General features: G+C 35.8%; 1 pseudogene; it reads right to left on the bottom strand.

Moving 5' to 3' along the window:
- Window positions 1–24,971: 24,971 nt before the first annotated feature.
- Window positions 24,972–25,356, bottom strand: LOC105887827 (annotated as a pseudogene).
- Between the last annotated feature and the right edge of the window lie 40,957 nt (window positions 25,357–66,313).

Genomic DNA, 66,313 nt, shown 5'->3' with positions numbered 1-66,313 from the left:
CATCTTTTATCTATTGTCTAGGGAGAGTTATGAATGCTGAGTCTTTTCCACTCTGAGCTAGCTAATTTAAGAGCAAAACTCTTTAGAAGGAAATATGAAAATTCAGACATGTGTGTGTGGACTGAATCCTTTACTCCTAAAAGATAAACTGGGAGTTGGGGCTTTCTTCCTGCTTATAAAGCATAGTACCCAGGGAGGAATTTGTGTCCAAGTGTGCCTCAGTTTTTCCTGCTAATATTGATGGGGATATTTTCTCTCTTCCCCAGTGTGCAAGAGTTACTCAGCTAGTTTCTGAATTTCACTCAGAGAGAACTGATCCACAAGAAGATGTTTATTTAGCATATCTGTGAGAGAAGGGAAAATTAGAAGCATCCTATTCCACCATCTTTCGGGTATTCTGGAGACAGTTCATTATTAGATGTATGTTTTGCATATATTTTGCTCTAATCTATGTCTTATATATAATTTTCTTTACAGTGCTCTTTGAAGGATAGAATTTTAGATTTTGATAAAGCTGAATTTATCAATTTTGTTTTCTAAATCATTTATGCTTTTAATGCATTATTATCATTTTCACTTAATTAAAAGTATTTCCTTCTTTTTGATTTTTTTCAATCATGTTATAGATGTCTGTTGCTTAATTTCTAAATATTTGAGTATTTTCTAGACATTGCAATTATTCATTCTTATTTAATAACATTATCACAGGAAATTACACTTTTTATTAAGCCAATCTTTTAAATTTGTTGAGATTTGATTCATGACCTAGAGGATAGTTCAGTTTGATAAATATCCTGAGAAAACTTGAGAAGAATGTCTATTTTGTTGTTTGGTAGATTGCTGTATGGATTTCAGTTTGGTGAGGTAAATTGATAACTCTTGTGCAAATTTTTTTTATCCTTACTGTTCTTCTTTTGGTCATTTTTCTGCCATCATGTACTGACAAGGAAATGCTGACATCTGTAACTAAAGTTTTGTAACTGTTTGAATCTCATGCTAGTTCTATGTTTTTTGGGGTTTAAAAGCTATGTTACTATGTATATATACTGCAATAATTGTCATGTTTTCCATATGAACTGAGCCCTTTATCTTTATATAATTTTATTTTATGTCTCTGGAAACAGGCCTATTTCTGAATTTTATTTTATTTATTATTATTATTATTTTGGTATTTTTTGGCTATATTTGTCTATCATTTTGCTTTTAGCTTATTTATGCTATCTTCTTTGAAGTGGGTTCTCTGTAGACAGCAATTAGATTAGTTTGTTTTTTTAAAAAAAATATGACAACATCTGCTATTTATTTGAAGTATCTGTATTATTTATACAGTGGAAGTTCTCTAAGGTGACAACCCAGGTTAACAAACTGGTCAACATATGGAGGTGGTCAACCTAAGGAGCTAGGTCGACTGTACTGATACATTTATATACATATCTGGGCTATGAAAATTAGATAATTTGATCCTTAAGTTGAAGAAGGTGGTCAGTGTAGGGAGGTGGTCAACTACGGAGGTTCTACCTTATTAGTTTATTTGATAAACTAATTGCTATAGTTATTTTAAAATAGCATTTTGTCATTCATTTTCTATCTGTACTATCATCTTTGTTTCTTTTTCCTAGAGTAAGAAATAATTTGTTTTGCTCCACTATTTGTTTATTACTTACAACTCTTTTATAAATTTTAGGGAATTACCATAGGGTTTGTGTTATATATTTTTAATTTTCACGTAATGACATTAAATAATCTTATACAAATTTACATATACTAGGAGAGTTTCACAACAGTATAACTTCACCTCCTCTTTTCTTTGTGCTACACTTTTCACACATTTTACCCCTGAATAAATTATAAACTCCACAAATAGTGTTGTGTTCTTTTTTATTTAGACAACAGTAATGCTTAATTTGGGGTGTCAAATTGACTAAATTCAGGGATACTAACATAGCTGATAAGGTATAATTTGCTTCCAATGCTTCAGTAGGCACTGAGCCTGCCCCTCTTTTGTTGAAACGGAAACCCAAGTTGTTTTGCTTTTGTTTAGAAATATATTGCCCTAGGTGTGCATATGAGGGTATTTCCAGAAGAGATATGCATGTGAGTTGGTGAACTGAGTGGGGAAGATGCTCTCAATATGTATGTAAACCATCCAATTGGCCAGGGACCTGGATCAAATAAAGAGTGAGAAAGGATAAATTTTGCTCTCTATCCTGACCTGGGACACCCTCCTTTCTTATTCTTGGGTTTTAGAACTCTGGGATCTCAGGATTTTGAACCCCAGGACTTACTTGCCCTCGCAGCCCTCTAGGCTCTCAAATCTTCAGTGTCAGATTGAGGGTTCAACATTGACTTCATTGATTCTGAGGCTTTCAGACTTGGACTAAGGCACACTGCTTTTGAGGTCATTGGACTTGGTTTGATTCTGGTGTCTGTTTTTTTCCAAAAAATGAGTAATTTTCTTTTCTTTTTTTGTATTTTAAAATTATTGATTAAATCTCAAACATTTTATAAATGAAAAAAAATTAGAGTATAATGGTTTAGCAATTGCCTAGAAATCAACATGTCTTTGCCAGTGGCAGACTGTTGTTACTTCTTTTAATTATTTGTTATGAGTGATGTAGTGACATTGTAATGATGGGAAGTTTTTCAGTTAAGATTCACTCTTAGGTTGTCACTGTATACTTGAACTTTAGGGATAACAAGCTGTCAACACTTCTGCACAATCCCTTTCTTCAATCCCTATAGCAGTTAACTCTGTCTTGTATCTAGGGAGATCATGGATAGGAACACACTTTCTGCTCTTCCCCCAGCAGTAGTGAAACTCTGCTTACATGTGTGCAAAATCTTCAGCCCAAGTAGATTTGTTATCTCTTCCAAGTAGCAGAGAATATTCTATCCCTCCTTCAACACTTTCCTCCTTTGGGTGGGAACAGTAGCAGGAGATCTTCCAAGACCTTCCTTGGTTGTAGTTGGTTCTTGCTAATTCATCAGAGATAGCAGCTACTTTCTTGGCCCTGGTGTTGGGAGGATTTCCTGCCTTTCCAGAAGTAGCTCATGTTTTTGCTTCTTTTTGAGGAAAGAGCTTGGAAGGTAGGTGGGGTTCTATTTCTGTGTGCCACTGAGGAGCCCTGTTCCTAACCTTTCTTATGTACTCCCAGTGGATTCTTTAAAAGAGCTGGTGAGTCGCTGTAAACTTCCGAGCTTATAGGTATTATAAACTATCATGGCTGCCATGCTTGACTCTTTATAAATTTAGTGGGGTTTTTTCTTACCCATTTTTCATGGTTATTGCCTCTTTTCCCCATATTCTCCCAAAAGAAAATATTTCTTATATTGTGTCTCCATTTAAAGAGGCTTGCCAACCTTTGGAATTCAGTTTGCAATCTCAGCTCTCTGATGGGCTCGAGAATAGTTATGATTCCATAGGGAGTACAATTCTTTCTTGCTTTTAGGTTGGGAACATTGTTCTCTTGTAGCTTTCCATATCTTAGCTGAAGTTAAATTTATGAAGTTTTGTTCTTAAGATAGATTTTCAGCGCACATTATATCTTATTTTATATACTAAATGTGTACTAAAAATGTTTTAGTTATATCTTGCTTGGCAAGATTTTATTGTCTTGTGTATTCTAGGGATATACATAAATAATATTCATAAAGTAAAAATTCTTTCTTATTTCAAATAACTTTAATTTTTATCATTTGTGCAAATATGTGTTGTTTTTAATATTGCTTTCCTTTAAAATAAGTAACATTTATCCAAGAATGTACATTCATAGTTAACTAAATAGTTGTCAAACAGTATGTGTGAGGGGTTGGACTAGGAGCTTTCATATTGTATTTCTTTGTAAATGTCAATGAGTAAATTTTTGTTTTATATTATACATTTCATTGTTTTTTGTGAGAAAAGAAACACACACATAATCAGAGATATATTTAACTATGAATAATGAGAGATTGTACATTCCAGAATTCTATAATATGCTTATAGAAATACTTTTTTATTTCATATTAACGTGAGGGTGCAAACAATTCAGTTACGATGTTTGTATCAGGTAGAGTCCCTCTTGTAATGTGTCCTGCATCCAAGAGTTGTGCCATATACTCTTGCATTGTGCCCATTAAGTGGGAGTACACAAATCCTCCTCCTACCTCTTCTCACCTGTCCCTCTTCCCTCATTCCACCTTCCCCAAACTTGAATGGGCTTGAGTATTTCTCTTATGTGGGTATATATTAGATTGTCTGTTGGCTTCATATTTGTAAGTTGAGTACATTACTTGTTTTTCCATTCTCATAATACTTTACTAAGACGTGTTTTAACTCCATCCAGGTAAATACAAAAGATGTAAAGTCTCCATCTTTTTAAATGGCTGAATAGTATTCCATGGTACACATATACCACAGTGTGTTAATCCATTCTGAGGTTGATGGGTATTTAGGTTATTTCCACATCTTCGTGATTGTAAATTGAACTGTGATAAGCAATCTAGTGCAAATGTCCTCATGATAAAATGATTTTTTTTTCTTCTGGGCAGATGCCTAATAGTAGGATTGCAAGATCAAATGAGAGGTCTAATTTGCATTCTTTCAGGATTCTCCATACTTCTTTCCAAAGAGGGCATATTGGTTTGCAATCCCACCAATTTTTTTATTTGAAAAGAAGACACGTTCTAATTTATATTACTTATTAAGAGTATATATTAAAAAGTTTGGAGACCAATAATTAATGAAGTTTGGATTACTTGGATTTTAAATATCTCTAGCTAAGCTATTTTATTTATTAATGTGGATAATTGGTATATTATCCTATTGTTATTTTAATGAAAATTTATTTTTTACCCAACAATTTCCTGATTATAGAATTAAGGACTCAGACTCAGATTTTGTTTTCTAACAGACTGCTTTGGTGGAGTGACTGTAAAGTCTATACATTTAAAGATTCAGAACAAGAAGTTTTATACTAATAATACTGATAAAGAGTCATACATATTCAGAGAGAGGAAAGATGACCAAAGAGATGAGAAAAATCTTGCGGAGGTGGTGGCATTTGAGCTCCACTTGGAAGCTAGGCACACTTTGGACGTGTGAGAATGAGCAAGGCAGGATGTGTGGGAGATGTTTAAGAAGAGGAAAGTACTTTTCTTGTTAACAAGGCAAGCTATAGGGACATTTTAAGAATTGATGTTAAAAAGTTTATACTCAGATGGTGGAAAATTTTGTTTGGTAGGTTTCAGCTTTGGAATTCATGTCATAGGTCTTTGGAGACATTGAAGCAAAAGGATGACTTAATCAGAGCTGAGTTGCCCTGCTGTACAGATTTTAGATTTGCCAACCCCCTCAATCACATGTTCCTTAAAAATCTATTTATCTAACTGTCTATTTATACATGTCAATCAATCAATCATTTTACTTATTATCTTCTTATTTATGTTTCTCTAGAGAACTCTGACTGATACAAATGCTAAAAGTATATCCTTCCTAAAGATACTGTGCATGTTAAATGAAGCAATGCGTGCAAATCTGATGTGCGTTGCATACTTCAGTTGCAAGCAACAAACAATGTAGCCTGAATTAGCTGATGCAATGAATGTATATTAATGGCATATGTGATAAAATATTTCTTCAAAGATAGCTCCAGAAATACATACTGTGGATCAAATGTTCTTCTAATGTAATGTTTATGTACTTCCCCAGAAGGGAGGAAGTTTATATTTTCTCTCCTTGAAGAGTATACCTCTGTGAGAGATTTTAAGCAGGGGTGATTTTGTATAAATCTTGATTAGATCATGATGTGCACCATAGCTTTCTCTCTCTCTCTTTTTGTCTCTCATTCTCCCTCCATCCTCATTCTGCATGTTTTCTCTTAACCATGGGGGGAAGGGAGAGGTCATATGTAGGTGTTTCAGCCAACAGTCCCAGTTAGTTCCACAACTGACAATTAGCACCTGTCTTCAAATGCATGTGTGAATGAACCTCAAATGACTCCAGCCCATAGTCTTCAAGCTTTCATGCTGAGGCCCTCTAATTATAAAGCAGAGATAAATTTTTTCACTATGTGCCATCTGAATTTGTGATATGTAGAAAACATAAGATAATAAATGGTTATTATTTTAAGCCAATAACTTTTAAGAAATGTTTTATTTAGTAACAATGAATACAGATTGCTTTACCAAAAAAAAAAAAATCAAAAGGTAATATAAGTTTTAGGCATGCTTTAATTAAAGGTCGGCTATGTTTCTTTGTACTACTTTTCCAAGTTCTGGCTTAGAACTTAGAAACTTGTGTATTAGCCTATTCATTCATGGAAGAATAATAGCTACATTTGTTCCACTGTTTCACATCTGTAACATGCAGTCTAGAGCAAAGAGATCATTTTGTTCAGGCATTCCCAGAAGGAATCTAGACAGTCAATCTGAGTGAGCCCTCTCAAGTCCCATGGCCACCCTTCAAATAATCTTGATGTTTAGGGATAGGGATATGGAATGTAATCATTGGCGTATCTTGTGTATTTACCATATCTTTGGGTTCACAGAAACTCTTAAACGTGTATTTGAACTTCTCAGAAAAAGAGTGGAAGCAACTCAAGATTTACATTATGAAAACTGGCCTAACGTTTGATATATGAAGTTCCTTATGTTTTATAGGAATATTGATCACTTTCAACTTGAGTTTATCCTTGGGGTCCAATAGCTTGTAATGTATTACCTTGGTACTCATCAATCAGCAAAGCCTTTTATTACTTTCTCATGGAAGAAGCAAAACAAAACAATGTCATTATGCTCTATTTTTTACCCCTTTAATTTTAAGTCTTCATATTTGTAAAGCTTAGTAAATGTGCCTATGTCTACCTGAATTAGCTATGGCATTTATGGGCTATGCCTTAAATTAAGCCAGTCTACAATTTTTTTTCAGAAATTGTCTTCAGGATACTTGGCAATGTTAGGTGGCAGCATGTGTTCGATGTTGTTAAAAACAGAGAGAGTTATTTTAGCAAAGATTTGGAGTAGCTTTTAAATCTATAAAAGGTACACCCTAAAGATGTCCCACAATAACATTTAATAAGTATAGAAGTTGGGGTGAATAAGCACTGTAAGATATAAAGAGTTAATGTTAGTACTTAAAATATTTCACAAAGTGTATCCTAAAGAATTTTAGGGTTGTGGGAAAAGTATTTAGAGGTTAGATATGCAACAAACTATATTGTCCTGCTGGAAATACAGGATTCACATTAATATAAAAAAGCCCTGAGGTGTTCTACAGTAAAGGAACTGTGTAATTTTAGCAACCAAACTTTTCCCAAACTGGTTTGAAGGACAAAAATGGATCACTTCTTTATAAGAAATATTTGTGAGTAAAGATGGAAAAAATATTATAATGTGTTCTATGGAGTCAAGTGATAAAGTATTACTTATTACTAATAAAATTAGCCAAAGAGCAAGAAGTTGATATTTGAAACCATAGATTAGTGAAGAAGATAAAAGAATGTAAGCAATATACGTGAATTCCTAGTCTTTTTTTTTTGCAGTTTTTGGCCGGTGCTGGAACTGGGTTTGAACTTGCCACCTCTGGCATATGGGGCCGGCACCCTACTGCTTTGAGCCACAGGCGCCTCCCAGCAATTCCTAGTTTTTTTTTTTTTTTTTTTTAGAGATAGAGTCTTACTTTGTAGCCCTCAGTAGAGTGCTGTTGTGTCACAGCTCACAGCAACCTCCAGCTCTTGGGCTTAGGGATTCTCTTGCCTCAGCCTCCTGAGCAGCTGGGACTACAGGCGCCCACCACAGCACCTGGCCATTTGGCTGGAGTCAGGTTCGAACCTGCCACCCTCAGTATATGGGACCAGCGCCATACCCACTGAGCCAGGCACCTCCCAAAATTCCTAGTTTTAACTAAGATATAAACTCTCTCTGATCCTGGATGAAAGAGGGTCCAGGTACCTATCACTGTCAGCCAATATCCAGAGATGGGGAATAGTGCATTAAATTTATTTGTCAGCAGGCCAGAGGAGAACAGTGGGAGTAACCTCTCCAAGACCATTCTGCCTATGCAAACAACTTTGACAACTTACATAGGTGATCATTTCAAAAGTATACTAAAAATACGTTATACTTATGTGATCAACAGCATGTAAGTAAGTTAAATTTAGCAATTAACAGAATAACCCCCCCCAAATCATTATTGAACCAACCATCATACATACCATTAGCCTGTTCCGTCACTACTTCCCAGGTTTCTCACAAGATTTTTATCTCTATTACCTAGTCCTGTGTTGGCCTATTTGACTCACTGTTCTTATGTTTCAAGGTGCATAAGTTCACAGATAGCTAAGAAAGATTTGGGGGTGTCTGTTTCTACTATTAGTCCATCCCATTTCTTTCACTGTTAACAACTGAGGTTCCTGGAGAGGACACACAAAGCAATTATTTAATGACATGACTCTGAAAAATAAATGACAACAGGCAGATGCAGGAGGGAAATCAAAGCCCCCAAAGATGAACAATGTGCTGTTGTTTCCTGTTTTGTTTTGTTTTTCTTTCCCGTGTCTCCTAGCTTAGATTCTAGACAGCCTGAATCATGACATTTCACAATGTGCCTTGGCATAAATACTCCAGGAAAAAATCCTTTTAGGTTCAAAGACCAAGAAATGAGCATCTGTGGGATAAAAAGTGCGTATGTGAGGGAAAATCACCACATTTTCTTCTTTCTCTTTTTACTCTCCTGCCCCTGACCTAAGGCAAGCCCCATTCACAAAGTTGCACTTCTGCGTTGGCAGTGACAGTGACAACAGCGACGGTGACAGCAGCAGCTGCGGAAGTTATTTAAAATTTTGAGAGAAAATCCTTCTGTCTCACCACAGGAACTTAGATAAGAAATGTGTATCATCTGAACGATGTGAGGGTGATCTCAATTGTTTTTCCTTTTTTTTTTTTTACTACTTTGTTCAGAAGATAATTCAGATTCAGTCATGGGAATTGTGGAAAATATAGTGAGGTTAAAAGCATGGCTTGGTAGTCGGGGGGCAGGACGGGAGTGCCTGGGAAGAGGAATGTATTAGGGAAGCCACTGACAAGAGGTAAGTGGATACTTTACTTATTTACTTTTTATTTATTTATTTTTATTAAATCATAGCAGTGTACATTAATACTATCATAGGGTACAGTGTACTGTTTCTATATATAATTTGAAATAACTTTCATCCAACTGGTTAACATAGTCTTCATGTCTTTTTCTTAGTTATTGTGTTAAAACATTTATATTTCACATTTAGAGAGTCACATGTACCCTTATAGGATGAACCATAGGCATGATCCCACCAATCACCCTCCCTCCACCCACCCTCTCCCCTCCCCTCCCCTCCCTTTCCCCTCTCCCATTGATCCATGAATGGATCAATAAATTGTAGTATATGTACACCATGGAATACTATGCAGCCATTAAGAAAGATGGAGACTCTACCTCCTTCATGTTTACATGGATGGAGCTGGAAAATATTCTTCTTAGCAAAGTATCTAAAGAATGTAAGTGGATACTTTAAACTTGTGTTCAAATTTGAGCAGCACTGTGTAACTGGAACAAAGCACCATAGCAAAGATTTGAAATTAAACAATGGTATACCCCACTGCCCAGGACCCACACTTGTCTGTAGATAGCAAAAATGGGAGGTGGGCTTGCAAAACGGTTTTCAATGGCTTTAAAAACTAAACTGATATTCTATCCACAACACAAAATATAGGTGAGGAATAGTGGTGTGAACCTAGTTGCTTTAACTGAATGCTAAAATAAACAAACAGTATTATCTTGAAGTTTCTAAGAGCAGCTACAGTCTTACAGTATTCAAAAAGGCCAGGCTTCCATCTAGAATTATTCGACATAAAAAGAATCAAGGAGATCTTTTTTTTTGTTATTTTTTTTTTTTAGACAGAGTTTTACTATGTCACCCTGGGTAGAGTGCCATAGCATCACAACTCACAGCAACCTCAGCCTCCCAAGTAGCTGGTACTACAGGTGCCTACCACAACACCTGCTATTTTTTGTTATAGTCAATATGGTTGTTTAGCTCGCCCTGAGCTGGGTTTGAAACTACCAGCCTCCGTGTATGTGGTGGGTTCGAATCCAGCCCAGCCCTGTCAAATAACAATAACAACTACAACCAAAAAATAACCAGGTGTTGTTGTAGGTGCCTGTAGTCACAGCTATTTGGGAGACTGAGGCAAGAGAATCACTTAAGCCCAGGAGTTGGAGGTTGCTGTGAGATGTGACACCATGGCACTCTACTCAGGGCAGCAGCTTGAGGCTCTGTCTAAAAAAAAAAAAGAAGAAGAAGAAGAAGTCTGTTAAGGTTAGAGTCTCATATGAGGGGCTCAAGTGAGAGACTTGCTCAGTTGTTGGCAACATTCAGTTACTTGTGGGCTATTGTCCTGAGAAGAGCAATTATGCACTGCTGTTAACCAAAGTCTTCCCTCACTTCTTTGACACCTTGATGAATATGCCATGGACACTTGTTTCTTTAAAACATTCCAGTCAAGCAGGCAGCAGGGAGAGATTCTCAGTAATGTAGAAGTCAAGCCTTTTATAAGCTAATCATGGAATTGACATCCCATCACTTTTGGTGTATTCTGTTTATTAGCAGAAAGTCAGTATGGCCAAAACATTCAAGAAGAGGGGATTACACAGAGATGTCGCATTAGTTTTCCATGCACTTTAGCAAATAACAATAACCATAGTGCCTTAAACAACATAAATTTATTAGCTAACAACTTTGTAAGCCAGAATTTTGACATTATGGGTTCTCTGCCTGAGAGTCTCAGAAGGCCAAGATCGAGGTGTGGTTTAGGTTTGTCTCTTATCTGTAAAGATGCACAGAAAAATCCACTTTCATTCATATTATTGGTCAAATTTATTTTCTTGTGATTTTTTGATCTACGGTTTCCATTTCCTTGCTGGTTTTCAGCTTCAATCTTCTCTCAGGTCTTTAACTTTATATTCCTTCTCATGTCCTAACAACTAAGTAAATATACAATATTTTTGGATTAGAAGATTAACTGCTATTTGGACGTAATTTTTCCCATGGTGATCTGCAGATGGAAAGCAATCCCAATTAAAATACCAACAGGAATTTTTTGTTAAATATTGAAAAAGCTAATATAACATTTATTGTTTATTTGGATAGTCTAAAAAACTAGAAGAAACAAAATCATCTCAAAAGAATCCAATGTCTGAGGACTCACTTTATCTGATGTTAAGGCTTGTTATACATCTGCACCACTCAAAACACTTGGTACGGGCAAAAGAAGTGGACATGGAGAACAGTGGGACAGAATTGAGGACAAAAATAGACCTGTACAAATAAGGTTTTCTGATTTTTGATGAATATGCAAATGCAATTAAAAAAAGTAATAATCATTAGAAATGCATATGTAAAAATATAACATCATATATCTATACCTTATAAAAATTAAAATAGTAAAATGCCTAATGTAAAATTATAAACCTTTTAGGTAAAACATAAGGAAAAAAAACTTGTGATATTATTTTAGCCAAAGTAATTTGTAGATATCATAAAGGCAAGATACCTACAAAAGGAAAATGGACCAATTAATCTTTATCAAAAATAAAACATTTTTCTCTACAAAAGACCCTGTTAAGAGATTGAAAAGACTGAGAAAATCAAAGAACATATTGGCAATTTTCTTTTTACTACCTGATTAAGGAATAGTATCTAAAGTATATGAAAAACACTTAAAATCTCATAATAAGAAAAAAACCATTAACAAAAAGCTAAAGTTTTGAAGAGATACTTTATCAAAGAAGAAATAAACTCACAAAAGATATTCAAGAACATTCATCATCAGTAGGGAAATACAGATGAAAACCACAAGGAGATACCATGATACAGCTGTGAAAATGACTAAAATATAAAGCCTGAGAATATCAAGTACTGAGGAGGGTGCCGAGAAACTCGGACACTTCTACAACCTTAACATGATTGAAAAATTCATCTTTGACTCTCACAATGCTTAGGAAATTCTCCATCATAATGTCTTGGAGTAGAGCATCTGTGCCTTTAAGACCATCCTCTTCTCTTTCTGGAATCCCTATAATTTGGGTGTCTGATCTTTTAGAATGATCTGATAACTCAGGGAATATTCTGTTTTTGTTTTTTTTTTTTTTTTCTTCCTCTTTGACTGATTGGGATAGTTCAAACGTCTTGTCTTCAGTCTCTGAGATCCTTTCTTCTCCAGGTTCGACTCTACTGAGGCTCTCTACTGTGTTTGAAGCTCCTTAAATGCCTCTTCAGTTCCTTAAGCTCTGCTGTATCTTTCCTTGGTATGTCCATATCCTTGGTGACTTTGTCTTTAAATGCGCTAATTTTTGAGATAAGTTGCAGATTAACTTTTTGATTTCTATTTCCATCTTCTCAATTTCAATTATTGTATCTGCCATCCCTACTCTGACATTTCAGCACTTTCTCTGTGGATGGAATTATCTCTTGTATCTGCCTTGTAATCTCTTGGGGGAATTGATCTGCTAGAATTCTTTTGTTGGCTCCTCCCCATGAGTATTTTCAGCTTTTTTTTTAAATATTAATTATACCTTTTTAGTTGAAATGCTAGGTTGTCCCTGAATAGTTACTGAGAGATAATCTAATTTGAGACCCTGAGGAAGCACAGTAAAGACCTATCTGGCAACTAGAACTGGCCTGGTGAGACCAGATTAGGAGGCCCCTGGAACTGGAGCTAACTACCCCTTTCCGACTATGCTAAATATTGTGCTTTTGGTCCTTCCTCTATATCCTCACAAAGCTCCCTTCCAGGGCTGCTGTGAGAGTCTCTGAGGGCTGGCTGGCTGAGATAGTGCAACCTGGATCTGTCCTAGTGTCAGCCTGTCCTCCACCCAATTCAGAGGAGTCACAGTATTTTGCTGGAGCCTCCGTGTAGCAATATTTAAATGGAAGGTGTCAAATGCCCCTTTGAGTTTATTCTTATGACTATGAATATTTTTCCCTGACTGTGTCCTATCAAACATTTTTGGACAAACATATACACAAACACACTGAAAGTTTCAAGTTTAGCATTTTCTGTGATGCCCTAAAATCGATTCTTGTACAGCTTACTGGTCCATGGATCATAGAATAGGACACGTACCTATAAAATATTTCAATTAGGCTTCCATTCATGCTCAGAAATATTGACCATGTAGTAATGTATGGTTCTCTTGTTCTGCAACGAAATTCTTTCACTAGCTTATTGAAAACTGCCATTTCCTTAACAATTAAAAACTGTTGTTTTGTTTGTTTTGTAAATCTGTAAGTTGTTAAAGATATAATGGATCTAATAGCCACTGGTGGTTTATTGCTGGATGTTTTAGTTTCTTAATTGAGGAAATAAAGGCAAAGCACATGGAGCCTTATCTTGCAAAGTGATTTTCATACTTGAAACAAATTAAGACCAATGAGAAGATAATCATTAAAGATTTCATAAATTTGATTAGATGAGCTCTTTATTTTTTCCTGGAAGAAAATAACAAAACATACATACACATATATTTTCTAACAGTGTCAAATACAAGAAAATCTGTTATGAAAAAAGTGTTATGAATATGAAAGTTAATTTTTAATAGAGGGGATGTAAGTTTTATACAAAATAAATAGGTAATTTTCACATGGAGGTATCACTGAAGATATTTTTATATTCCGAGATTCACAGGAAGATTTATCGTTTTACTTTGGCAATTTAGATTTTTATCTTTTCCCACTAGATATAACTAAAGGATTTCCTTGAGAAAAGTAGACAGTCTATAAATAAAGTTATAAACCCACAAATGTATCATTTAGTTGCTTCTTGAGTTGCTATATTTCATTTCATCACTATAAGCCATATTATAGTTTGTATAATTGTTTTGACTCTCAAAATTCTAAAACTAAATTTATAAGTCTGTATTCTGCATATACACACATAGAATTTATGAACATGCATGCATTTCTTTATGGGGATTTGGTAACTATAGTAACATACTAACCCAGCATTGATTTGCAGCTGATTATATTTTGTGATCTTTTAACATTTTAATGAGTTCAGTCCTGAGTGGGTGAACATATTTCATAATATTGGGCAGCCATTATACATTCACTTGACAAAAAAAGACAAAAAGTTATCCCAGGTTTCCAGCAGGAATGTATGAAGGATGGAAGTAACCAATTAGGGTAAATTTGGATGACTTGCAAGACGCAAGACAACGTAAACTATGAGATCATATTTGTTGACCAAGAAATAAAGTAAAATGCCTTGCCATACATCTAAAAGGGGAAAATAGCACCAAAGTAGTATTGTAGCATATTATTAAAATTCCTTTTTGATAATGGTTATATTTTACATCACTTTTTTCTCTAAAATATTGCCCAAGAATTTTATGTAAATTAATATTTATAGTTTATTTTTAATGGGAATGAAAAAATTGCATATTTGAATGCCCCTACTTTTTTTTTCTTAAGCTTAGATTAAATATGGCAATTTTCCTTTCGAAAGGTTGGTTTTGGTTCCTTTATTTTTTAACTTGAGAACATTTTTATTGAGTGTCTCCTATGTATAAATAAACCATGGTTATTATAGTCAAGGGTTTACTACTTTAAAAGAAGTGACAATTTGTTTCTTTAAAATTATCTGTTCCCCCCAATTATTTATTTATTTTTATTTCTTAGACTGAAATTACCCAACTGTAACATATATAGAGAGAGATAATTATTTTTTCTGGCATTTAGAAGACAACAGTTTCAGTACTTTACCTGTGTCTGTTGTGCAGTAGATTATACCCATGGTATCATTTTGTGAGTATAAGCATGGTAGATATTGGATGGTCACATCCAAAGTAGAATAGCTACTCAAAGACAGATTACCTTACCATGTTCAATGATGCTGCATGACTATGGACTACTGGGGAACACTACAGTTAGATCTAAATATAGAGTTGGGTAAAGTGACATGTTTTTACAAGCCAAAGAGCTATAAAAAGATAATTCTAAGTAAAGGTAAAATAGTACTCCATTCTGATTCATGCACTCCATAAAATTTGTGGCTATATACTTAACTATGTATCTAAGTGTTTCTTCATCCTAGCTATATATTAAAATTACCTGGGAACTTTGACAAATTATGCATATCTGAATCCCAGACTACATCTGTCATAGAATAATGGAAGAATGCATGTGGTGGCAAGCCTACAGAAATTATACATGTAGTCCTGTAAAGTTCTCCAGGTAATTCTAATGTACATCTGGAGTTGATAATAACTGGTTTAGACTTTGAGATGCCTGATGTTAATGATATTATTTGAATATATTGTAGGCTTTTTGTCTTGACTTTATTTTTTAAATTTCAGTTTAACATAAGAGTACAAATGACATTGTTTACATTTCTAAGGTAAAGTTCAAATAGTTGAGCCCTTCTCCCAGGAAATGTGCTGTATACCCTTACATTGTACACGTTAGGTGAGAGCTTACCAAGCTCCCATCCTCCTCTCCCACCACACTTGAATATACTTGTGTTTTTCTCTCCTGTGAGTGTGTAGTTTTCCTATTGGTTTCATGTTAGTGTTGAGTACATTGGATTCTTGCTTTTCCATTCTTGTGATACTTTGCTGAGAAGAATGTTCTTTAATTCCACCCAGGTAAATACAAAAAAATGTAAAGTGTCCATCTTTTAGTGACTAAATAGTATTCCATGGTATACATATACCACAGCTTATTCATCCATCCATAGGTATTTTAATTATGCACATTCCTGTTGTGACCACATAAATGATCATGTGAGACACAGATTAACAGTATACATTCCTTTTGTACAATCTTCATCAGAGTAATTTTTGATTTTCTGGAAGGGGAAATGCAAAAGGCACTATAAGACTTGGTTTCCATTTGGGTAAAATGATGCTCATACTTACACTAAAGCTTCCTTGCAGGCTTACGGGACTACATGAGATTGTAAATAGTAAGCTCACTGAACTTTTTGAAGGTGTTTTGTTTTTGGTAATATTATCTTTATTATCTTTGACAGTTAACCCTTTATCTCATTTCATTAAAATGGAGAAGTTGCAAAATCTATTGCCATGTTTGCCTTTCAGGAATAGAAACAATCTTTTTTCTCCTTTCATACGAAAAGGTTAAATATGTGTTTAAAAATTCCATTGAGTCACAGAGGAAGAGCTCATGATAGAAAGATTTTCCCATCGAATTGATGTATGCTCACTGGTCTCTGAAGCATCGGTTTGGAGGCCATGGCAGCGCTCCCTAATTTCTTCATGAGGAAGCTCATTTGTTCGGTTGCCCAGGCTAGCAGCATTTCACTGTGCCTTCCAAAACAAAAAACTAAAAAATGCTTTGAAATATGTCCATAAAGATTTAGCTGTATTTTGTTTAGAAATTCAAGACCATATACAGTTTACATTATTAATTACCTGAGAGCTGGAAAATTCCTTTTGTTTTGTCATTTTTCATTGTATGTTCATGGTTTATTTTACCCATATTCACTTATTGAATACAGAGAAATGTATTTTGTTGATTTACATTACTTTCTTATTAATCACAATTAATCTATATTTTAAAACCAACTGTTTTTTAGAGTTTTATTAATATTTATAAATGAAACAAATTATGAATTTTATAAATTTATGGAAAACATCTTGGGGCTTATCATGAAGGCAGATAGTCATAATGATTCAACTTCTCAGTGTGAACCATCATCTCAGCCGTCCATCACTACTCATATAGGTCTCATCTTCACAGACAAGCAGGTAATGATTTTATATGCTTTTTTATTTTTCGTTTGTGGCTCAAAGAGCTAAATCTCATGATATGAAACAAAAATTCTGTACTCCTGTACTCTAATCCCCAATGATCTATCTTGCAAATATATGCCAACTCTTGTGAAAGAAAATGGACTGCACTGGAGTTTATGTATAATTCAAAACAATCTGTTGACTTCAATTCAGAATTTTCCACTCAAAGAAGTATTCAGTTTACATAGAGGGAATATTACACCATAGTATTACTCAAGATTTTGGGTTGTTAGAAACTAAACTCAAAACAGCTTAAACAAAAGAGCGTCTCATTGAAAGTTCTGATCAAAAAGTCCTGAGGTGACTCTGCTTGAGTTCATGTTCAAAATCTTGAACTAACTTATCAAAGAAGATGAAATATTCTGATTGGCAAAATTGCTTATTACTGTCCCATCTCTTCTAGATAGAGAAGTGAATAAAGATTAACTTTTTCCTTAAATATATGACATATATTTCCCTAAGAAATTATCTGGGAAAAATCCTGTTATTTAAGTAGTAGGAAGTGATGTTGGACAATAAGAAAATAAGCATCTCCATCACAGGAGAGTTGTGCAAAAGTAAAAACAGAGAAAGAAAACACACAAGAATCTTCCAGCACTGAAATGTTAACTTTATGAATGTAACTTACCGTTTAATTTCTAGTGTAACATATTAAAGTCTGTTAGAAATCACTAGTGTCTTATTTTACCTGTAGAAGATTATATTAAACAGAATCCAACAATTCTATAAACCTCATGCATAGACTTAATGTTCCAAATGGATTGGATCCAAATAATGATGTTACTTTTACAAAAACTCATGAATAGAAAGACAGAAGATTAGTGTGTTTCATAGAGTGTAAAGTAAAACATGAGATATAATGGTGTTTTCTGCTGTTTCTATTTTTTCTAATTTCTCAGTGTATCTCTTATTCCTATCATTTCTTACTCTTTTTTTTTGTCCTTCCCTAACAGTGTTCTTTTCACTACTGCATTTGGAAAGGATCATTCCATAGAAAATGTAAAATAGGCTTTTTAAAAGTAGTAGTTCATAATATGTGACTTGGAAATTAGCCTTTTAAGTTGCTTCTGATTTTTCTAGTTGATTATGGTAAAATATTCTGTGTTGGTGGTAAAAAGCTATGACATCATGGTCTTATATTTTAAAAGATTTAAAAGTTAAGTCTTGCATGTAATGAATGATTTAAATACATTTACTTTAATGAAGAAATTATTTAGAAAAATGTAGGAAATTAAGCTGGATGAATCACTTCAGGGAACATATCTAACTATAGCAATGCTCTGAAGGACTCAAACTTTGGACTTAAATGACAGTGACAGAATTTTCTGAAAATTACTGAACCTACTCTTAATGAAAACTGCAAAATGTAATTTGCTTATATAACAACATAAAAATATAATATTCAATATGTTCTAAAGGACATATAGTGGATTTGGTCTCTAATTCCTTACCTCAAAGAAAGTACTGTATTACTATTTCTTTAATAATGTGGTTAATAGAACAGTAACTGTAAAGCTCTTATCTACATTTTTTTCAGGCTTTTTCTTTTCTCATGACATCTTGTCTGAAGTGACATATCTTTTTTGAGATTCAAGACCCTTATTACTGAAACTAATATTTTTAAGTCTTCAAGTGTTTACTTTAGCAATAACTACATGACAGTATTGGTCTGTCACTCAAATCTAAGTATTCTGTATTTAAAGGCATGGGGTGGGGCCTTCATTTGCTCTCTGGAATCAGAAGGTTTCTGCTAGTCACTGATTTGTGTGATAAGTGTACATACTTGAATAGAGGTCAAAAGTCCTTTTGGTAGCAACAAGTCCAAGATGAAAGTGGTTCCTCCATTCACATAGCCCTGTGACTCCTCTTGTGTAACACCATTAAACATCCCCTAGGCAACGTGTTTTGGAACATCACTGTTTAATTATTTCATATTCTAAATCTCCTTGGGCTGGTAACACTTTATGCCTTATTAATCTTTCTGCACTTACTTTTCTCTTCTCCCTTGAGCCCTTTTTTGAGATATTTATCACGAATTATGTAGGAGGAAGAAGGTTAGAAGTTTAAAAAAAGACCTGAATTTCTGGAGGGTCCTCCAATAGACTTCAGTAGACTTTCTCCCATGAATCCCTTGAAATAATAAACAAAAGTTAATGACTGTGAATGTTAAGATTCAGTTCACAGATTCTTCAATGGCCATTGGACCATAAGATGCTCCTTAACAATAAGCCTTTTTGTTCTAAGGCATAATTCTTTGAATTGATCATATATCGGTCAAGTAGAAGGTGACTTGTCTAAGCACACTGAGAAATCAATTTTTTTTTTTTTTTACATATACATGTGTTTATTAGGTTTCCACTTTTTGCCTTCACAAAATTAAAAAGGCTTAAAATTTAATTACAATAACAATGTTTAAGATAAGGACTAGAAACAAAAACCTCGTAAAGAATGAAAGAAGACAAATACATTCAGAAAAGAAATCAGGTGCTTGCTGCATCGAAATATTAAGCAATAATAATAATAACAATAATGCAAAAACAGTAGCATTCACATTGTCAGATAAGAGTATGTCTATTACAGAATGCTTTGACTTTGAGGTTCAGTATGGAGTCATTAGTGAACTTCTTCTTCTTGTATTTTTTTCCAAAGTCTCAAAAAATAAACAACTAATATTTATAAATAAAAGTAAAAGATAATTTCAAAAAACAGATCATGCCAAATCTTATAGACAATAGAAAAAGAAGAAATACTTTAAAATCATTCTACTTAATCTGGATACCCCTGATATTAAAATTGGAGAAAATATATTATGATAAAGGGGAAATTACAAACATATTTCACTTATAAATGAGGATACAATATCCTAAAGAACATATTACCAGGTTGAATTAAAAATTAATGTTTAAGTAATGTACTTTGGTCAAAATTAAGTCCAGTTTATGTGGGAATTAGTCACTATTTTCTAAGACGTAATTCTTCAGATTGGTCATATATTGGTCAACTAGAAGGTACCTTGTCTAAGCTCACTAAGAAATCAGTTTTATCAACTAATCTTCTGGTTTAATGCTTTATGTATTGATAATAATTATGATTTTGTCTCTTTTAGCCAAGAATTTCTCATTATATGTTGTGCGAATGACACATTTTCTCTTTCATGTTTTAAAGAAAGGAATTTCATTGCCTTGGAGATAAGCCTTGCCACATTTTTATCCTAATGTTGTGAATGTTCTTATTCTTTCATGCACTTTAATGTAGCTGTTTTGTGAATTTCAGTTATTTTTTACTATTTTATGATATTCTTAAGCTTTTGCTGTAGAGTGAGCTTGTCTTGACCTCGACCAAAATGTTATCCTAGTTTTTTCTTAAATCAAGCTATTTTTTTTGCTAACATGAGAATTACCACATGGAGCTTGCTAAAATGAATTCCCATATGAATATTTTTCTACCTCTTAAAATAATATTACTTACATAGTACTCAGCACTCTGTTAAGTGCTTCTCTACTCCCATTTATTATTCATAATGTTCCCAGTTGTTAAAAGGATAAGACATGCTTAAGTTTCACCTTGGGGAAATGGTTCCATAGAAAAATGAAACCAAGTGTTCTGAATAAATGAACTTAATAGACAAATTGGAATTAGAGTGTAGTTTTCCTAAGGGATTGCATGACTCCAAATTATTTATCTTGTCTACCTTTAGTTGAAAGTTATCTGAAATTTGAGTTCATTCAAATGTAACAAGTAACTACTTTCCACCCAATAAAAAGGAAAACTAACTTCTTTTGCCTGAGTTCTGGTGATAATTCTATGAAATAAACTGAAAATTTAAAAATGGTGATTTAGGCTATATCCACAAATATAAAGAAATTGTCAATTTGTGGCTGAATCTAAAAATAAGTTCAAGTAATTGCTTAATAAACATTTATCAGCAATTGGAGGTATCTTATATATTTAAAATAAATCAATGTGCTTTTATGTATAAAACTATATTACATAAAAAATAAAGTTTAAAGCAAAATGTAATTTTTCTATACTCTTAGTAACATGTCACTTGTGGATTATTTTACTTTTAGTTTTAAAGTATTTCACTGACTAAAATTGCATATATTCGAGGTGTAGAATGAGATGATTTTATATATATGTACAGTGGATGGAATCATCACAGAGGTGTGACCTCAGAAATTACATTATCTTGCCATCTCTTTATTCACAGTTTGGGGCATAATAACCTGCCCTATTTGATAATCAAAAGAAAGAACATATGATGCAATTGTTTTGCAAAACCAAGCACTTTACAAATTTTAGTCATGATTACCTCTGGCTGAACTATTACATTTATTAATATCTGTATACTTAAGACTAGTGCAAAAGGGCAAAAATTACCTCCTCTATATACTTTACTAGTCTGTAATTCAGTCAGATTGAACCCTTCTTCACCTATGGAATAGCAGAGAGGATGAAATCCTTCAGAATTTTTTTTAGAAAAAAGTTCATTTTACATTCAAGGTAGTTAGAAAGCAGAGCCTGAAGAATTAATTTCTGTTTTCCTATCCTGAACCTGCTTCCATGGCAGGGAGTATCCTCGGGAATCATGTCATCCACAGACATGGGCAATGTTCAGGAATATTCTTATGGGTTACTTAGTCCTGAACATGAGCAAAAGCTTCATAAGTCTAACATTTTGTTTTGATAACTTATTTTGTCTACCCTTTATCATTGCTTCTTCATGAATGAAAAAAATCAAGATGTTTTTCAATCTGCTTTTCTAATTTGTAAGTAGAAAAGTGTCTATGAGCAGATTAAGTATTTTTAACCAAATAGTGCTTTCCTGAATTTATTATGGATTTTTTGCTCACTCTTCACACTTCAAACATTACAATTTTGGCAGGAATAAAAACCTAAGAGGTGACAGCAAATGTTTGAATTCTGAGAATGTCATGTAAGTAAAGTTTTTTTATTGTCTAAAAAGTGGAGAGTAGGTTATTGAATCAACTCACTGATGTCCAGAGGAGAGGGGTAATTTTAATTTTTAAATGTAGTGTATAATATATGAGTTATATTGGTTTAAAAGTATTGAGATAAACTTTTAAACCCATAATCTGGGACATTGGCATGCTCTGAATCTTTTCTTCTCCCTAGCAAACATGTCAACTTAGCACTCTTGCTACCACGTGCATGCATAAGTGATTGCCCTCTCTTTTCCCCGCCATACACGTGCACTAATCTATATATGTATACACAGGGATGTACATGTGTATATACATGCATACATACATACATACATATGTATATACGTATACACACAAACACACACACACTCCCTATTCATAAATCTGGTATTCTAAAAAACAGATATCATTATAGTTTATGTTTAAGCTTAATAAAAAAAAAATCAAAACACAGGGGTTTTTTAGGGGTGGGACACAATTATAAGAGGGTCCTTATCTAACAAAGGTAATCAATATAACCTGGTTCTGTGTACCCTCAAAGAATCCCCAACAATAAAAATACAAACAAACAAAAAACCTTTTAAACCTGTTCTAGTGCACAAGAAAAAAATTCTAAAACAATGTGTGTGTGTGTGTGTGTGTGTGTATATATATATATCAGATTATAATTAGATACATAGATACACATCTTAGATTTCAATGTTTTTTTAAAGTTGTGTTAACATCCAACTTGGCTTTCTCAGGTTGACGTCATTGTTTTCATTTGTTCTTCAAATCTCTATAAAGCACATATTAGATTTTTCCTTTTTTCAAATTCATATAGTTTTTTCTGGTCTGGAAAAAATGCAAGACTTTTGCAGGATAAGACATGAACTCATTGATGTTTATAACATTCTGTAGCCAGAAATCACAAAACTTTTGGAACTAAGGACTCAGTCCGACGAGAACATGCTCGGATCCAAAGCAGCACACACACTTGGACTAGGCAAGGAGCTGATTTTTATTTTTGAACAACACACGTGTGCCCCACATATCCAAAGCCTCATTGTCAGTTGAGAGTGACTCTTAAAACAGGAGCTTTCCTTTACCTCAAAATGATAAGGTGGTTACACAAATATGTTAATGTAAGGGTCTTTTCCTTTTCTTTTTAGGTGGTGATAATTGGGGAAGAAAAAAGAAACTTAAGTCTATTTAGTTACAGGAACCACATTCCACAGAAAAGTAATTGCATGCAATTATCCCTTTCTTTTCAGTTTCCAAATTTGATTTTATGTAAATCAGATGATTGTCATACAAAGGTTCTCATGATAACAGGAAAAGAATCCTCTTTAATATTCCTTCCAGAATAAAATTTCATGTGGAGGGTCTATGTCTGCGTTAACTCAGATGTTTAACTTCCCCCTCGTGACTGCCCACCCTGACATCGGCAGCTTTTATCTCTACATTTCTGTATCTCAATTGACCCTTCTAAGAGAAAACAATAACTATAATTTCCAAATGGATATTTAATAGGAAGTAATTTAGTATTTGTTTGAAGTGCTATTTCTTAGTACTAACTTACTGTGGAAACTAGCTTTGAGAAATTTTTCTCTGGAAGAGAGGAAACCTCACTTCTCACCTTCCCGGAACAGACCTGCTTTCACGTGTTCCATCGGCCTGTTAGGCTGATTCTAGGTAAACCTGACCAGTTGTATCAGGCCTCTGACTATTGATTTGGAAAATATGATTACCACGTATGCTCAACGCTGCCCTTCACATACTGAAATAATGTCTAGAATTCGAGGACGTTGGCTGACCTCTTCTGGACCCAAAGCCAGTATTACTTTTCTCTCTGCATCAGGCCTCGCTGGTAGAAATTTTCAAGTTTGGTCTAATTGACACCTATTGCAAAAATACTTGCCTATTTATGTAAAAATTGCATGGAAATAGACATAGTTTTAATTGTCTTTATTGCAGTATGATTTATACACTATAAATTTTACCCTTTTAAAGTGAACGATTAGTTGCTTTTTAGCATATTCGCAGAGTTCTGTGATCACCATTACTATCTAATTCCAGAGCATTTTTATCATTCCCCAGAGAAGTCCCCATACTCAGTGGTATTCACTTCCTACTCCCCGTCTATCTAGGCCTTGGTAACCACTAATCTACTTTCTTTCTTTATGGATATACTTATTCTGCATAATTCATAAAAATAGAAACAAACAGTAGGTGGCTTTCTGTGTCTGATTTCCTTTACTTAGTAAAACGTTTAAAGGTCACGCATGCTGCAGCGTGTATCGATGTTTCCTAATCATTGATGACTGGATAGTATTCTACTGTACGGATATATTGAGTGTTGCTTATTGATTCATAAGTTGATGGACCTTAGGGTTGTTTTCACTTTTTTGCTATGTAAATAATACTGATATGAATATTGACGCGCATACTTTTTCATGATATATATTTTTAATTGTCTTAGGTATACACTTACAAATGGAATTGCTAGGTCGTATAGTAACTCTATGTTCATACTTTTGAGAAACTGGAAAATTGTTTTCCAAAGATGCTGTAACCTTTGCATTTCCCCTAGTAATATATGAACAGTTTAATATATTTTGCTAATATAGTTAAAATTCTCTTAAAATATTAAGGGAAAATACCTATGTAAATCATAAACCTATTTTTGTTTTTGATCTGAATGATACTGCCAAGTATTATTATACTATGTTTCTTGGGAAAGCACTATAAAATTATTATAATTAGTCTACTAAAAAACCAACATTTCCTCCGTGTGTTCAGACTATAGCAAGGATTAAAACATATAATTCCAATAAAATGGTATTAAATTTCCAGAGTATGAAGTTCTACCAGAGCAAATCAATGCAAATAACCCTACTCAGTATGTACATTTTGACTAGAAAATGAGGGATTATTTAGGAACTTGTTTCAGATTAAATGATTCCAGAGAAATTCTAGACATAATAGTTCTAAAATCATGAAAAAATAAATTCATTATAAATATACTTGCAAAAGTTCACTGAGATATGTGCACAAATATTTCTTGGTTGCTTTGTGTGTATTAAAATCAATAGTAATTAAAAGACAAGGTTAGGCTGCTTGCAGCCATCAGCTTTTGATGAGGTCTTGCTATGTTGCCCAGGTTGCTCTTGGACTCTTGGCCTCAAGTGATTCTTCTGCCTCAGCCTCCCAAAGTGCTGTGATTATGGGGCTAGAAAAGAGACATTAGCTACTTTGACAACCTTAAGCAGACTCCAGGAATGCCACCAATGGTATGACCTTTTTGACCAAATCCAGCAATCAGAACTTTGTTTTTTTTTCAATAAAGTTCAAGCAACCATCGTTGGGTACAAAAGCTGTGGTTTTCTCTCTATTCTTGATCAGCTGGACTCTGACATACTTCTGATAGCAGAATTTGTCTATTTGGCTTCAACTCGTACTTCTTCCAGAATAATCCCCTTTGCAAGAGAGGCACCTCCAAAAGGGGTGGCCTTCAGGGCTGTGCCCAAATGGGCCTTCATGCCACTTCTGTTCTCATCGGTGACTGTGGAGCTTCCTGGCAGTTTGAAGTCCCTGACACCTGCCCATCCTGCTGGCACCATGGACCTACACAAAACAGAAGCTGCCCAGGAAGGAGCTACAAGCCACCATGAGCAGGCCCTGACCAGCCAAGGACCCTACATGGGGTCTGCACAGTGCTTGGTCCAAGGTTGCACCTTCTCCTTTGAAAAGGCTGTCTTTGCAACACTTTACTGAGGTGGTGCTGTCTACGCCTATTTAATTTGCATTAAATTCCAAGATAAAAATAAATAAAAGACAAAGTTACTTTGGTCAATGGGGCATAGAACATATATAGCAGTCCTTGGAAGAATGAGTTAGGCCACTATGTAAAGAGATGGTATAATTTCTAAAACAGACTTTAAGGAAAGTAGAGAATAGGATGCTTAATATAAAATATTTATAAATAAAATTGTAGTTGAGTATATATCTGCATTCGGTTATGATAATTCTCCATGGCCATTGTCCCTAGAAAGCGTAAATACCAATTGTCCTTAAAGAAAAGGATGAGGGAGTGTGAGGAAATAGAGGTTTTCACTTTTCATTTCCTACATTTTAGGTAGAGTTTGAAGATTCTAACCTTTTTCATGGTGTCTCTTATATATTTTCTTCCAAGAAATATAAATGGGGTTTTCTGGGTAGTTAAATTTATTTTCTCCATACTAAAAAAATATGTACTTAAAAGACAGAGTCATACACAAACAAGACAAAACAAAGCAAAACACACACACACACACACACACACACACATGCCCCATGGCATAAAGATTGCTATAAAGCCAGCCTCATAAACAAGATAATTACATATGGAAAGATGGTATAGCAATGTCTGGTTGGCTATGCCTCATTATAATGCTATCTAAATAAAATAGCACTAAATAAAAACGTTGCTATGTTAAAGTTTTAGAGTCATTTGGGGATTAAAGTTCCTTTCTGGAGTGAACTTGAATCTTCAGAAGCTGGCCTACATCCTGCCTGGCTTATGTCTCAGCAGCCTGTGACTAATATCTAGTGGGGGTAATCTAGAAATTGTGCAGCTTAGCTGAACATAGGCAAAGCCAGGCCGGCTACACCAAGGTTTTTATGTTTCTCTAAAGGTTTTCAATAGAAAGCCCGAGAAAGGAAAATGGCACTCTAATGGGGAATTCTGTGCTAGAAAATCATAAACCCTGCTGTCCTGAGGTTAATCTATTTCTAAGATATTTGTCATTTAGTATTTGTGTCGGCCCATTGTGCTGTGACCACCGATCTCAATCCAGAGTTGATAGGAAAGAGCCAACTAATTCTGACTGCAGTTAAATGCTGTGGGAACATGCTCCAAACTCTAGCTAAATCAGAAGTGGTGCTAGGTTATCTTTAGAGGGGTACATAGAACTAAGCTAACATTATGGGCTTATGAAGGTGTTGAATGAAACTGGTACTATTTATAATTCTGATATATTTCATTTCTGCAGAGCATAGCACCTGACCAGGAAACATCTCTTTCGTGCACTTTGTTATCTAATTGTGCAAAATCATTAATGCTTCTTAGTGTGATATGGCAATCCTCACCCCAAGCCCCAAGGGGACATTGCCCTGTTTTGATTGTAACTGCAGGAAGGTGGTGTTGGCATCTAGAAAACAAAGACCAGGGATACTGCTAAAATCCTACCTTACACAGACACCTTTGGCACAAGAAATAATAACCTGTTTGAAATGACAAAAATAGTGTAATTGAGAAACGTGTATTAAATATTTGCAACAGAAAGTCTCTGAATACTTGCTTGAATTATCAGCCAGAGGAAATCTTGGCCAAATCTAGATCTTACTACACACACACATACACACACACACACATACACACATATATATTTTGGTAGAGTAAAATGTAATCTCACCCGTTGTACCTTGGCAACTCTGACAAAAAAAGTTTCTTTTTTAAAGTTTCAGTTTAATATGAGGGTATAAATGATATGGTTACGTTGTTTGCATTTCTAAGGTAAAGTTCAAGTTGTAGTTGAGCCCCTCACCCAGGGGGTGTGCTGTGCACCCTTACATTGCACACATTAGATGAGAGTTTACTAAGACCTCTCTCTCCTCCCCTTTCTCCTATTCCTCTTTTCCTCCTCTCCTTAACCCCACTTGAATATACTTGTATTTTGCTCTCCTGTTGGGGTATAGTTTCATATTGGTATTGAGTATGTTGAATACTTGCTTCTTCTTTCTTGTGATATTTTACTGAGAAGAATGTGCTTTGACTTCAACAAGGTAAATACAAAAGATATAACATCTCCCTCTTTCTCTATGGCTGAAGAGTATTTCACCATATCTATCTATCTATCTATCTATCTATATCACAGTTTATTAATTCATTCATGTGTTGATGGGCACCTGTTGCTTCCATGTCCTGGCAATTATGAATTGAGTTACAATAAGCATTCTTGTGCAAATGTTCTTATGATAAAATGATTATTTTTCTTTTGGGTTAATACCTAGTAATGGGATTATGGGATCAAATGGAAGGTCTGCTTTTAGCTGTGCGGATTCTCCATACTTCTTTCCATGGAGGCTACCTTTGTTTGCAATCCCACCAGCAATGTAAAAGTCTTCCCTTCTCTCCAGATCCTTGTCAATATTTGCAGTTTGGGGATTTTGTGATGTGGGCCATTCTTACAGGCGTTAGGTGATATCTCAGAGTGGTTTTGACTTGCATTTCTGTCAAGATTAGGGATGATGAGCATTTTTTCATGTGTTTGTTGGCCATTTGTCTTCTTCAGAAAAGGTTCTGTTCAAGTCTCTTGCCTGCTGATAAAAAAGATGTTAGATCTTTTCTTGTTGATTAATTTGAGTTCTCTGTAGATTCTAGTTGTCAGTGCTTTGTCAGATTCATAGCATGCAAGTATCTTCTTCCATTCTGAAGGTTTTCTGTTTGTTTTAGTTGTATCTTTGCTGTAAAGTATTACAGTGCTGGAAGTTTTGGCCAGTGCAATCATGCAAAAGAAGGATATCAAGGGTATTCAAATGAGGACAGAGGAGGTCAAATTCTCTCTCTTTGTTGATGACATAATCTTATGCTTGGAAAACCCTAGGATCTCAACCACAAGGTTCGTAGAAATGATGTGGGAATATATTATAATATCTCAGGATACAAAATCAATGTTCACAAATCAGTAGCCTTCATAAATCCCAATAGTCAAACTGAGAATCAAATCAGACACAATATCCTTCAAATTAGCTGCAAAGAAATGATATACCCTGGGAATTTACCTAACAAAGGACATGAATGAGCTCTATAAAGAGAACTATGACACCCTGAGAAAAGGAATGGCAGGTATTAACAAATGGAAGAACATACCATGCTTGTGCCTGGGAAGAATTGACATTGTTAAAATGTCCCCACTACCTAAAGCAATATACAGATTTCATGTAATATTCATCAAAGCACCAACATTATACTTTGAAGGACTTGAAAAATAATAATTAATTTTATATGTAACCATAAGAAAAACCTGAATACTCAATGCAATTTTAAGAAATAAAAACAAACCTAGAGGCATCACATTACCAGACTTGAGGTTATACTGTAAAGTTATAGAGTTCAAAACAGCATGGTATTGGCACAAAAATAGAGATATAATCTATGGAATAGAATACAGAACTTAGAGATGAACCCAGCGATGTATTGCCATCTGATTTTGATAAACCAAACAAAAACACACACTGGAAAAAGAAACTCTATTTAACAAATGGCTCTGGGAGAACTGGATAGCCACAAGTAGAAGACTGATACTCAACTCACACCTCTTACCACTGCCAAAAATTGACTCTCACTGGATAAAACACTTAAACTTAAGATAAGAAACAATAAAAATCCTAGAAGAGAGTGCAGGAAAAACTCTTGATGCTTCGATGCTATTGGCCTGGGAAAAGAACTTATGAAGAAGAATCCTTTAACAATTGCAGCAACACCAAAAATAAATAAATGGGACATGATCAAGATAAATGTTTCTTTCCTTAACCAGGCTAGTGTGTCTCTAAACTCAGAGGTAAACTTCTGGGCTATATCCAGTGTTTATTCAGGACTACAGAGGAAATTAATCCTGCCTTCTAAATACACCACAAGGTGGAATAGGTCATGAACAGTTTATCTCTACCTTATACTCCAGAATCTAAAATATTTTTCTGTATTTTTTCTACTTCAGCCAGTCTGTATATTTCAATCTCTGTTTTCTTCTTTTTTATTATAATAGTTTTTTTTAATTGTAGAATTTCTCTTTTCTTCTACCTCTGACTTCCTGAACATTATGACTGTTTTCCTTTTCTTTTTGACACTCTGTCATCATGACTTATTTAGAAGTTGTCAGACATCATAGCTGACTGTAATCTCAAACTCTTTGTCTTGGTAATCATCCCCCCTCAACCTTCCAGAGTGTTAGGATTTCAGGTGGGAGCCACCTGGCCTAGCCTTGACTTTCCTCTTTTTTTTTCCTGCCTCTTGTTTTTTTCATTTCCTTCCCTCTCCCTCTGATTTCCCCATATATTACTTCTCTCTTCTTACATAATTTCATTTATCTTCTTTGTTAACCTCTTCTCATGTATCTTTCTTCAACTTCCTCTCTTTTTCCTTCTGTTTCTCCTTATTTCTGTTTCTGAAACTTTTTGTCCTTCCTTACATTCTTTAATTTTCTGTTTCTATCACTTGGGAGTGAAACCAGAAACTAAAGAATTCTTGTGCTTATTGAATACAAATTCAAGCTCTCATTTCATTTTCTTTTTCTTTTAAAAGAAAAAATTAATTTATGTTTCTTTAAATTAAAAAAAGTATGTTTCTTTAAATTATATTTCTTTCTTTCTTTATATATATATTTTAAATCATACGGTGTACATTAATACTATCATGGGGTACCCATGATATACAATTTAAAGTACTTTCATCCAACTGGTTAACATAGCCTTCATGTCTTTTTGTTAGTTATTGTGTTAAGACATTTATATTCTACATTTACAGAGATTCACGTGTACCCTTATAGGATGAACCATAGGCATGATCCCACAAATCACCCTCCCTCCCCACCTGCTCCCTCCTCCACCCCTCCCTCTCCCTATGTATCCCAAGAATGGAAGAAAAAGTATCCAATGTACTCAGCCATACTATGAAACTAATTTATAGCTTTCATAGGAAAGCTATAACCCAATTTTAGCTCAGGAAAATGTTTCTTTATTTATATAAATCCTAAATTGTAACATCTTTAAAATTCATCATAAATGTCATTGTGCCTCCCTACCTCTGGTATAAAACACTGTTCCTTGTATAGGAAACAAAGGTGGAAATATTACCCTATGAACATTCATTGAATTTAATTCCATGTACTTCTTTTTGTACTGATTTCTAGCTGCTTATCAATTTTTACCTCTTAACATAAATATACACATCATGTGTACTCATGGAGATATAAAGGGGTGCATTAATGATGGAATTGTTAGGCCCTATTTATATTTAATGAAGAAATTACCATGGGCAGGAAATGCTTTCACTTCCTCACATCTTAACAAAGGCCGGCTGACCATTACTTTCATGTATTTGGCCAACATTGGCTGAAGATTTCTAGAGCTTGTCTCAGCTTTGGTCTTAAATCTTGGGTTTGCTTTACAAGTTTTGACCTTCTAACCCTCATTGTCCTCAAACATGTTCTGAGTGGTTACAAGTCCCCATATTCGTAGAAAGTGTTTAAAGCTTTGAAGTACATTTCATCTTCTTCATAATGGAAATGGCAAACAATGACTTGAAAGGTCACTCTCTGGCAGGAAGGCATCTCGCAGACTGCAGCTTCTCTGAGGTAGGGAGCAGATTGTCCAGATTGTACAATGCAATGCTCTGGGTTATACATGTGCTTGTGCCTTGGGAGGTATTGTTGACCTTTTGTTGGTTGGAAATTCATTATGTTTATAATAGATTGTGCTTCGACTGTGGAACTCTTTAATTTTCATGATCTGTGCAAACCTAGGCACCTGGAAAGCAGATGATTTTTGAGTTGGCTCTTGTAGCTGCAGAGACATCTTGCTGAAACCATCCGTAGAGGTGTGTATTCAATTGAACCCTAGTTTTAGCAGCACTAAAAAGTATGTTGTAGCTCTGAGGCTACGAGGTGGTTAAAATGTGCTAGGGTAAGAACATCTAAAAATAAATGGTGGAAAATGCCACGTAGAAATGACCTTTGAAAGAAACGTTCCATGTCTGAAACCTAAAGTAACTGACAGAGTTTGAGCCATAGGAGTCTGACAGGAAAGCATTAAAAGGCATCCCTGCTGAATGAAGAATGGCTTTCAATTTTTTTTTTTTCATTGCTAATTGATGACTTTCACTATTGTTTTAAAAGAAATCTTCTATGGCCATTGAATTTGAAGGGCTGCTATTCATGAAGAGACAGAATCTGACAGCAGGTATGTTCAGGACACAAAGCACATCATGAGGGTAACAAGAGCTGGTATCTTTTAAATCTATATCTCACCCAGAATGTATACTTTATGAAAATATGCAATCTATTTTTTTACTGTGATCCTCTTTAAAAACTTTAGTTCAGTCATTTAGCAGCCTGAACTAAATGTTCCACATTTTAAAGCTTCTCATCTCTCCACCCTCCCACCCAAGCCTCCTCTTTGGAACACTAACAGCAGTTTTTGTTCCACTTTAGGTAATGAGCAGGATGAGCTGCAGGTTTCAAGAGGATTTGGGCTATCAGTTGACAAAAACAATGAAAGGGAACCTGGACTCATTCCCTGTTTTCTTTTAACTGTTTCCTGGAAAGGGTCCCACGTAGCCAGTAACTTATCTCAGAGCACTGTGAACAGAAGGGCTTGTTTAGAATAGTTTAGGCAAATGAAAGAATAATGTTGTGAAGGAAATGGTTTGTTTGCCTTTTCAGGGATTAAAAAAAGGGCAGCTTGCGTATTAATCTGGTTCACCAGTCCAGAACATAGCTATAGGATCCTATTACTACAGTAGAGACAGTACAGACCATTTGTATGGCAGGCACTAACCTGAATGCACAACTCCCAGACCAGGCCAGACAGATCCAGCAGCCCTTGTTCTCTGTGTGGATATCCTGTCCATCACCACTGTAAGAGCAAAAGTATTTCTCAAAAGTCTTGTTATAATGTAACTCAATGTTAAAAGAGATGAAGAGAATGTTCTTCCCTGATCCTTCTTGGAAGCTCCTATTAGACATGGCTCTGTCCTCCAGAGCCATATTTATCTGGTAGCTACTCTATTTTTAAAATATATATTTAAAATATATATTTAATATTACTCTGCAGTTTACACTGTTAATTCCTTTATTTAAGTCCAGTTTTTAGCAAATTAAATACAGAATGAGACAAAGAAAAAAATGGTCATTCATATGCTAACTGCTGAGTAATAACTTGACATACTGAAAAAAATTATAACATTGTTTTTCAGAAAAATAATAATTTATGTTTATTGTAGAGAATATAAATAATAAAGAAAAATACAAAATAAAATTAAGAAAAAAAGCAATTCCACTATTTTATTTCAATCTCATTATTATAGGCAAATAGGATGCCAGACATAATTTAGATAGATAATAGAAAAATAAATTTACAATTATTGGATTGTATTATAGAAGCCTTCAAAAATAAAAGAACATCAATTTTACTTTTACGTGAAATCACCAGAAGAAAAATGGACTGGAATGAAAATAAAGGAACTGTTGAATCTCAAATAAATTTACAGCAAACTATTTCTAAGGTCAATTCTACATGAAGAAAAAAGTGTAACATATATTAAGAATTTAAAGTCATTTTATTTAAAAAATACATTTTACAATTTTAAACAATTAAAGCCTACCACAAAAATGAAGAATGTAGGAATCTTAACACATCTTCTCAGCTTTCCTACCCTTAGATCTGGTTCTTATTGCTTATAAAATTGTTTTTGAGTTTTCTGGAATTATAGAATTCATATCCAATCTTATAATCAAATTCAGTTGGTTTGTTGGTAATTTTCTGTCTAAATGGGTCTTTCTCAGGCACATGTATTTTTCTCACTGCTCTGTCCCCATGATTCAGTTTAATACCCAGAATATAGAAAGTACTCAGTATTTATAGAGAGAGATTTTATTTATCTTCATAGTATTTTTCTATTTGAGTGAATAGATGGCTACATTCCTTTTTAAATTTTTTATTTCAGTTTAACATAAAGGTACAAGTGATTAAGTCACATTATTTGGATTTCGGAGGTAAAGGTCAAATTGTGGATGAGCTCTTCACCCAGGGGTTGTGCTGTGTACTATTACATTGGGTAGATGAGAGCTCACCAATTCCCCTCCCTCTGCTTTTCCTCCTCTCCCTGCCCTTCTTGAATATAATTGTGTTTTGACCTTGTGTGGGTGGGTAGATTATCTATTGGTTTCATATTAGTATTGAGCCCATTGGATACTTGCTTGTCCATTCTTATGGTACTTTACATAGAAGAATGTGCTTCATTTCTATTTAGGTAAAAACAAACAATGTAAAGCCTCTTTTATGGCTGACTAGTACTCCACAGTATACATATAACACAGTTTATTAATCCATTCATTGGTTGATGGGCACTTGGGTTGAGTCTATGTCTTGGCAATTGTGAATTGAGCTGTGATTAACATTCTAGTGCAAATGTTCTTCTAGTGAAATGATTTTTGTTCTTTGGGGTAGATATCCAATAATGGGATTGAAGTATCAAATGAAAGCTTTACTTTTAGTTGTTTGAGGACTCTCCATACTTCTTTTCACAGAGGTTCTATTACTGTGAAATCCCATCAGCGATGAAAAAGTGTTCCCTTTCCTCCGCATCCATGCCAGCATTCACAGCTTTGGGATTTTTCTGATGTGGGCAATTCTCACTGGGATTAGGCAATATCTCAGAGTGGTTTTGATTTGCATTTTTCTGATGTTTAAGGACAATGAGCAATTTTTCAAGTGTTTGCTGACCATTCGGTCATCTGTCTTCTTTAGAGAAGTTTCTGTTCAACTCTCTTATATGGCTATATTTTTTAAATAATGAATTTATTATTCAAATCAATATAGTTTCTTATAAAATCTTTATTTCTCAGATATTATATTAATTCAAATCTAAATTGGAGGGGTTTTATTATTTTTCCTAACAAGCGTGTTAGTAGTACATTCCTGGAATGTTTTTATGTTTAACAACAGCTTCTTGGCATAGATAACTGGATGGCATCTTATGTGGGGATGATGTGGTTATGCAGGGTCACACATTGTAGACATCATTTCATTTTCTTCTACTTTTGAATGTTGATGTGAAGATTGAGGCTGGCCTTATTTCTTTCATCTTTTGTAGATGATCAATTTTGTTCTGCCTAGATATGTATTTAAAAGCATTTTTCATTTCCATGTTGTCTCCTTATTTCATTAGGATCTTTCATTGTAGATATCATTAGGACATTTTAATCATAGTTATTTAAAATTCTCTGATAGTTCCAAAACTGGTGTCATATATATAAATATCTGGGTCTAGTTGTGTTGATTCCTTTGGCTGTTGGGAATTATTATTTTGCCTTGCTTTTTTATGTACCAAATGATTTTTTGTTGGTAGTAGAGATTGAGATGACTAGTTTTTTTTTGTTTTTTTTTTTTTTTTCACCTAGAAATGGGTATATCTTTCTTTCTACAAGGCCTTTGGAAATAGTGTTCGACCTAACGTAGTCTGGAGCTGGCTTGTTTTGGAGGTTGTTGCCTTAGTTATCCTCAAGGTGTCATAGCCATGAGATGACCCCAGTGACTCCTGTATTACCTTGTATTTAGGAGGAAGGCTGTAATGCTGGGGGTGGGCAGTGGGGAGGGATTCTCTCAATGTTTTCTCCACCCTCATATTTTGGTCACTCTTTTGAGCTCCTCATCTGGATGAACATATTTTTGTGTTCTTGGTAGAGTATCATCCCACTGTTATTTGACTAGTATTGGTGGTGGTGTAATAATTGCTTTTTTATTATTCTGATTAACCTCAGTCTCAGGCAGGCACTTGTCCTTGGGTAGCAGTGCTGTGGCCTTCTTCTTTGTATATACACGCAATTCTCAGCTGTAGCTCTGGGCTCAGCGTGCATTCCTGCTCCTTCCCCAGGTATAAAGATGGTCTCCTCTTGCTTTCAGCAGCTTTCCCAGTCCACTGAGAGAAATAGATTACATTCCTTCCACTACAATTCAAATCTTTTGCTTCATACAGATGATGGGTGGAAGGGTCCCAGGAAGTCCCATTCCCTGGACTATAAAATGAGGGACAACCCCACAGTACTTTGAGCAAAGTAGGGCCCATGGAGCAAAAGTTGGTGAGAGAGTGCAAGCTCTCGTTCACTCTTCAGCCTCATGGGCTTTCACCCTCCTTGTAGCCCACATTCACCTTGGTAGATGAGTTAACTGTTATAGTTGAATTGTGCTCTCTGGGTTGGGCTGCACTGGCCTCTGATAACTGCTGTCTACTCCTTCAGGGTCCTGTTTTTTGCCATTCTGCATCACTCTTCCCTACCTTTCCCAGCAGAAAACAGAATCCTGTCTTTATATCTGAAAATTTACTTTTTTAGCCCTGAAGTTTGACTGCTTAGTACAGCATATTTGAAGAATCTATGTTGAGTGTTCCTGTATGCTTTTTCAATCTGCAGATTTTTTTCTTTTTCTTTAAGAAATTTTTCTTAAAATTTGTTAGTTATTAATCTTATAGATGGTCTCCTTACTATAAGGACAGTACAATGGTTTGTCTTAACCAAACTCAAATTTGATCCCCAATGTGGCCTTGCTGGGAGGTCAGGCCTGCGGGGAGCTGTTTGAGTTACTGGGGCAGACCCTTCATGAAGGGTTTGGGGTTAGCAGATGAAGGACTCTTGGAGTGAGGAATAAACAAGCTGGACACAATGAAGAGGCTTGTGTCGGGGAACTGAGGAACTCTGGGAGGAGCCTTCCTGAGTAAACTTCGGGGCCGTATTTATTATCATAAAATGGCACTTTCTGTGATTTTTAGGGGGGCACACAAATGGGAAGAAGTAGACAAAAGCTGCTTGTCCGACATTAGCTTTGATTAGGGAGCAGAACCTCTGCCCCCAGCATAAGAGACCTTCGGAACCTAAAGAATCTTTACCATAATTATTATTGCCACAACTCACATTTGCACAAGGAGGCCAGTTTTCTGATCTCTTGTACATACACAACTCATATGCTGTTCTCTTGATTCTCTAGGGCTTTCAGCAGGAAGCGAGTCTTATGCTAAAAATCAGAGCTCAGTTTCCCCTACACCATCACATATAGCTTGGTGGCTCTCTCTCAAGACTGGATTAGTTCCCTCAAGAGTGGACTGTTATAAAGCCAGGATGCCCTTCAACATCAAGCTATTTTTTTTCTTATTGTGCCACGCTGTTTCACAGCTAGTCTGGAAGGACCGTCACACAAGGAGACAGGCAAATGCCAATCCCACAATGTGTCAATGTATTTCTTGATTTGATACACAGGGCTTTTTTTTTTTTTTTTCTTAGCTATAAGCAAAGGAAGATTCTACCCCTTGAATTTTTAAATTATTCTGGTCAAGATGTCTGAGTTTTCCCAGACTTTCCTTGTGCCTGTGCTGTCCACTATAAGAAATGTTGCTCGGAATTCACCCCTCTCACATACACCTATGTGAGATAGGTGATAAATCAAGAAAGCCAAGACTTTTGGTCACACATTTTATTTTCCTCACTAGGGTTAAGTGGGAAGATCACCAAATGCACAGCCATTTTATGCCCAGGAATCCTTAAGAACTATAGATCAGTTGTCAGACAGACTGTGAAACATGCAATGTTTATGATGATCTGTGTTGTACAATCATATGAGATAGATTGCATATATAATGCTCATCAGTGAGGAGTCATCTGGGGAAGCATCTGCTGAATTTTGTTTGCCAGCTTGAGGAAAAGATATTGCCAAAAGGTTGGGAAAGGCATTTATGTTCTTATTGTATGAAGCAAATTTATACGTTTTACTTTGACTCCTGGAGTGAGGGTGAAGCTGCACCTCCCCAGAGAGTAACCACGGGGTCACACCTGCCGCTCCACACTCCACTGAGATGTGCCATATGCCACAGGGTCCTCAAGGGGGTTGATGGCAGAGAGTTTTATACTAACAGAGTCATTTTCTTTAATGTAAAAACACAGCTGGAAAATATTCTTCTTAAGCAATAAGAGCATCAAAGTGTGCATCTTGCACATACTCCTAAGGACATGAGACTACAGCTGGGGTACTTGCTGTGATTTTTAGGGGGCCACACAAATCTATCAATGAAAGGAGAAAGAGCTTATGAGATGAAAATGAGGCTAGATTTTTCTTGCTCCTTGTTCACATAAATTACATATATACAAAATAAATTATTCATTATGAAAGTGTATGTCTGGAAATGCATTTTTCAAGAACCTTATCAAAGCATAAACTCTTAGGCTCAGACAGAACCATAGCTCATTAGAAACTGCTAAATTACTGTTTGTTTTATCTATAGGATTTGAAGAAAACTTCCCACTCCTTATGGTTTCTGTTACAACATGGAAAATAAATATTTTTTTTCGGTCTGGCTGTTTTCACCTGGAAAGTTTCTCACACAATTTAAGTTGTCTGTGCATCAACTTCTTCTGTACTTGGAAAACACCATGTGCAAGAGAAATAACTCTTTTTTTTTTTTTTTTGAGATAGAGTCTTACTATGTTGCCCTTGGTAGAGTCCTGTGGTGTCACAGCTCACAACACCCTCAAACTCTTGGGCTTAAGTGATTCTCTTGCCTCAGCCTCCCAATTAGGTGGGACTACAGGCACCCACCACAACACCTGGCTATATTTTTTATTGGTGTTGTTGCAGTTGTCTTTGTTGTTTAGCTGGGTGTGTGTGGCTGGTGATGTAACCACTGTGCTATGGGTGCTGAGCCAGAAATAACAATGTTGTAACTTAGTGTGAGCAATGACAAAGCATTTGCCCACAGGGATAGTAAACTTTTGTTCATTTTTTTTTTTTCCTGGCAGTAAATTCTGACAATGTATTAAGCCATTGACCTAGTTCCCTACTCAGAAGTTTCCTGATCACATCAAATCAACCCGGTATAGTCAACCTAGAACAGTAGTCTTTTTCTTTACCTTATAGGAGATCTTAAAGCTCTCTGAGATGACTTCCTTAATACTTCCTTAGTAATAGCTACTAAGTTCCCTTCCCAGGCCAGGAATATATTTTTGAGTCTCTCTTAGTTTTCATACAGTACCCTTTCACCTCGAATTTTAGAGGAAACTTGTTTTTCCCTTGACTTTGCCTTTGTAGCAGTCAAAATAATAGTTTTCTCATCATCTTTCCTGTAATTAGTGATGCCCTTAAACAGATTTTCATCATGAATTTCATAGTCATTTTATTTTCTCCAATACTATGCCTCCACGTTCAAACTTCTTGGTCACAGACGAATTGGGAACACGTTTCTTCCTGCTTTGTCATTTTGTTTCCAATGTTTTGCCATAAACCAATTGCACATGGCATGATCCTGGTCTTCATTTTCCACTAATGCTGTAATTTTATTCAACCTTCCTGCTGCTGACAGTACACATAACACAAGGCAATGCATTGTCCTAATCAGTTGTATCTTTCTCAACTAAGCTTAGGCTTTATAGAATCTGAACTCATTCCTTGTGAGTTTTAGAGAAAGAGAAGGTATTTGACATAATACAACATTATAAAGTTCTCTTCTGGTTTGCACGTATAATCTCATTTGAATCAATTGATAGTTTATGTTTGGAAATTAAGAATTACAATATTGGGCTCGGCGCCTGTGGCTCAAGTGGCTAAGGCGCCAGCCACATACACCTAAGGAGGCGGGTTCGAATCCAGCCCAGATCCGCCAAACAACAATGACGGCTGCAACCAAAAAATAGCCAGGCGTTTGTGGCGGGCGCCTGTGGTCCCAGCTACTTGGGAGGCTGAGGCAGGAGACTCGCTTGAGCCCAGGAGTTGGAGGTTGCTGTGAGCTGTGATGCTGTGATGCCACAGCACTCTACCCAGGGGGACAGCTTGAGGCTCTGTCTCAAAAAAAAAAAAAAAAGAATTGCAATATTGGTATATAAAGAGGGTATCAAAAACGTATGCACATTTTAAGAAAGGAAAAGAAACCGTATTAAAATTGAAATACTCAATAGATAGCAATAACAAAAGATAAACATAAGCCACTTTGAGCCTTTCTTATAGTTGCAGAAGTCAAAGTCGACTTGAGTATTACAAATTTAGTACAGCTTTTCCTCTCTTAATATGTGTGCATACAATTTTGGCACTCTCAGTATATGGGAAAGGTTGATATGTGGATTATATTGAATGAAAGATTTAGACACATGTTTTGAATAAGAGGCTAATTAAATGACTAGAAAATACTAGAAAATCCATCTTTAGTCTATCAAAACATAAATGCTTTTGGACAATTTGGAAATCTAAAACATCTTATTGTCAGTGTGACAGGGTCAGAAGATGCCCATTAAATGATTTAAGATTTTAAAGAGTTATAACCTTCTGGTCAATTTTCAGAGAAATTTTAAATTGTAGGACATTTAGTAGCAATTAGTAAATTACATCTTAAAACTTATTCAATGATAACTGAATAGTTAGTCTAAAAGCAGAAAATTGCCACTAATATAGAGGCTTAACCTCTTTCCTTCCTGCTCCTAGATCATTATTTGCATGCATTATGCTAATATGCTTGGGAGTGCTATGAATAAAGTGCTTAAAAAATAATGGCTGGACTTTATATTTTTATGAAATAAACTAGAAAGAAACTAAGAAATTCAAAACTAACACCCACTGGGAAACAAAGCTGTCTGGTTTCTAGCGTGTTCATTCCAATTGGTGTGATCTAGGAAGTCATTAAAATATGATGCTTTCTTTTCATTTCCACTACATTAAACTGGTTTAGATGGATTACCATTTATCTTCTTTGTTGTTTTATGTAGCTGTGACTTTACCCGGAGTGAAAATGAATTTATAAGCCATTGTATGAGAAGCTGAGGCTTTAAGGATTAGAGAGCTTATTTTGTAGTCTTTGATAGGTATGAGAAGTCATGGTGACCCTCCATTATAGAAAGAATAACACTTAAAATGCATACCATATGTTATGTTGCTAATGTGGGCACCAACTAGAAATGAAAAATTAGATGACATCATCAGAAGAGCCAGTGTAATTAGAATTGTGATGATTCTGAAACCTGAGGAGAAGCTTTGGATTCCTGATGTTCCCTATACCCTCCCTACATACCAAGTTTTTCTTTGCCAAGCACTCTCTACATCATTCCTCCCTCTAAGACAATGTCAGAAATTAAGAAAATGCTATTTTCTATAGTCTCCAAGTAAAACTTAGCATGTAAAGAGGTTAATATTTTCATATCAGGTCCAGAACTAAAACTGAATTATTTTTCATGGTGTCCACTCCATACAACTCCTATAAACAACTGCAGAAAAGGCAAGAAATGAATATAGTTGCAGGTTACTCTAGGAAATACTTGCTAAATATCCTTCTATTCTGCACAAGTCATTGCATAATGAACTGTGACACATAAAGAGAATAAAAGATAATTTTTTCTTTTAAGGAGCTTACAGTCTGATGGCAATATATATGCACCAAATTAGAATATGGTAAAGCCTAAGTGGATAATTCCATCAAAATATTCTCTATGAATACATAAGAGCAATGTCTTCAACTGATAGCAGAAGTCACCATGAAAATGCAATTGGTGATTGGCTCTATGAGATGTCATTTGCCCAATTTCCTAGGACAGGGCTTAGCAAACTGTTGTCCTTGGATCATACCTGGATCACTCCCCATTTTTGTAAGTACACGTTTATTGGAATAAAACCGCACTCATTCATTAGTGTTTATCTATGATTGCTTCCATGCTATAGCAGAAGAGTTGAGTAGTTGTGTCACAGACTATACTCAATGGTCTGCAAAGCCTGTAATGTTTACTATGAGACTCTGTTCAGAGACTGTTGCCTGATCTCCTTCCTAGTGGGTTAAAATAAAAAGCTGGGGGAAATAATTTAAGGTTATAAGGACAGGTTCATTTCTACACGTCATGACTTTGAATAAATTGTGAGACATTTAACTGTAAACATAAGGTGAGTAGTTGATGGGACCATGAACCTTACAATTATCTTTAAGGCTAAGCCTACTTTTTTGATCATCACCTAGTAGACGTGGTATAGTTAACGTGTTATGATAGAGAATGTATAATCTGATGGAGATTTGTGACAACAAAAAGACAAAGGTAAAAACAGAAGCTTGAAGACTTTTGAAATCTACTTGAAATTTTATCTTTGAATACTGAAAATAACACACATCACAGAAGGTTCAGAAATAAGAGTGGAGAATATAGAACTGTATTCAAGAAGTTTGACCACAAACAACTAGAAAGAAATATGAGTGTAACTTGAGGGACATAAGAGTCACATGAAGATTTATTTCAAGATGAGGTATCCAGACAACTGAATATTTCAAGGCAGACAGAAGAAGTCACTGAAGTAAAAATGATGAAATATTTTGGTGAGAGGAAAGGATAACTGAGTGTGTATGAGAGATCCCAAAGGAATTGACAGTGGGTAGGATCTAGGAACACAGATGGAAGGGTGTATTAGAAGAAATTCTGTGGTTACATGTTACTAAAACTCAATTTGAACTAGTCATGAACAAGAAGAGGGAAACCTATTGATCCAAATTGTGCCACTGTCTCTATCCTCCTCCTCCTTTTCATATCCTTCTTCTGTCTACATGATGTTACTCTTTGAAACTAATTCTATAAAATTGAGTAATAAACTACGATTTTCCAGCTGCTGCTGGGCCCAGATCCTTGCAAAATCTCATCCTAAGGAGGAAGAGTCTACTAGGAAAATTGTAAGAAAGCTCTCTGTTTGGCACAACTTGATGTTTGTTCCCCAAAACACACAACCCAGGGCTTCTCTTGTGACCAGTGTGGCTACAGTAAATTCTCAACCCCATCTCGTAAATGATTAGTCCACCCCTCTAACTAATCAAATTTGCTAGTACAAAGAGGTCTGATAATTGGATCCACTTGGACCAGGTGGCCTCCTTAATTTCTATTACTTTGTCCAAAACAATGGCAGAACTTCTATTGAAAATCTTTCTTAGAACAAAGAAGAAAGAGGGAAGTACGATGAATGGGCAGTCACCGTGACTCTTACAATTAAGACTTATAAGCATGCACTTGTTGACTTGTTGGCTGGACTGACTGTGGCTGTTGTCTGCCTTATCAGTTGTGGCATCTGTTGTAGTTGGTTGGAACTAATTTTTTTTTTTTTGCAGTTTTTGGCCGGGGCTGGGTTTGAACCTGCCACCTCCGGCATATGGAGCCAGCACCCTACTCCTTTGAGCCACAGGCACAGCCCTGGTTGGAACTATTTTTTAAACTTTAAGTATCATCTCTGTTTCCAAGAAGATGGTCTTAGAAATAAATTATGTCATTTATAATTTAAGATAGGAAAGGAGAAAAGAATGACTATTGATAAAGTGCTTTAAAGATGTAGAGAAAAGAAAATGAGAAAACTCCCTCTATTCAATGCGGGGAGTAAATGTACCAGCAGGTCAATTTTGTTAGAAAGATAAATTCCAACCTGTAAATGAATATAAGGCTACTAGTGGCTGGAAGTCACTGCTTCAAGCACCTTACATACTTTTTTTTTTAAGTCACAAGAACCAACAAGGTTAGTACAGTTGACCCTTGAACAATACAAGGGTTAGGAATGCTGTCCCCACACATCAGCGAGTCAAAAATCCTTGTGTAATTTTGACTCTTCAAAAACTTAACTGCTGCCAGGCTTAGTGGCTCACACTGAGGCAGGTGGATCACTGGAACTCAAGAGTTCAAGACCAGCCTGAGCAATAGCAAGACACCCATATCTATAAAATAGCTGGGCGTTGTGGCAGGTGCCCATAGTCCCAGCTACTCAGGAGGCTGAGGAAAGAGAATTACTTGAACTCAAGAGTTTGAGATTGCTGTGAGCTATGTACCGTAACTTAACTGCAGGGTGACTCAGTGAGATTCTGTCTCAATAAAACAAAACAAAACAAAAATAAGAAAAACAAAAAAATCCCCAAAAACCGAAAAACAAAACTTAGCTACCAATACCTTACTCGTTATTGGAAGCCTTACTGATAACACATAACATAAGCAGTCAGTTAATACATTAGTAGACTAGTATCGACATATAACTATGCATTCATAACATATCTAACTTTTGTCAATTTTTTTAATATTTCTAGGCTACACAGTTTATATGAGAGCTTTTACAAATTGTCAAAAAATTCCTTCCAAAAAATTTCTAATATATTTATTAAGAAAAAATGACCTGTATAGGTATATGTACACAGTTCAAAAATCTGTACTGTTCCCATCAACTCCATTATCAGTATTTTATAGGCAGAGGAACTAAGATTTGGGACTCTCTTGTGTTAAGACACTGATGTGCTGTGCCAGGACCAAACCTATCCTCTGATCACTCTTTTCTTCTGATTCCCCTAAAATCAAAGAATACAAAAAATGAGCTGATTTCATCTTATTATTTTCCATCATCTAATTATCTTTTACTTTTTAAAAATAACCTTTATATTTTGTGGTACTTTTAGATACACAGAAAAGTTGCAGAAGTAGTGAGAAGAGTTCTTATGTTCTGTCCACCCATTTTTCCTCTAAGTTAGCATTGTACACAACCTTGGGGCTTCTGTCTAAACCAAGAAATTAGCATTGCTACATCATTGTAGTTAAACTAGGGACATGATTTTGATTTTGTCACGTTTTCTTCCTGAAATGTTTTTCTTTTATCTTCTGAGATCCAGCCTAGGCTCACATTGCATTTATTTCCCCTTATTTTACTTTCTTTCTCCTGTTTCTTTGTCTCTCCTATTTTTCTGTTTCCTATACTCTAATCATATGGCCTTTTTCATTTTCCAATTTTCCTTTCCTTTCATCATTTTTATTTTCATACGATTATTTCATGCCAAATTGATAGAACTGAAAAAATATATATTTCAGAAGGTATTAGACTAGCTTGGGGAATTTCATAGTGGCCTGGCAGCGTTTTTTAACATGAAATTTTTATGTTGCTGTATTATAATAAATTGAGAAAATCTGTGTCAATTCGACTCCCTTTATAACCGTGACTTAAAGGAGTATGTTTTATTCTTGTGGTTACTAGTTGAAATCCAATTCCCTGTAAATAAAATGCTTCTTGTTTTTAGAAAACAACTTTTAGAATACACAGGATTTTTAACTGGGGATTGCCATTGTACTCTATACCCACAGGATATTAATGCCTGTGATTACATGGATTTGTTGTTGGACTAGAGTATGTTTGTTCTGTAGTTTGCTATAAGGATGAATCAAAATGCCACAGTTATCTAGATAAGGCCTTAATGCCAAACCCATAGGCATGAAACTCAGATTCTGATAATAAATTCAAGGTAGGATATCCTATATATCTGTAGATAAACACAAAAGACATTATATCTGATCAGCCTGAAGACAAAAGACAATTTTTACTGGGATTTTTGTTGTTGTTGTTTTGTTTTCTATTTTTCAAGCTAGAGGAAAGAGCCTTAGAGTGAAATAGTCGTAGAAGAGATCGTGAGGGGTGGGGAAAATTGGGAGGAAGGGGCCACTTTGAGACCATCTCAGTTAGAGACAAAAATGAATCCTAAATTAAAGGCCGTGGAGTTAGAAAAAGGAAAATTACATTTCACATTACACAGACTTATGTTCTTTGAATGTTATTTTGTTATGACTTACGTGAAAAGGGAAGGAAGAAAGTGATGAAAGTGTGATTAAATGTGAACATCACTTGAGGAAGAACGTGCAGGCTTTATTATTTGCCGTTCAAAACAGTTGCAGAGAACTAGTTAACTGCTTGCGGTGACACACATAAGTGATGATGCAGCTCTGAACGGGCCTCTGGGGACCTGCCGCACTGTAATTAGATTGGCACCCTTCACAGAGTCGCTTTCTCACTAGTTCACACGCTGCATCTTTTAATTTGGTTAGTGTAGAACTGTTTCTAAAAAACCTCGCACACATGAAAAACGTTCCCATCCCTTGAATTCTGCAATTTAATGTGCATGAAAGTCATCAATATCTTTTGCTTATTGGGCTTTACTTTCCTTCCAAGACACCGCTTTTCCTTTGTTAACTAACAGTGCTAACAAGTTGCCCTACCACCAATTCCAACCTAATGATTACTCTAATTTTTGGATTTCGACAACAAGGTGCATCCTTTAGGAACTGGTGGGTAGTGTTCACACGCACACTTGACTTGGGATGAGGAATTTCTAGCAATGCTAGGGAACAGCAGATAGAGAACTTTTTAATACACAAACTGAGGTGTGGGCAACCAGAGATGCCTGAGGGGGAGAAATCTCTGAGATGGGCTTAGTGTTTACCACATAGAGTCAAAGGGTGAGCAAAATTCTGAACAAAAACTTGAAAAAAAAATTCATGTGATTACACCTTATTTTAACTGCTCTCTTTAGTTTTTTAAATTATTCTTTATTAAATCATAACTTTGTACATTGATGCATTTATGGGGTTTAGGGTACTGCTTCCATATACAATGTGAAATGCTTCCATTGGACTAAGTAACACATAACTGCTCTCTTTCTATGCAAAGAAAAGCTGTAGACTAGAACTAGACTCCTAGGAAGTGAGAAGGATTTTCCACCGAATCTAGGTGGTGTTTAATGGAAATTGTCAGGGGTAGCACTTGGGAATGAGAATGTACGGTGGTTGCTGGCAGCATCAGAGGAAGGCAGCTTTCATCATGCAAGAAAGAGCTGCTTGTGGTCAGTCAGGCTCATAGCTGTTATTCTAATTAATGTTGTTCATTTGGTTGGCAATTTATAACATTCTTTGGGCTGATCTCTTACAGGAAATGATATACTTAAGGCTAGGGATCAAGACATAGTTGCAAGGAATCAATCCTGGGAACTCATTTGAGCTGTCTTAGACAACCTTAGAAGATCCAAAAATACCACTAGTGTGAAATTGTCAGATTCAGAAATAAAACAAACAAACGAAAATATCCTGAGACATAGAGCCAGTCAAGGCTGTGAAGAGAGGGTCCTCGTGATTGTATGCCTGATAACAAAACTACAACAAAAGCCTGACAAAACTGCCACGTTGCTCAAAGGCCATCACAACCCCCACAAAACAGACCTTAGCAGGAACATCGGCCCAGCAATTCTCTCCCCAACTCTAGATGGATGTCACCCTTTCCACTGACCTTTTGTAGTCAAGAATGGTTATCTCAAAACAATTACGCAATCTTTCTCATTTTTTTTCTTTAAAAATCTTAGTCTTCCTTTATTTCCCTTAATACTCACATGATTTGGTCTGGCACCTGTGTCCCCACTGCATGCCTTTTCCCAAATAAATATTTTCTTTTACAGAGCTTCTCTCTTTTTGTTATTTATGTTGACAATGTCAGTAACTAGTTTTATCTGATGCCAACTCCATGTCAGCACACAGGTATATCAGGTCTTTGCCACCAAGACCAGTAGTATCAGCTTCATCTTGAAGTGTTTTAGTCAGTGCAGGGTATTATAACAAAGTCCCACAGGCTGGGTGTCTTATAAACTACAGAAATAGATTTCTGGCGATCCTGGAGTCTTGAAGTGTGAAGTCAGGCTGCCAGTCGGTGGGGTTCTGGTGAGGGCCTCTTGCCGGCTGCAGACTGTCACTTTCTCATTGTGTCCTCACATGGTGGAAAAGGGATAGAAAGCTCTCTGGAGTCTTTTTTATAAAGGCATCAGCTCCATTCAGAAGGGCTCCACCTTCGTGATTTAATTCCCTCCCAAAGGCCCTGCTCTCTGATATCATCACATTAGGTGTGAGGATATCAACATCTGAATTTGGGGTCAATGCAAACACTCAGTTCCCAAGGGGCAGTCTGATAGAAATGCGGGATAGCAGGGCCCCCTCCCGACTCACTGCTTCAGATCCCTCCTTTGAGAGCCTCACGAGATGCATCTGCATGTTTGAGAATCACTCCAGGAGAAACTACAAAATTCATCCTAAGTTTATTATCCAATTTTAAAGTCCAAATTTATCTCTAGTATAAAGGCTAAGCAGGGGTGTTTCCTGAAGATTCCACTGTATGGTTGGATCTATTTGTGAGACTTGTAGGTTTCGGTGTGTGTCCTCATTACACAGAATAGCAGGAGCTGACGAACTTCCAGGACGTTCCCTCAGTGTTCTAGTCCAGGCCTCAGTGTGATATTCAGGGGTAGAGTCTAGTCGGACTTGTGCGGCTTTATCCTCCTGCTTTTAACATGTTATATAAGCAAAATCCCAGAAGAAACAATTCTGTGGAATTCAATGGAATCACAGATGGAGAGATTACAGAGAAGGCAGGTGAGATGAGAGGGTAAAGGAGAAGAAGCCTTCTTTTGTTTTAGAATCAGTACTGGGCTTAAGAGTGGAGCACGCTCATCTGAGCCTTCAGATCCATTTTAATACTAACTGGCAGAGCCCTCGTCTGTCTTAATGACAGCATCCATGAGCAACTGCCACTTCTGTAACCTGGTGAGTGTGAGGGAGTGGGTCAGGGGAGGCGCTTGCTCTTCCAGAGAAAATACTCCCCTGAGTTTTCACGGGGGCTCTGTCTTCTTTGCAGACCAGAATGGGAATCTTTCTTTAGTTTCCATCCAAGTTGAACATCTTTAATTTTGTAAGAAAATTACAAATTGCGCAGTAGTTTCTGAAGTAAAAAAAAATCTCTGCTTCCTCCCCGAAGATCTTCTGTTTCTGTGCATTTGATGTTGGGTTTATTTCCTACGTCTCTTCTGGTGTTCTTCCCTTCCCGGTAATAAGAATCCGTCTGCGCGAAGGCAGCGGCAAGACCTTGTTTTTGTCTTCAGGTGCAAACAGTGGGAGAGGCAGCGGCTGAAGATGACACGGGAGGAAGGAAGGAAGGCAACGTGAAATGAGAATGAAGGGAAGGGAAGAGGAGAGGAGAGGCTACTCAGCTCCAACTAGCTGCGGGGGGAGGGGAGGAGCTGGAAATTCATGCTTGTTCACGACATGAACTATTTCGCATCTGAATGTGAAGACTTGCATCCCTATTTTTGCTTCTTTTCTATGCCTGACAATCAATAGAAAGAGCGAGTCTAAACTGCAGGGTACATTAAAAACTACTCCGGTTTTTCCCTAGGTCTTCCTTACACCTCGTTCATTGTTTCATTGTGACATTAAAGAATGTACCAACTAAGAGAGAATGTGAGTTGACAGACAGCCATGATCTGCTCAGTCCTTCACATTTCTTAAATGGAATTATTTTCTGTATCCCGTCTGCCCTGATACGGTGTCATACATTTGGATTATATGTCAATTATCTAAATTTACTTCTCTGTGATTTCTTCTTTGAATACAAATGTGAATTTTAATGTAAGTCTTTTTATGCCCAAAACTTCTCATCAGAACTATTTTAACCACCATTCTGGGCTATTTCATACGCTCCAAACATCTTTTCTTTCCAAGGTCATCTGTTTCACTCACTCCCAGTAAATGAAGTGGGACGTATGGTTCTGTTTAATCAAATTTCATGCTTTGCTGCCTCTGTCTTATGGCCTCTTTGCTAATTGATCAGGCTTTCAATTAAGGTCTTCCATCTTTGTTTTAATTCTTTGTGAAGGTTTTTATTCCATTAGATGATTTCCTGAGATCTGAGTTCCCACAAACCCTTCTTATCTTCTCATTTTATCGGTCCAGTGTGGAGTTGCTGGCTTTGAGGAAATAGTGCTGTCTTTTTCTCTTTGACTTCATCCCATTTCTCACAGTGAACGTTCTCCTTGGACCGGCTTTGTCTACTACATTCAGAATCTTTAAAATTTTGATTTATTTGTTCAGGAGGGAATTAATTTATTTTATGTGTTATCAAGGATTTTTTTTCAAACCTTTTTAACACTTTTGTTCAGGAACAATTAAGCAAATGATAAATATACTCTTATAAGCAACGTCTGAAACATGACTGTAGTTAATAAATGGAAGGCAAAGGACATTACCTCTTAGGCCAGATGCTCGTCTACATGGTCTCGCTAATGAACTGTAGAGTTACTTGATTACCAAACCCATCTTACTTTTTCTACACATCAGGCCTAACACAACTCTATGTAGGAGTGTCTCTCTGGTGACACTGATCACTCACTTTTGATAAGCAGTTTCATCCCCAAAGCTTAAGTAAATCAGGTCTGCCTGGAAATTCACTGAAGAATAGTGTATTCAAATATGTATAATAGTCATTAAATTGAATACATTGTTTTTTTTTTTTTAAGGAGGAAATGGTACTGACAGGATCAATGTAAATAAGCTTTCTCTCTGAGGATTTTACTGATTGCAAAATAATTCTTCATTCCCAAATGTAGATTTTAACTTTAAGCCTGATACTTTCAACCCTGCAGGAGATATTCAGACATCACCGTATCACGGCCACTTGGTGGTGCATGACAGGCTATATTAAGGGCTTAGTGTTTGGAGGTTTTACAATATGAAATTCTCAGTTTATGATAATCTTCAAATAAAGTGTGAAAGCCCAGAAAATACATTTCTTTGGCCTGCTTAAGATGCAAAAAGCAGACAGACTTTCTCACTTGGTTTCTGCATCTTGAAGCAGAGCTCAGATAGGGCCAGTGGCTCTTGGCACTTGCTTTAAGACATGCTGTTGATTCTGCAAGCGGTTGGTTTTGAAGCATAGAATATTTTGCTTCCACAAATATGTCTTAAATATTCGGAACCTGGTGATAATTTTAACAAGAATTTGTTTATACTTTCACAGGTTCTTTCATTTTCACTCACCACCTGATAAAGATTTTGCTTGTTGCATGGATCAGAAATGCCACATAGCAACTTGAAAGATGGGCTGCCTAGGAGGCCTGTTGTTAACCTTCACACCTGGGAAACTGGAGGACTAAAAATAGCAACTTATGAAACAACCTCCAGCCACATGCAGGTTTGGGTAATCAATAATGTGAGTGTGCATTTAAGAATATTTTTTAGAAAGGAGCATAGACACCTAACTAAGGAATAAGTCGTGCAACCTATTCTAAAACTTTCCTTCATTTTAGGTAGATGTGCCCTTATAAAATTAAAAACAAAGCACAACCTCTTCACTGTACTTTTTGCTAAGAATCTATCTTCCTAGTTTATAAGAATATTCTGGTCTCCAGATATAAAACCACTCAACTATCCCAGTGGTTGCTTGTCTTAACAAAAATCATTTTGTTTTAAAAATTTATGATGTGTTGTGGCTGATCAATTTGAACTATACCATATCATAAATTCAAAACCAATTTTGTCTAAGAATGCACACTATCAGTTGAAAAGGCCTTTTCCACTGCATTCCATTGCTTTTAAGGCAGGACTTTTTCCCCTTGAGGATGTAATGGTATCACTTGGGGAGGCACCTCTCTGTAGATTGAGATTCAGTTAATCTGGAATAGGATAAAAAAATCTGCATTGTCTGAAGCCCCTATCACTGACTGCCCCCCATGCCATTCTGATTTAGTAAATTTATACCAAGATCTTCAGAGATACTGAGAGGAACATGGTTTATACAGGCCAGTATGCCTTGAACTTTGCTTATTTATTGGAAGGTGTCAGAATGTTAAGCGTTTTTTTTTTTTTTTGTAGTTGATTTTTTTTATGAATTACATTGTCCAAAATGATTGAATATCATCTCTATTTTATTTTATGGTTCAAATTGGATTTGCTAAAACTTACAAAGGCAGCTCAACCTTTGGACTAAATTTCTAAAAACCTAATACCTTCTATAATTTTACTTAAGTTCATCTGGTTTTTGAATGGCTAAATGCCTTATTTTGTGGATTTAAGTGATTTCTTGCAGTGATTCTTATCAGATGAAACCTGTTATGCTTGTGAGAGAGATACTGCCTTTTTCATTATTTACTTGTATTAAAGGCATGAGACCTCTTTAATATTAGTTGCCACATTATGCTTCTACTTCATTAAGGCAGGCTATTTTCCTTACAGGTTGCAGTTTGAAATAAAGTGACATCGTTGGAGATGAGTTTTGTTAAATCTGTATTTGTGCCATGGTCCCCCTGCCAGCTATTTTCATTATCAGCTAGAGAGGTACCATTTATGTCCTTCAATCGCTGTGGACATCTTTGGACCCTTGGAATTCCAAGCTGATTAATGGGAAATCAGAAATGAGAGTGGTGATTGATAACTTCCTCACTCATGCCCACAGACATGTTGAATTGCCGTTAGTAACAGGGATCTGGGAATTTGAGATTCTTAATCCTGATAAAATTCTTGGCTTCGAATGTACAACACATTCATGTTATTATTGTATTTCTGTACTGCTATATACGGGTAAACCTCGTGGGAGCATATGTCAGAGTAAGTTCAAATAGCTCTGTGCATTTAAGTACATGAACATTTACAGTCTTTACCATGATAGCCCAAGAGCACTTATGGGAGCTGCCCCACAATGATGATGTGGAGAGGTGGATTGCCCTTTAAAGAACTTTTATTTCTTTAAAAGAAGGAAGGAATAGTCTTGGTTAATTATATTCTTCTCAGGAGGTTTTTGATCTGGAATGGTGGGATACTTCAAGGGAGTTATCCCCCAATCTTAGGACAGTCAGCCTGCCTTTTCTAGTTCTTGCCCCAGGCATAACAATATAAATTCACAAATCCCAGGTTGGAATTTATCTTCACAGTGGAATCTAGGTGAGGCATGAATTTGAAAAAGAATATGAGGTTTATTTTCTTAAATGCTTCCACAGAGAACCTGTGCTCAACCCCTCATTTCCTCCTGTTCTCTTCCAACTCTTTGAACTTCTGAGAGAAAGGTAACTATATGTTTTACAATTATGGCAGAAAGTGAAACCAGGGGAGGCAGGGAGTGCACATACCAGGGAGAGCAGCCCATCCTCAGAATGGGGCTTTCTGCATTTTAAAGGATCGTGTTTATTTCCTCCTATAGTTTCCTGCTTGAAGTGATTTGAGAGAAAGATGTGTGTAAATAATAACATTAATTAGATGGGATCTTTCACTCAGCAATTTGGCACAAGCCACAAGACTAAGTGTTATGTTACCCTACTTTCCCATAAAGAATATCAAATCCTCCTCCAATAATGTAGAGTGGATGGAACTAGCAGTAGACCTGGGGTCAGAAGTGAGGCCGAGGTGGGCTATGTAGGAACAGAGTGCACTGGGGCAAGTTGGCTTCTTTCTGCAAGCCTCACTTCCTTATCTGTAGGAAGGCACTGGCATGATCCTTCATGGTTCTAAGATTTTAAACAGGGACTGATTATGTTCCTTTTACTTCCGTGGTTGACAAGAGGTTCTCCAGAATATATATTCTCTCTAAGAATGGAGGGGTGAATCCTAAGGCAAGGTACATGAGTAAATTTCAGTTGGTTGGAGCTTGGAGAGTTTGCGCAAATTTAATGGATGAGGGCTTATAAGTATTTTCTTATAGGTAGGTCACAGGCTTTGGTATTTTTGTTCTATAAATTAGATTCTTGAAGGAGTTTATAACCCAGAATAATGGTCCTAAAATGTGAAGTATAAGAGAATCTGTGCTTGGACATGTTCTAAGAGAATCTCACAGCTGAGGCTGAAGTGGTCGGGCTCAGGCTTTCCTAGCTCCTATCTAGTATGTGATATAATTCAAAATAAAAACTTGCATGAAATATCACCTTAATCTAACTCTAAAACATTATCATAACAATTATCAGAAATTAAGAATGTGTTCAAAACATAACTCCTTGGTGGTGGCTGTATGTCAGAGGGTCACAGTAGCCATTGAAGAGCTCCCAGAGGCCAATGCTGAAACAGTTTGAACAACAAAATAGTAATGTGTTGGCTTATCATCCTCAATACAAAATAAATATCCCTCAGTCTTATGCTGTCTAAATAAATTATTGAATAAATAAGTAAATTGAGAAGAATAGATAAATCTGTGAATTCCAAATACTTTTTGAAGATTTTCAGCACCTGAGAAGGTAGAAACTGTGTCCCTAGTTCCTAAAGATAGGTATACATAGTGGCATCCTTCCAGAAAGTACAATACCGAAAGGGGACAGAAAGATTTACGTTATGGTAGAGAAACTTGACAAATACTATCTAAGCAGTTAATCAAGGTTAACATCAGTGATCAGTCATGTTCATAGTATATACCCTTGATGTGATGGAAGAGAATGATAACTCACCTTTGTGGTCTTCCTCCCCAAAGCACATGACTCCTGCCTTATCATGAGAGAAAAAACAAGGCAACTTCAAATTGTAGTATGAACGTTTTACAGAATGCCTGACCAGGAATCTTGAAACTGTTAAGGTCATCAAAAACATAGAAAGTCTAAGAAACTATCACAGCCACGAAAACCCTAAAGAAACATGGTTACTAAATGTAAGGTAATATCCTGAAAGAGAAACAAATATACTATGGAAAATCTGAAATAATCTATATAAAATACGGACTTTAAAATTATTTCAGAATGATAGTTTGTGTATGTTAATATCTCTTTGCAATAAAGTTTATTTCAAATGTGAAATTGTGCTATCATTAAGGGTGGACTTTAGAGCCTTATTCCCAGAATTTAAGTACAGTCTCTAATTATTATTCTCTATAATTATTATCTATAATTATGAGCTATGTAGCTTTTGGTAGTTATTTAACATCTCTGTTCTTCAAGTTTTTTGTAACTGTAACCCTTTTAGGAGAAAGAGATAAGTCCACAGAATCTGTTCTTTGTTCATTATGATTATTATTATTTATATATTTACTTATTTTCAGAGATGAAATCTTGCTATGTTGTCCAGGCTAGACTCGAACTCTTGGGCCAAAGACATACTCTTACCTATGCCTTCTGAGTAGCTGAAACTATAGGCATGCACCACCAAGCCTGGATAGTTCTTCATTTTTTTAGTAGTGGATCTTGGTATGTTGCTCAAGTTGATCTTGAACTCCTAGCCCCAAGCAAACCTCCCACTTCAGCTTCCTGAGTCTCTGAGATTATAGTCATGAACACCATATAAGGGCTTGAGCTATTTTGATATATCATGATCCCCATCTTATAAATGAGGAGAGCAGTACAAAGAACTTAAACTACTTTCTGGAGATAATAGATACATGTAAGAGTGGGGATACAACATACTCTGATTTCAAAGTCCATATTCTTTAAACTGTGCAAGCGTGCCTCTTAGGCAATCTCTACTTGTGAACTCTTTAGAAGTTTTAAATTAAAAACAAAATCCTAAAGATTTTGTTCCAAAATCCCAAAATCTCTAAAGTTTTGTTCTTAACATTTTATCACAATATTTTTCACAGCACCCTTACAGAGGCAGAAGAATAAACACTGACCTGTATTTTGGAAAACAAAAAGGAAGGCTCTAATATTTTTCTTCTTTTCACCTCAGGAATTTCTTAGAATTTGGGAGAAAATACAAAAGGCATATATCCAATGCTCTATGCTAGATGTTATAAACAATATAGTGATGAATACATTATGATTATTGTCCACAAAGATTTGGCTATATATTGTGTTTGTTTTCATTTCACTGAAACCTAAATTAGGTAGTATTTTCCACATGTATGTATTTTATACATAATTTAATGTATAATTCATTCCATTATCATATTTTTAACAACTATATGTTAGACAAAAGATGTCTCTGAAGTTACTGAGTTTTAAGAAGATGAATGTGTCCAAACTGTATAGTAAAAAAAAATTGCTGCATTCAAAAGAATATAAAGAAAATAAAGTTTCATAAAATTGGGACTTTTGGAGTCACATACACTCTTTTGTAGACAATCTAACACACACACAATATATATATAATAAAATATGTATATGTACCATGTCTGAGGGCACAGTGCAGAAACATCATTTTGTAGGTATGTGGACATGAGAGTTCCACAATAAGTAATAAAGAAAGAGAGAAGTCCAAACTGGCAAAAAGTCATATATTTATTATTTATTATTGAACAATGAATTACCCCCAAACTTAGTGGCTTAATGCAACAAAATTTCCAGTTTATGTGGATAAGAAATCTAAGTGCAAGCTGGGTTCAAAGCTTCTAATGAGTTTCAGTAAAGGTGTCAGCTGAGGCTGTGGTCTCATCTGAAAGCTCTGTTGGGGGAGCATCTGTTTCCAAGTTGACTTACCTAGCTGTTGACAAGACTCATTTATGCCCTGATTGAAGGATGATGTCCTCAGTTTCCCACTGGCATTTGGTCAGGGACTTCCCTTAGTTCCTTGACACATGGGTTTCTCCACGAGGTAGCCCACAACATGGCAGCTGACTTCCCTTAAAGCATGAGAGTAAGTTTGCACCCAAGGAAATCAGTCTTTTGGTAAGTTATTCCTATAAATAACATCTGATCACTTCTGCCATATTCTTTTGTAGAAGTTAGTTACTAGGTCTAGCACATACTCAAGGGATAAAAAATTGCATAGGACACACATAGGAGAATGTAGGGATCCCTAGGAGTCGCTTTAGAAAAAGCCCATCACACAAGTCTAATTTGTATAAGGGAAAACTGAATAAAACTGAAATAAAGTGCCTTAGTCCAGGTAGAGATAAATGTGGGTACAGGGGGAGAATCTATGAGCCCAGCTGATGAGTTGTATCTCAAACACTTGGGTGGGTCGGTCATGAGGATGGAGCTGTTTGTCTGGTTGCAGTATTTACAGCTACACAGTATGTCTGATAATGCATAGCTATTTACCAAACTCATCGTTTTTCCTGAGAACACAGCTGGACTGTATTTGCAAGTTTTGTTAGATGGTAGGTATGAATGTGTGACTGAGTTCTAGCTACAGCAATATAAATAGATGTTATGTGCACCACAGTCAGGCAGGCAAAAAAAACCCCCTCCTACTCACAGTCTTTCATGTTCTTTTCCATTTCAGTCTGAGTGGAATGGAAATGTCCTCAAAGGTGACTTTGCAAAGCCTCTTTTGAATCTAAAAGTCTAAGATAAAAAGAATCTTAGTATCTGAATATACGGAGAAAGTCACCAACTGATCAAGAACATTTGGACATCAGATGAGAAAGAAACTTCTGCTGTATTAAGTCACCAAGGGTATGGAGTTCATTGATTATAGAAGCTAGCATTCCTGGAACAACTACAAGGGCCAAATACCTCAACTAAATAGTTAACTCCAGTGATGCAAAGACAAATAAGAAATGTAAGATCATGGCTGACTTATATTTTAATTTAAAATGCCTAGGACAGTTTTTGGCACAAGGTAGGTTCCTTGTAATTTGATTAAATGATAGATGCTGACTCAAGTTGGTCAGTTATTAAGGGAAGTGATACTTGTAAGGTTTATGAGCTAGCAGGAGCAAGCTGAGCCTAGAGCAATATCTGAAGTAAAATTTCAGATGGTGGTCTTTTTGTTTTGTGTTGTTTTGCTGCTGTTAATGTATTCCCTTCAACCTCTGATGTAGAATTCTAAAACTAATTAAACAGGCAAGAAAATGAAAGGTCCAAGTTAAGAGTTTTAGAATGACATATTAGATTAAGAGCAAAGAGTTGAGAGGCACTGACAGCAACAACAGATTCATTTCACTAAATACTTAACCTTCCTTGGTCACCTTTTATTGTTGGCCCAGATATATTACAACTCTGCTCTTCCCCAAGGCTTTTTAAAGACTTTTGATTCTTTAATAGCTCACATAGTATCTTGTAAACTGGATCTGTAGTGTGCATTAGTTCTCTTTTATTTTTGTTTAACAGGCCTGTATTGCACACCTACTATGTGCCAGGCATGGGGCCATGTGCTGGAAATATTGAGATGTACAGGTTGTGTCTTCCAAGAGGTCAGTCTAGAAAATTTTAAGGAAAGCAGAGTTTAACCTGTATCTAGACGTGTTTTACTGAGGGCATCTAAAGTGCTAGCATTAACAGCGTGATACTTCCAAAGAAAAAATAGACAGAATAGCAAAAATTGATGTTCACACACACCAAACTTTTCTCATTACTACATTTCTTCCAAACTCTGTACATTCGCATATACCAAATCCTTTTTCCCTTTTCATTCTTTTCTAGCATATTTTTAAACACTTTTTCCATTTAGTTTGTTGCTAAAAAAAAGAAAGAAAATAACATGTACCACATGCAGGAACGCTTTTTGTGTCATTTTGATAAAATATTACATTTCTGTAACTTTTGCTTCTTCGTGTGTGAAAAATGATAACTTTGAAGGGGTGAAACATCTGGCTGGCAGCTTAGGGCAGAACAGGGCAGCCCAGGACCTCACGGGTGAGAGGGAGGTGAGGCACTTAAAATAGAAGGCCTCTCTCTGAACTATACATGTCCTATGGGTTTTCAGAATAGTCACAATCCAGCTGAGGGCCAAGATTTAACATGGCATAGGCAGGAGTCCCAGTCTGAGAATTTCTTTCCTATATTTATACCACTCCTTTATTTTATTGTAGATGCTGCTCTTTCCCGTACAGCTATATTGTTTCCCTCCAGCCAATAGCTCCTACCTTAAGCACTTAGTCCGTGCTTCACTTAGCATATTATTTCATTTAATACTCATAACAACAACCCTCTGGGGAAGGGGCGACTGTTGTTTTCATTTTATCAAAGGGGAGAGGAAGTGAAGGGAGGTCTAACTGTTGCGTCTCTGGTAAATGATGTGGCAGTCTGATTTTTGTGGTCTACTCCTTGATAATTTTACTTTCTGATGACTACTTCTCTCTTTTCCTAAAATTCCTTAATCAGACTATTAAAATTGAGAATTATTCCAACTATCCAAACTTATCAAATCAATTGCTTGTTTGTTTTCAGAGACAGGGTCTTGCTCTGTAGTCCAGACTAGATAGCGCAATGGCATCATTGTAGCTCACTGCAGTCCCCAACCCCTGGGTTCAACTGATCCTTCTGCCTCAGCAGCTGGGCCTATGGGCATTGTGCCACTATGACCACCTAACTTTTTTTTTAATTTTTTGTAGAGACAGGTGTCTCAAACTCCTATCATCAAACAATCCTCCCACCTCTGCCTCACAACAAAGTGCAGGGTTACAGGTGTAAGCCATAGCACTTGACCTGTTTTTAAATTTGTTTGGATCATTTTATTTATTTTCTCCAAAAGTAATCTTATTCACTTTAGAAAATACAGATAAGCAAAGAGAAATAAAGAAAATCACCTATAATCCTTCCATCCTAGAGTAAACAGTGTTATCATCTTATTATATAAATACATATGAACACGCAACTGACATTCACTGGGCGTGTCTTACAAGGTTAAGTCTCCACAGACAGAGAACTTTGGGAGATGTCTTCAGCTGTCAACTCGCAGATACTCAGGCTAATTCATCCATGATGTTTTCTTGATTGAAGAATAAAGAAAAGCAGAAAATGTCTCAGTATCTATATTGTCTGCCCTGTGAAACTGAAACACTGTTCAGGAAAAGAAAAAGACAACTAACAATTTAACAGTAACTCTTGGACACCTCAACATTAATGGTTGCTCACTGTGCTACGAATCTATGGTTTCCAAGAGAGTTTTCGCAGCCTTCACTTCTGTTCTACGTTTTCTTTTGTCACCAAATGTCTCCCCTCTCCTCTTCTTACTCTTATTACTACTTCTTGATGATGACTAAGTTGTGTCTTCTCTCATTATATATTTCTGGTTTTCTTCAGCCTTCTGTTTTATTTTTTTCTGAGTATCTGAACATTCTGACCCTGTGATTGATTTACTATCCAAACATCTAGGCTGGTGTGGAATCCCCCTGGTTGACAAAGCTCTCAGGTCAGATTACCTTTTGGTAAATTTAGCCTGGATCAGCTCAGACAGTCTTGGTTTATACCTGTTGATCCTATAGCTACATCCCTACATGAATAGGTACATGCAGAGCTACATCCCCTTTCACTATCAATACATTCCTGGTTTGGATGATACATTATATGCTTATCTTGCTTAGAGGCCACTAGTTAGCCCGTAAACGACTGGCCATAAGGTTTTCAAGAATTGATCCAAGAGGCAGAAAGAGAAAAAAGGGTGAAACAGCCATATTAAGATTCTCTTCATTAGGGCGATGCCTGTGACTCAAAGGAGTAGGGCACTGGCCCCATATACAGGAGGTGGCGGGTTCAAACCCGGCCCTGGCCCAAAACTGCAAAACATAAAAAGATTCTCTTAATTAGATTGATAGCAAGGACACAAGAATTGATTTCAAATGTTTTACTTGGATAATGTTGTTACTAGAATAGAATTAACTATTATTTGTAAAAGAATATTTTCAAAAGCCATAGAACCAGGATATGAAAATTCACTTGCCTTTAAAGTGTGTTAGACTCTTTTTCAAAAGGATCTCATGCTGGAATGAAATGTACTCAAGCAATTTTTAAATGCTGGTATCCTACAGGTTACGTTAGGGGCTACGCTATATTAAAAATAGAAACAAATAATGAGGATGGAATTAAAATGAGCCAAGTACGTGAAAACTTCTTTAAAAAGTGTTTCTAAAGAGGGCCTAGGTCAGGGAAGGAATCCAGAGCAAGAAAATTCAATGAAAACGTAAATACAAGGTACAAAAAAGCGTGGAATGCCGCCAAAATAGCACTTAGGAGAAAATTTATCACTCAAAATTCCACTATTTGTATGAAAGGAAAGAGAAAGACAATAAACCAAGCTTCCCCTTAAAGTATTCAGGAAAAGAATAAAACGACATGCCAAAGGAAAGTAGAAAAAACAAAAAAATAAAAAGTAAAGTTGAAAATACATGAGAACAATAATACAAAGCAAGTTCAATTCACCAAAAAGCCAACAATAAATATTTCGGAATGAATTTAAGACCTGCAAATGACGCATAAAACTACCCAGGTTTATTGGCAGAAGACTGAAATAAATACACAGGCAAACACAAATCATATTTCTGAATATGAAAATAATCATATTTTAAATGTGTCAGATGTTTCCAACACTCATTAGAGTTTTGACATAGTCTCAAGGGAAGAATAAACATGATTTTTTTTTTTTATAAACAGACAGAAATTCTAATAATGCATCTGGGAGCATACATAGGTCAAAATATCAAAGAGTTTTCTGAAAAAGAGAATTGAGAGTTGTTAATTCCCATATCTAAAATTAAATGGCAGGACTAAAGTCATGTGTCCTTTCCCTGAAAATAACACAAAGTAACTGCGCTAAAGATACACTGAAATTTTAAATACAAAAATGTTTTTAGAAACAATGACTTTTAACTAGAACTTTAGATCGATGACTTTATAAACACAGAGGTGATGGAAAATATCAAAATGGGAAAAAAGCCACAGATTATATTACAAAATTTAGCTCTACACCACGTACAAAGAAAAGAATGCGACTAACTTAAAAACTGCACATTAACTGATAGTTTCAGAAAAAGTGAAAAAAGTTAAATCTGTATTATATAAAGTGTTCATTTGGCCTTTTGATTAAATTCTGGACAACACAGAAAATAATTAAAATGTATTATAAAAGAGTTAGTTCAATAGACATTTATCCAACTACTCAGATCTTAGGATGCTTAGAAAAATATTGTCATTATCCTCAAGGTGCTTGCAGGTGTTAAGCAAATAAACATAGTGAAGAAGTATAAATTAGAAGAAAAATATTGAACCATTTTATACTTATTTAACTGGTATAATTATGATTAAAGTCCTTGGTATAGATGAGATTTTTTTAACTGATTCATTCACTTTGCAGGTAGCAATTTGTTAATATTTTTATACATTTAAATGTTATCATAAGCAACTTAACTGTTGAAAAATTCAGAAATATATATTAGCAGAGATTATCAATTGTAATATTCAGAAATAGTTTTATTTACTATTTTAATACACATTCCTGTCAACACTTAAAATACATACTTCAAAATAGGATAGATACCAAAATAGGATCCTACAGCAACATTATTTGTAATGTGTTAATATTTTCTTATATTTCCAAATTTTGATTTGTTTTATTTAATCAAATTCCATTGTAACAATGTATCATTTGACTAATCCTCTTTTGTTGGCTGAAGTGTTTGTAGTTTTCCACTGTTATTTAATTCATTCGTCCAGGAAATGCTTATTGTACTAATTGATGTCCTAGGTTTTGTGGAGGAATTAATGAACCCAGTAGATGTGGTGCCCTTTTCCCATGAGGTCTGTATTTTAGTTTGCTGTGTTGTTCCCTTGTCCTCTCTCTTTAGGCTCCGGCTTGCTGAGGCATGAAAAGTGGGAATCACATCCCATTTGCTGCAGTCGACTACATTCTGGAGGGAGCCCTGCAACCGTCTGTCATTTCTACCTGTTGGGCCACGAAGTATATTCTCGCCAGCTGCTGAGGCTCCGCTGAACTTCTCAACGTGAAGTCAGAGAAATGCCTGACCTCCATTAGAATCATCCACCCTTTTATTCTAGCCTATGAATTTACATTGTTTCCTATCTTCAAGAAACTATTAAGATAAAATTTATCATCTTAAAAATTTTTTTATATGAAGTCTCATAGGTATCAAACTGATTCCTCCATGTGCTGTATTTGTCAAATGCTCAGGGATACCTTTTTCTCAACTCACTTCCTTCCTCTCCCAATCCTCCCCAACTTCCCCACGGTGCCCTATTAAATTCTCACGCTGTTGTAAATAAGCTTACCTATATCCACAACCATTTTTTATATGAAATTTTTATTTCCTATGAGGAGACCCCTGCAAGCCCCCGTTTTCATTTTCTCCATTATGCGCTACCTTAAGGCTGGATCCATGACAGGGGCTGGCAGGATCATTACTATGTATCATTTTACATTTTCTTTCGTCTCTCTTTCCCTAGGTAATGATTCTACCTTGGTAATTGTGTATTTATTTTTGTAAGTGTTTATGTAAAATTTTGTTTTGTGTGTACACAAATGTTTATAGTGAAAGATACTGTTAGATGCTTCATTCTATTCTTATTTCTTATTCTATTCTATGTTGACACCATCCCTCAGTGTGACCATGTGGGCATTTATTCTGTGCTATCTCAGCACTGGGTGATCCTTCACAGGGGCTTTTTACATCCCTTCTACTTTCAAGGGATATCTACATTGGCTCCAACCATCTTCCAAGTCAACTAATCCTGTTCTTGCTATTAATTGCTGTATATTAAACACTTCAAAAGTTTTTCTTTAAAGAAAAAGGAAATTTTTATGTTCCTCTGGGTTGATTTGGTTTGGCTGTTTTTTGTCTTTGGTCTCTTAGGTGGTTATAATCGGCTATCACCTGACATTGCAGTTGTCTGAAGGTTCACTGGGCTGTGTACTCAGCATGTGCATTCACACGACTGGCAGTTCACGCTGGCTGTGAGCTAGGGTCTCAGATGGTGTCTGAGAGAGTTCCTACTTGTGGCTTCTTTAGGTTGCTTGAATTTCTCACAACACAGTGGTACATTCTAAGAGTAAGCATCTCAAAAGTGGATTTTATAATAGTTCAAGCTGAAAGTTGCAAGTACAGTAAAACGAACACCAGACTATATTGCTCAAAGCAGTTGTAGACACTTTCAAGATTAAAGAAGTGGAAAAATAAACTCCACTTCTTGGTAGGGAAGTGACAAGTTCACATTCCATAGAGCTGTGGATAGAAATTATTCTTGTGTGGCTGGACATGGTGGCTCATGCCGATAATTCTGGCACTCTGGGGAGCTGAGACAGGAGGATCGCTTTAGCTCAGGAGTTCAAGACCAGCCTGAGAAGGAGTGAGACCCTGTCTGTACTAGAAATAGAAAAATTAGCTGGACATCTTGGCCAGGTGCCTTTAGTTTCAGTTATTTGGGAGGCTAAGGAAGGAGTACCACTTGAACCCAGGAGTTTAAGGTTACTATGAGCTAGGTCGGTGTCACTACACCCTAGCCTGGGCAACAGATTGAGACCTTGTCTCAGAAAAGAAAAAGAGAAATAGAAATTATTCTTCTGAATATCTATGAAAAATATAATTTTTACATTTTATTTTAACCTCCAATACAACTATAAAAGGTAGGGTTGATTGTGTCATTTTTTTATGTTAAGATCTTAAAATACCAAATTAAAGTGCTTCTATTAATTGTTATATATTTACTTTTGATTTTCAATATATAACTTTAACAAGTTTTGAGGTTACCACCTATTTTTAGTTTGTGTACAGCTTTTTAAATTATTAATAAGTTGCATTAAATAGTTGTAGTATTTGGGATCTCTAGGGGAATAGAAACCAATGGTGTGTGTGTAGCTAGACAGATATGAAGAGATTTATTATGGAATTTAGTGTATACTGAAATGGAGGCTGAGAAATCTCACAGAATGCCCTCTGTAAGCCTAAGAACCAGGAAAGGCAGTGTCCCACTCAGTCTGAGGCCAAGAGCCTGAGGTCAGGTGTTGGCTAGGGATGGAAATGGGGTGTATGGGGGATGATGTAGGTCCTCATTCAAGTCCTCTAGTCCAAAGGCACAAGAAACAGGAGCTATTATGTCTGAGGGCTGAAGAAGATGGATAGCATAGCTCAAGGCAGAGAGAGCAAATTTTCCTCTCTGTGCTTTTTTTGTTCTTTTTGGGTCCCCAAGGAACATGCCACCCATGTTGGTGGCAGTGGATCTTCTTTACTCCATTGACTTATTTAAATGCTAATTCCCTCCAGAAACACTCAGAGATGATGCACAAAGAATGTTTTACTAGCTATCTGCTCATTCCCCTGCTCAGTCAAGTTGACATGAAATTAATCATCACAATCATTTAATTTTTTAATTCAATCTACTAATTTGGAGAATTATATTGGTATATAATTTTTAACATTGGACTAACTTTTCTTCCTGAGAAAATCCTCACCAAATTATAACATGTTGCTTTCAAATACTGTGTTAGCTAAGAATTTATTTAGGAATCTTTCTTAAATTCTCTTTCTGGGTATACAATAAGCTATATACATAATTAATACATAAAACTTAAAGAGTTTAGAGATAAGTATGCACTATGAAAACTATTGCCCCAAACAAAGATCTGCCAAAGATCTGTTCATCACCTCCTGTGTATGTATGTACATATATATTATTTATGGTATGAGTTAACAGAGTATATGTAAATTATCAGAGTACATGTGTGTGTGCATGAGATTGAACAATTAAGTTTGCAAACTCAACCTAGAAATAGTGCTGCATACCTCATTGCTGAATACCACTGCAGTTACCAAATGGCCAAAGTGAGTACTTCAGAGATAACCTCATTGCTGAATATCACCAGAGTCACCTTTGAAGTACTCCCTTTGGTCATCTTGTCACTGTAATGATTTTTAGCAATGAGATATGTAGTATTTTTTCTAGGATGAGTTTGTAAATTTAATTTTCTGGTCTCTTATGATGACAACTCAGATGGCCATTCCAGAAACAGAATTCCAAAATTGCTTGGAAGGGTGGACTCCATGCTGGCATGAGTGCATAGCTTCCTAAAGGGAGGAGTACTTTGAAGGTGGCTGGGGTGATAATCAACCATGAGGTAGGTAGCACTTTTTGTAGGATGAGTTCACAAACTTAATTGTCTGTCACCACACACATATGCATGCACACACACACTTATATACATATTCTGTTAATTTCCTTAAAAGATATTTGATGATTTAAAAGAAAAATCATAACACTATTTAAGGATGTATATCTCTAACTAGATATATAAATAGACATATAAATAGAGATTTTGACTCTATTAGAGATTATGACTATATATGTTAGCCATATTACTTAGGCAAATCAGCAAGAAACAACAATACAATGCCATTAAAAAGTGGGAAACAGGGCAATTGAAACAATACTAAAAATACATTACTGGGATCTGATCAAATTAAAAAGCTTCTGCACTGCCAAGAAGACAGTAAATAAAGCAAGCTGACTGCCCTCAGAATGGGAGAGGATATTTGCAGGTTACGTTTCTGACAAAGGTCTGATAACCAGAATCCACAGAGAACTCAAACTTATTAATAAGAAAAAAACAAGTGATCCCATTTCACTATGGGCAAGAGATCTGAACAGAAGCTTTTCTGAAGAAGAGAGGCACATGCTATACAGACACATGAAAAAATGCTCGTCTTCTTTAATTATCAGAGAAATGCAAATTCAAACCATAGCACAAATCTTCAGGACACAGAAAGTAAATACTGATAGAACCACAGTGATATATATACATATACATATATATATAATCATGATGGGAGATTTAAAAGTAACTATCTTATTAATTAATGATTCAATGAGGTACCAAATCAATATGTAAAAATCAAAATGAATCTATCAACCAAATTTAGCTGAATGATATTTATAGAATTTGACCACCCTCAACTCAAGAACACGATTTGAATTACACATGAAATGGTCACCACTATAGTCCTAATGAGGGGCCATAAACACGGCTTCATAAACTTCTGAATACTAAAATATTACAAGGTATATTTTCAGACCACAACAGAATTATGAATAATCCATAACATATGTAGAAAAATCTTCAATATTTGGAATTAAACATTTCATTTCTAAACAAAAGTAAAAATGCCACAACAAATTTTCGAAAATAGATTGAGTAAAAATTAAAACACAACATTTCCAAATTGGTGGACTACAACTTATTGTTGGTTATAGAAAATTTTACATTTTAAAAGGCTTTTGTTAGAAAACAAGGAAGATCTAAAATAAATAATGAATGAGTCCATCTTGTAAAGCTAAAAGGGAGAAAATTAACTCTTGAAAATATTGGCCTGGGAAAAGATTTTATGAAGAAGACACCTCTAGTAATTGCAGCAACACCAAAAATAAATAACTGGAATTTGATCACACCAAAAAGCTTCTGCACAGCTAAGGGCACCACAAACAAAGCAAACAGACACCTTTCCTAATGGGAGATCTTTTTGGAAGGAAGTATGGAAAATCCTCAAAGAACTCAAATTAGACCTCCCATTTGATCCTATAATC

Source organism: Otolemur garnettii, unplaced genomic scaffold (assembly GCF_000181295.1).
Source record: "Otolemur garnettii isolate 467f Iridium unplaced genomic scaffold, OtoGar3 scaffold00131, whole genome shotgun sequence".
Lineage (NCBI taxonomy): Eukaryota > Metazoa > Chordata > Mammalia > Primates > Galagidae > Otolemur > Otolemur garnettii.
The sequence above is the reverse complement of the archived record's forward strand: the minus strand, read 5'-3'. Positions and strand labels throughout refer to the sequence as shown.